Genomic DNA, 60,717 nt, shown 5'->3' on the forward strand with positions numbered 1-60,717 from the left:
CTCGCTGGTGCATAGCTTAGTATCATACTTTGCACTCTTTTGGTCACCCTACTTCAGATGGGCAGATAATGCAACATTGTAAGTAAGTAAGTACATCAGGATGCAATACTTGGCCAGTGTGTCCGTACTGCCGTTCCCTGGCTGCGCCATCCACATGAATGCAGGCACATCCGGATATGCATGATGGTCTTCGCCCTAGGCCACTAACCTGGGTTTCAGATGGCTGCACGCTGCTGCAAAAGGGTTGCCATTCTGGAACTTGGCGGCGGCGAGCCTCGGGTTGATGGCCTTGCTGATGCATCTCCCCTCGGCGTCGTGAAACACCATCTCTAGGCTTGGCAGCATGAGTGTTGCCATTCTGGAACTCAGTGGCCGCAAGCCTCGGGTTGATCGCCTCAAGGATGCATCCCTCGTCAGCGCCGTGGTAGACGATGCCCAACAGTAGCAGTAAGTCCGTGTGGGCCTCCTGAAGCTCGTAGGCGGCGAGACTTAGGTCAGGTACATCGAGGATGGACCGGCGCCGTGGAGGTTTCGCCCAGATTTCATTTGATTCGATCTTATTATTAGGGTGCGACGTGAGGGAGGAAATCGGGGTGGTTAACTTATTTATAGCATTTCGATCAGTTTCCGAGTTGTAATACAAGCTTTGTTCTTCGATGGAGTCAGACATGAACTCATGCTATGGACGAACAGATAGGCGGTGGGCTGGAAGCAACGGGCTGGGTGGGCCAAATCAGGCTGGACATGCGGACATATGCGGTCGAACGATTTTTCTGTCGAATGTTCGGGCGGAAGCAATAGCCGCTTTATTATTAGGGAAATATTAGTACCACCTTGGAAGAAAAAAAACTGAAAGCGTAAATTCACAGGAAGAAGCGTATTGTGATGGTGAACCCAAGGAGTCAATCCGTGCTTTATTATTAGGGATAGATATTATCTACGGTGTCAACCATACGTTTTATTACATCACGTTCAGTTCGAGCTAGGCGGTGAAAAGTTTTATAAACAATAGCACGAACTCTCATTCTTTTACCATAGATATTGCAAAAGTTTACCAATTTCTTGATCAATTATTTTTGCTCACCATCAAAGTCCCCCATATAGCTGAGAATTTCCGAGCAATTGGATGCCTCTCTCGATGACGAGGCCGATAAATTGATATTACGCGATTGTTACTGTCCATCTTTTTCAGCTCTGCTCCCGAAAAGAGAAAGGAAAGGAGACTGATCTTGACATCGGCGTTGGTTTTTCCAACGAAAAACAAGAACATTCTTTCACGAACTTCCATGAAAAAATGCTAGTTGCCTTGTAACGCATACACTGAAGCGTTTGTCCCATCGACTAAGGCCACTATATGAGTTTTCTGAAGAGCAACATTCTCTTATAACCAAACATCGCAAAGACAGAAATGAGTATCCTGAATGTAAGGCCAATGGCTAGCATACTTCGCTGAACACTCTTGATATTCAGCTAAAGCTGGATGCATATTATATTATATTATATTATATTATATCTTTCCTTGGTAGAGCGAAACTTTGAACCCAACACAAGCAACTCTCCCGGTTTAGTGATATTGATGGGTTCCAGCCTCATTCCACTAGCCCTAAAAGGATTCTAAATATATAAAAGAGGGGGAATGGATTCTACAAGAAAAGGCGGGCAAAGGTAGTTCAGGGGTCAATTCTTGGAGCATAGCTCATTTCTAAGTCCCCAACCCATCTCGTGCTCGTGCTGTACGCGATCGAATCTTGCGGCCGGATAGAGCATTGGAATCACCGAGTCGTATGAAAAGAGGGCTCTTCTTTTTAATATTAACACAAAGGCTAGCTCCCCTAGGGGTTGTCATATTACAATCATTTGTATTACTTTCCTACCAATCCTGAACTAGCTATGACCCTTATAGCGAGCCTCGCTTTGCCGTTTCAGATAGAAACATATGGCGCTCCTAAAGTCGATTGGATACTTTCTTTTTTATTGAATTAAGCTAAGCCGTGGACTTTCTCACGTGAAGAACTCCTTTCTATGAGCTAATGGACTTGATCAATGCTAGTTCAAGTTCACATCATATTAGGAAATTAGTTCATTAATTCGTTTATTTGCCAACGAAGAAGCCTTGCGCTACTCGGAAAGTACTGACTAGAGGGGGGCGTGTGGATCCACAATCCTAGCCATTCTCACAACGGGATAATAAAGCGAACAAAGACCATGAGAAGAGATTACAACATCCAGAACGAAGCCTGTCAAGCCAACCTTCCCTCACTGCGAAAATGCAACATCCGGCGTACTCATTGGCTTTGACCTCAGATTCATTACTTGCTAGAGAAGTAGTTTACATAACTGCCACAGCTCCAATGCGATAATCTTGTTAATCAGCAAAGTAGCTAGCCTAAATAAGGAGTTTACAATTGCTTGACTATAGAGTAAAGAGCTGCTAATGGGAGATTGCTTGAGTAGGCTCAGTAAGGGATTACCCGCGGGCAGGGTGAAAGAGCTTTCATTAATAGTATGAACTGGTGGATCAGCAAGATAGCTAGAGCTCCTTAAAGGAAAGCAAAATCCAATTCTATATTATATAAAACTATAAAGCAAAGATGAGGAAGTTGCGCCTTTACTCGCTCGAATTAGAGGAAAAAGGGGATATGCAACAGTAACAGCTTTTCGTTCAATAGTAAGCAGGAAATGTAAATAAGAGAAGGGTAGAAGAAGCAATCCACGCATTTCCTTATTTCACAATGGATTTGACTCGTTAGAGAAATCATTTCTTAGGTATGCTACATTCTTTGAAGAAAGAGTAGGTTCTGCTATTTAAGACTTAGAGGAAGTGATTTCTAGGAACTAGCAGACCAAGCCAATCAATAAGGAAAGCCTGTCAAGCAAGGATGCCACCAAGCAAACCTTTAATAAGCATCTCTAGCACAGTCACTTCTCTATAGAAAGAAAAAACACAGTCAAGACTAGTCACATTAGTTAAACAAGTGATTCGCTGATATTCAGTTCAAATAGAAAGAGTAGTCACAGCTGCGACAAGTTGCTCTAAGAGGAAGGAGTTGACTTACTTTCAATTCCTAATACAACAAGAGTGGATTTTTTTCATGTAGCATTTCTACCCCTATAGGATTTCCCATCTTAACCGAGAATGGGTGCCCACCTTGTACGTACCGAGAATGGGTGCAGCTCACCCCAAAGTAGCCTAAAATTCATTCCTCTACAATCCAGAGCAGTCCGATCATGTATCGCGATCTGGACGGACAAAGAATGTCGTACACTTGAGTGACCCCCTTTTCTGTGACCACCACCAAATTCAAAAGAAGAGGTGAGATCACCCTGAAAAAATCCTTTGTATCTCTTAAAATATGGGCCAACCCCTCCATTAATATTGATACTCATTGCACCTCCTTCTACCACTTGTTTAATCCAACCTCTCCACTTCTCACTAAAGAAAACCCTTTTTAAGCAAAACCTCTTGTAGAAAATCCCAATTCACTCTGTCATATGCTTTTTCAAAGACTAGCTTTAGTATGACCCCCTCTTGTTTAGTCCTCCTAAGCTCATGAAACACCTCATGGATAGTGAACCCCATCTAAAATATTTCTGTTTTTCATAAATGCCATCTGACTCTTACTCACCACCTTATCTGCAACTCTCTCAAGCCTATTTGTCAGTACTTTAGTCACAATTTTCTAACAAACATAATATAAACATATTGGCCGATATTGCTTGATAGTTGCAGCATCTTTCATTTTAGGAATCAGAGTAACCACCCCATAATTAAGTCTTCTAAGTTGCAACTCCTCAGCATGCGGGCTATCAAGCATTCTTTTGACCATCTCTTTAACCATCTCCCAAAAATGTTTCTAAAAGATTACTGGTAAGCCATCTGGGCCAGGAGTTGTATTGGTTTTCATATCTTTAACTACTAACTGTATTTCCTCCATAGTGAAAGGCTTAGTCAACTCTTCTGTGACAGCCTGATTTTTGGCCCTTTCTTTTTCTTTTGTTTTTTAGGTTTTTTCTTGAGTTTGCTTTTTCCGTGGCTATGTGGTCTGGAAACTGAAGAAGATGCCCTCTTCTTTGCTTTCAGAGTGGCTTGTCATTCCAAAATCCTTCCCTAGACCCTGTCATTTTTCATCCTAGCCCAAATCCCAATATTGTTTTCATTGGGAATATTCCTTATCTATTAAAGGAATAACTCAAATTGCCCTAGGTTGTGAAGCAACCTTTATTTCCATCACTCCTAAAATTCCAAAATATTTATCACAAATTGTTTGGGTCATATCTTTCTCAAATATGTCAAAATATTTCATTTGTCATGTTTATCATCATGCTCAAATAATTCATTTCCTATTCTGCCCTAAATGGCACATGGTGAAGCAAGTGCTATTTTCATTTTCCCAATTAACCTCAAACTCCTTGGACACCTTTTCCTGTCCATATCATTGCCACATGCCAAAATGCAACCTCATTTGCCTAGTAATTATTTATTTATGATTTTCCAAAGTTTCTATCTAGAAAGAAGCTTTGTGAAGGAGGTGCAAGCTAGGCATATCCAAATGAGTTGCCATTTTGCATGGTCCCTCATATCATCATATCATAGCCTTCCACCAAAGTAGAGCTCATGTCATGCATCCATGTGAGCTCATCTTATATTCTTTGATTCTGTCCAAAATTTCAGTTTGTGAAGCAAGTATATTTTATCTTGCTCCATTATGGCTGCCAATTTTTCTTAGCCTTTTGTTATCCATATAACATACCTCCACCCATTTTGGGAATGGTTCATGAAGCCATTTTCCCTCTAGAATTTGTTTAAGTTTCTGTCCAGAGGAGATGTTTGTGAAGCAAGTACCAGTTAGGCTTGGCCAATTGGTATGAGACTTTTTGAGAATCTTCATAGGACCAAATGACACTGCCTTGCCCAATTTGAGCTCAAGTTGATGCTTCATCAGAGTGCATCATCCTAATCTAGTTTCTGGACCAGTTTATGTGGTTGTTAAGAAACTACATGAAATCTTGATCCTAATTCTCTCGAAGTTACCAGGGTGAAAGTCCTTCTTACCCTAGACCTACCAGACAACTCCATTGCTTCCAAACTCCTTCCCGTTGATCAGCAGTTCTCATCCAAGTTTACTGTAGTAAACTACAGAGGTGGTTTACCACTTAACCAGAGCACTTTTAACCAATTTACCACCGCAGTTGCAACCTACCCAGGAAGGCCAAACCCCCAGACATCGTTTGGTTTCGCTTGTGGCACTGTGTGCACCAGTGTGCGCGGTGACCACTGACTTGGCATGCAGTGGGCGCGTCCAGAATGGCTTCTTGCTTGGGACCCTCCTCTGCTCGGCGTCTCAGCGAGCATGAGCATGTCCCTTAGCTTCCTCTCGTCGTCGCCGTTCTCCTGGACCCCTCTCCCCCTCCGTAAGCCCCTCCGTCAGCACTCGTCGCCGCATGCCCATAGGCGCACCGTGGCCAACCGCGTCTTAATGGCGTTCGGCCGCGTCTCTCCTGCGCTCCCTTGGCCGCCTCTTCCCGAGCTCTCCCTCCTCTTCCCTCTCGTCGCCTCCCCCCGAGTCTATTGCGAACTTTTAATCTAAACAAAGAATGATGTGCCTTTTATTTGGGGGACCGCATAGGAAGAAGCCTTCACGGTATTGAAAGATAAGTTGACACATGCTCCTTTACTCCAACTTCCTAATTTTAATAAGACTTTTGAGCTTGAATGTGATGCTAGTGGAATTGGATTAGGAGGTGTGTTATTACAAGATGGCAAACCTGTTGCATACTTTTCTGAAAAATTGAGTGGGCCTAGTCTGAATTATTCTACTTATGATAAAGAATTATATGCTCTTGTTCGGACCTTAGAAACATGGCAACATTATTTATGGCGCAAGGAATTTGTTATACATTCTGATCATGAATCTTTGGAACACATTAAAAGTCAAGCAAAACTGAACTGTAGACATGCTAAATGGGTTGAATTCATTGAGACTTTCCCTTATGTCATTAAACACAAGAAGGGTAAAGAAAATGTTATTGCTGATGCATCATTATACTATGCTTTGACAACTTGACTTTAAAATATTTGGTTTGGAGACCATCAAAGATCAATATGTGCATGATTCTGAATTTAAAGATGTATTGCATAATTATAAGGAAGGGAGAACTTGGAACAAGTTCGTTCTTAATGATGGATTTGTGCTTCGTGCTAACAAGCTTTGCATTCCAGCTAGCTCCGTTCGTCTTTTGTTGTTGCAGGAGGCGCATGGAGGAGGACTAATGGGACACTTGGGCGTGATGAAGACGGAGGACATACTTGTTACACATTTCTTTTGGCCAAAGATGAGACGGGATGTTGAGCATTTTGTTGCTCGCTGCACTACATGTCAAAAAGCTAAGTCACGACTTAATCCTTATAGTTTATATATGCCTTTGTCTGTACCTAGTGTTCCTTGGGAGGATATATCTATGGAACTTGTTTTAGGTTTACCTCGAACAAAGAAGGGGAGGGATAGCATATTTGTTGTCGTGGATATGTTCCCGAAAATGGCACACTTTATACCATGTCATAAAAGCGATGACGCTGTTAATGTTGCTGATTTGTTCTTTCGTGAAATTATTCGCTTGCATGGTGTGCCAAATACTATTGTTTCAGATCATGATACTAAATTTCTTAGCCACTTTTGGAGATGTTTATGGGCTAAGTTGGGGACTAAACTGCTTTTTAGTACTACTTGTCACCCCCAAACTGATGGACAAACTGAAGTAGTCAATAGGACATTGTCTACTATGCTTAGGGCTGTTTTGAAGAATAATAAGAAAATGTGGGAAGAATGCTTGCCTCATATTGAATTTGCTTATAATCGTTCATTGCATTCTACTACTAAGATGCGCCCTTTTGAAATTATGTATGGTTTCCTACCTCGTGCACCTATTGATTTGTTGCCTCTTCCATCTTCGGAGAAGGTTAACTTTGATGCTAAAGAATGTGCTGAATTGATTTTAAAAATGCATGAGTTAACTAAGGAAAACATTGAGCGTATGAATGCTAAATATAAACTTGCTAGAGATAAGGGTAGAAAACATGTTGTGTTTGCACCTGGAGATCTGGTTTGGTTAAATTTGTGTAAGGATAGATTTCCTAATTTGCGCAAATCAAAGATAATGCCACGTGCTGATGGTCCTTTTAAGGTGTTAGAGAAAATAAATGATAATGCATATAAACTTGAGCTGCCTGCAGATTTTGGGGTTAGTCCCACTTTTAACATCGCAGATTTGAAGCCTTATTTGGGTGAGGAAGATGAGCTTTTGTCGAGGACGACTTCATTTCAAGAAGGGGAGGATGATGAGGACAATAATACCATTGTTACACCCATAGCCCCTGCTGCTATACATACTGGACCAATTACTAGAGCTCGTGCACGCCAATTAAATTATCAGGTACTTTCGTTTCTTGGTAATGATTCTGATGTTCATGAGAATATGATGCTGCCTAAATTGGATACATTTGTTTTGCTTACAAATGAAGGGCCTGGCATGGACAAGAGGGATGAACACTGGAGCAAGACCAAGCATGGAGATGATGGCATGCGCAAGGGGATCCAGAACGGAGTTACAAGTGATGATTTCAGGACTTTAAAGCCATCATAAGGAGTGCATGAAGCCTTGGATGAAATATACAAGATGCCACTTCATAAATTTTGTCCAGAGGCTATTCTAGGTGCTGCGTCACCTTATTATTGGGCCATGCCCATGTATTTTCGAAATACTTAAGTATAGGCTGTTTTTAGAGTCCGTATGTGTGGGGAAACAAGAGTTATGGTTGGTTTTGGACCCCTCCTCCAAGGGCCACGAAATTCCCCCTCTCTCCCCATATATACAGCCCTTAGGGCATCGTTTAAACTTTGGGTTTTGTTTAGATTAAAAGTTTGCCATAGCTGCAACTTCGCGTACTTCATTTGTGTCCAATGACCAGACCAAGACGTCACAGAACCCCACCTTCATCAATAAAGCTTTCCTCTTATATTCGCAATATCCAGATTGCAATTTCAATTTCTTGCTTGTTCTTCATTGCTTGCAGGAAATAGACCCCCATGGTCAGGTTGATCGTGCTCCGGCATGGTCAATAACCTCTCGGAGTTGGTTTAGCGATTGCTAAGGCGCGACGTCCTCGCACGTTTGTAGTTGGATCGTCAAAGTCGACTTCCACCAAAACGATAGCCACCATCTCATCGAAATATCAGGCCCCTCCCCTCTATCCAGTCGTATCACCGAGCAACCTGAAAATCTGATACCACTTGATAGAGGGGAGGGGCCTGATCTTTCGATGAGATGGTGGCTATCATTTTGGTGGAAGTCGACTTTGATAATCCGACTACGAACGTGCGAGGACATCGCGCCTTAGCAATTGCTAAACCAACTCCGAGAGGTTATTGACCACGTCGGAGCACGATCAACCTGACCTCGAGGGTCTATTTCCTGCAAGCAATGAAGAACAAGCAAGAAATTGAAATTGCAATCTGGATATTGCGAATATAAGAGGAAGGCTTTATTGATGAAGGTGGGATTCTGTGATGTCTTGGTCTGGTCATTGCACACAAACGAAGTACGCGAAGTTGTAGCTATGGCGAACTTTTAATCTAAACAAAACCCAAAGTCTAAATGATGCCCTAAGGGCTATATATATGGAGGAGAGAGGGGGCGTGGCCCTTGGAGGAGGGGTCCGAAACCAACCCTAACTCTTGTTTCCCCACACATACGGACTCTAAAAACAACCTATACGTAAGTATTTCGAAAATACATGGGCCTGGCCCAATAATAAGGTGACGCAGCACCTAGAATAGCCTCTGGACGAAATTTATGAAGTGGCATCTTGTATATTTCGTCCAAGGCTTCATGCACTCCTTATGGTGGCTTCAAAGTCCTGAAATCATCACTTGTAACTCCGTTCTGGATCCCCTTGCGCATGCCATCATCTCCATGCTTGGTCTTGCTCCAGTGTTCATCCCTCTTATCAATGCCAGGCTATTCATTTGTAAGCAAAACAAATGTATCCAATTTAGGCAGCATCATATTCTCATGAACATCAGAATCATTACCAAGAAACGAAAGTACCCGATAATTTAATTGGCATGCGCGAGCTCTAGTAATTGGTCCAGTATGTATAGCAGCAGGGGCTGTGGGTGTAACAATGGTATTGATGTCCTTCTTCCCCGTGAGCTCTCCCTCATGTTCCCTCTCGTCGCCTCCCCCTGAGTCCATGCGTGAGCACACGCGTCAGCGGTGCCGGCCGCGTGTCAGCGACGATGATAGCGCGACACCTCGCCCGGAGTGTCAAGTCCATCATCGCCCGTAGCCATCGTCCACGCTCCTCAAAACTGCCCTCTCCTCGGTGCTCATCAGTGTCCATGCCCTATGCCATCCGATGCGTCGCTTCTTCCCGAGCACGCCAGTGTGCCGAGCTCCGCGGGAGATGGCCGGAGTCGCCGGGACTCGCCGTCGAGGCGGCCGACCTCGCCTCTGCCTCTCTCAAGCGCGGGAGGAGGAAGAAGGAGCCAGGAGGAGAGAGAGATGGACAAGGCGGACCCCACCTGTAAGCCTCTAAGCCGCCCGGCCCCACCTTGCCACGCTGGATAAGTGGAGGCGTATTCCTCGGAATACGTCTTCCCAGCTGGAAAGTGTAGTTTCGTTCTATTTCAGCTCAAAATGCATTTTCCTGTTCCGAAAGTGTATTGTCTGAAATACGTTTTCTGTTTTTAGCTCAGGGGCTTGTTTGTAGAGATATTTTTACAGATTGGTCCCTGAACTTCGCGGGGCTATAACTTTTTGCTCGAGACTCCGATTAAGGTGAAACCAAAGCTCACTTCTTCGTTTCATCGAGCCCGTTCTGTTGGTTTCATTTTCACTATGGTTTGACACAGTGAAAATGACCTTTTTTCCCTTGCACGTAAACAACCCCTCCGAGAGAGAACTGTTTCCGGCAAATCTTTCCGCGGCTTCACCGCACTTCTCCCCGGTGCCTTCTTCATCCCCAGGCAAGCCACAATACCCACTTGCATGATAGTCATGCAGTAGCCATGGTTTTCAACTTGAATATTTATTAAATGTTTTCTTATTTAAAATATGGTTATCATTGTTTCGGTAATGCTTCTGGATTAGTGCTTACTTTCTTGCTATGTTATTACGCACCTGGTTATCATGCCCTGCTAGTTGCTAGTGTTTCTTTCATATGCTTATGCTTGCTAGTAGTACATGTTGATATTGGTGATGGTCTTTGGTGCATGACTGCCGTCTGTCCCGAGTACCGTTGTTATGCATGTTCCATTGCATCCAGTTGGTTAAATGATTGCATGGTAGCATATTTTATATGTCTTGCATGATATTTATTGTTCCTGCTAGTGGTCATGCTAGGTTTCAATGAGTAGTGTTGTACTTGTGATCTTCATGCTCGTCATTATACTATGTTCAGTTGGATATGATTCATTGTGGATATGGTGGATAATTATGTTGCACCCCGTGCTTATGTTGATATCATGTTTATGCATTATCGCATCATGTTATTTTATCATGGCTCAGCATATTGCATTCAAGTTTAACCGGATTAAATTTAACTTGAACAACTGTTGGCTGAGTCATGGTGCCACCATATTGATCTGACCAGTGCAACCACGCTTACCTCTATGGGAAGGTCCTAACTCGATCTATTGTCATGCCTCTCGCTGGTACCTCCAACTAGGGAAGGTTATGGGTGTGCTTACCCTAATCAAGTAGGCGGACATGACCTTGTGTGCCCGTATATTTGATGATAAGCGCTTTTGTCCCTGTTTGGGACGGGCCACGACGGTGGCCGTTGTGTCTTTGGTAGACACGGGGCCACCCATGACTTAGCCCAAAGGGGAGTTGGTCGGAGTGGCCGGGAGAGTGTCATGGCAGTAGATCGATTTTGTCGGAACACCGTTGGTCCACCCGAATGGGAGTGCGAGGCCATGGGTTCTGTGGGGTGGGTACAGTGTACGAACCTCTGCAGAGTGTATATTAAATCTATCTATAGCCGCGCCCACGGATAAGGGCCCAGTTCGTAGTTGGTCACACTATGTGTCAACAGTATTAATAAGAACTCGATTAATGACAACCCCGGTTCGATGATGAGATAAGTTGGTTGTGATCGCCGGAGAGATCACCGTTTGAGACCAAGTGTTGGTCATGGTTGTGATCGCTGGAATGATCACCGTGGTATCGAGGATACCAAGTTGTTGGATATTCGTCATGTTGTGCGAGAATCATGGGTAAAGATCAAGCTCCTTGTGGTCATTTAATGATTACTACGGTATTGTTTATACCAAGCTTGATTTGATCCTGAGATGATCGTGTGATGTCCGAGGATGGTAAGTGATGCATGTGATGGTTACGAAGTAACCCGACCAGAATAAATAGTGCATATAGTGTCATCATGTTGCTTGCTAGTATCGTCAGATTTATATGCTCATGTTGTTCTAGCTGTATCATGTTCATATTGTTGCTGCCATGTTATCCTGATGGCCTCATGAATATTTCGTGCTTAACCTGTAATTGCCATGTTGTTGTTTGTCTTGAATGCTTCTGGTTATTGTGAGCTTGCAAGTACATTCAATGTACTGACCTGGTGTGTCATGCCAGTTTGCAGGTCATGCTGGATTTGAATGCTTGTTTACCGTGGATTCTTTGTTTACGAGCTAGGATAAGCGTTCCAGCTAGAGTCCCTGCGGAGTGGAGTTCACCACTGTTGTCGTTGTTCCGCTGCTAGAAGTTTTTCCGCTGCTTCGAGTTGTTCTGCTGCTTGTATAGAGCAACCGTGGTTGGCGTAGTGTCGCCGTACAGATGTTATTCATTGTAATATCGGAACCCTTGTATTCATATTCATGTTGTAATAGGGAGCTGGTTCATTCTATGCTAAGCAGTGTCGTATTCCAGAAGACTTCACCTCGATCTCTAGGCTGGAATACGGGGCGTTCACGTTTTCTCTAAGCCGGGGCACCACATCTTCATTGTCTAGTTCTGATAGTATGTGCTCTGTTGACCAAGGGGCTTCCACCAAGAGATATGCCCCCCTGTCCTCTGAACCAAATAGTCTCTTATAGTAACTAGAAATGTGTTCTTGCAACTCTTTCTCATCTTGTATAACATTTCCTTCATGTTCCAAAGAAGCAATATTACATTTTATGTGTCTTCCATTGGTAGCACTATGGAAGAATGAAGTATTTGCATCTCCCTCAAGTAACCACTGACAAACTGACTGACAATGTGGACTGCATGAGCAATGTCAGGCCGGGTCACAATGAGGTACATGTGACGCCCCGAGACCGATGCGCCAGGTGTCTTCCAGTTATTCACTGTCTATGCCATGTCATTTGCTTGCGTGTTGCATCTTGCCATGTCATCATGTGCATTGCATCATTATGTTTTCAAAACTTGCATCCGTCCGGGTTCCCCCAGTTCCGTCCCTTGTTCGTTCTGAGCCCAACCACACTCGCACGCGCCCGCGGCACCTCCGAAATTTTATTTTATAAGTGGCCGGAAAATGTTCTCGAAATGGGTTGAAAGTTGGCGTGCGCTGTTATTTTGTTGTTGGTAGGTCGCCCACCAAGTTTCATCGCATTCGGAGTCCGTTTGACGCCCCAACGGATAATTATAGCGGCAATAGTAGCCGGTCTATCGTCGGACGTTTCCGGGATCCGGAAACATGTGCCATGTCGTTTTCTCTTCTGTCCTCGCAGTCCAAGCCCTTCTTCACAGCCCACTGGCAGCCCACCTATCCCTTCTCGCGCCCGGAGCCGTCCAATGGCGATCGCACGGTCCAAAAAAGCCCCCAAATCCCCTAAACCTAAACCTGCCCTATATAACACCCCATCCCTTCCATTTTTGGCCTTCTCCCCCCTCGAAATCCGTGCCCCCAATCATTTTCTAGCCACCTCCCACCTCCTCTCCTCGAATTCCTGCACCGGCCAACCCATCAACTACCACTTGGCGCCGCCCAACTGGCCAGCCGCCGCGGGCTAGGAGCTCTCCACCTCTCCCGTAGCGCCACGTCGCCTCCCTAGTGCCCACTTCACCGTGGCCCTCAGAGCCCATGGGAGGCCCGCCTCGGGTTGGATATGGGCCCGACCCCGCTGACCACGCCCGCTCCTACTCGAGCCTTGTGCCGCTCGACCCCCGCCGCTTCGCGCCTTGCCTCCTTCACCGCCGGTGAGCGACGTCGCCTCCGCGTCCGATGAAACGTTGAACCACCAGGCCCACAGCGTCGCCGCGTGCCTTCCCTTCCCCATCTCTCTCGCTCTCACCCATACCCTCTCTCCCCTCCACAGATCTCCGCCGCGTCATGGGGTCACCATCGCAGTTGCCGGAGCTCGCCGGAGTCAACGTCTCCATCGGATTCGGCCTCCTTTTGCTGTGCCGCCGACGGATCTGAGTTGCTCTGTCCCAGATCTATTCGTTTTCCCTGCCTCCTATCTATTTCGGTCGTCGGAAAGCCTTGCACTGCCTCATCCCAACGTCGCCGGCGGCCAGGTAAAGCGCCGCCATCCTCTGCTTCGGGCTGAAGCTCACTGGTGCCCGTTGACCTAGCTCCAGCGCGTGGGCCGGCCTAGCAACCGCGGCCTGCCCGCTTCCTAAGACGGCCTCCTCTGCTTCCGAACTGGGCCAGGCCCATGGTGATCCACCCCCTCTCCTGTGCACTGTTGGGCCGTGTTCATTTCAGACCGATAGTGTTTTTTTCCTCTGTTGCATTTTTAGCTATTTATCCAGAGTTACCAGATTTGCAGAAAAAACCCCTAAGCTCCATGCATATCATAACTCACCAACCATGCATCTTTTGTAAAAACATTATATACGCAAAATGCTTAAAATTTCATCTAGTTTCACAATATCCAACTTTCATGCATGTTTGAAATGTTTAAACTGCTGTTTGCATTAATTTGCTCCTATGCCATGCTAAGATGATTTAATTCATAACTAAATTACTGTAGCTCCAAATTTAATAAACTTTATATGGAAATGTGGTAGCAAGATGCCTAGTTTATCTTGGTGACATCACATTGCATGTTTAACAAATCTAAAATATGGTTTAGGGCAGAACAATACCAGCTCTAAAATATGCACATGAGGATTTTTTGGAATTGTTGTTTGTTGTTCCCAGCCTCATTTAAACTTGACTAGATAGTTAGTTTATGTATGCTTCACCTCTTGCCATGCTAATCAACATTTAATATGGTTGAGTACATAAACGAGAGAGAAATAAATAAGTCATTTGGTGTTCCGTCAATATGCAACTCATTGCATATTGAGCTCCACTTAACTTGTAGTTTTGCTTGTGCACTTTGCCATGCCATGCCTCATTAAACCGGACATGCATCATACTTGGTTGTGCATCATGCCATTCTTATGTGATGGTTGTTTACTATGTTGTTTGCTTCTTTCCGGGTTTCTTCTCTCGTTAGCTTCGGTTTCGTTCCGGAGTTGTGAGGTTTCGTTCGACTTTGTCCATTTGTCTTCTTCATGGACTCGTTCTTCTTCCTTGCGGGATCTCAGGCAAGATGACCATACCCTTGAAATCACTTCTATCTTTGCTTGCTAGTTGCTCGCTCTATTGCTATGCCGCGATACCTACCACTTGCTATATCATGCCTCCCATATTTCCATGTCAAGCCTCTAACCCTCCTTTCCTAGCAAACCGTTGTTTGGCTATGTTACCGCTTTGCTCAACCCCTCTTATAGCGTTGCTAGTTGCAGGTGAAGTTGAAGTTTGTTCCATGTTGGGACATGGATATTTTGGGATATCATTATTATATCTCTTATTTAATTAATGCATCTATATACTTGATAAAGGGTGGAAGGCTCGGCCTTATGCCTGGTGTTTTGTTATACTCTTGCCACCCCAGTTTACCGGTGTTATGTTCCTTGATTTTGCGTCCCTTACGTGGTTGGGTGTTATGGGAACCCCTTGACAGTTCGCTCTGAATAAAACTCCTCCAGCAAGGCCCAACCTTGGTTTTACCATTTGCCTCACCACCACCTACTTTTCCCTTGGGAGTCGCGCTCCCGAGGGTCATCTTTATTTTAACCCCCCGGGCCAGTGCTTTTCTAACTGTTGGTCCAAACCAGAGCACCGTGCGGGACCGTCCCTTGGCAACTTGGGTTATGTAGGTACCTGTACGCTTAGCTTATCCGGTGTTGCCCTGAGAACAAGATATGTGCAGCTCCTATCAGGATGTCGGCACATCGGGCGGTGTTGCTGGTCTTGTTTTACCAATGTCAAAATGTCTTGTAACTGAGATTCCGAGACTGATCGGGTCTTCTCGGGAGAAGGAATATCCTTCGTTGACCATGAGAGCTTGTGATGGGCTAAGTTGGGACACCCCTGCAGGGTTTGAACTTTCGAAAGCCATGCCCGCGGTTATGTGGCAGATGGGAATTTGTTAATGTCCGGTTGTAGAGAACTTGACACTTGACTTAATTAAAATGCATCAACCACGTGTGTAGCCGTGATGGTCTCTTCTCGGCGGAGTCCGGGAAGTGAACACGGTTCTTGTGTTATGCTTGAACGTAAGTAGTTTCAGGATCACTTCTTGATCACTTATAGCTTCTCGACCGTGCTTTGCTTCTCTTCTCGCTCTCTTTTGCATATGTTAGCCACCATATATGCTAGTGCTTGCTGCAGCTCCACCTCACTACCCTTTCCTACCCATAAGCTTAAATAGTCTTGATCTCGCGGGTGTGAGATTGCCGAGTCCTCGTGGTTCACAGATACTTCCAAACAGTTGCAGGTGCCGATGATACCAGTGCAGATGACACAACTGAGCTCAAGTGGGAGCTCCATGAAGATCGTGTTCGTTGTGTTGTTTCGTTTCCTGTTGATCAGTAGTGGAGCCCAGTTGGGACGATCGGGGATCTAGCATTTGGGGTTGTCTTCTTTTATTTTGGTTTCGTAGTCGGTCCTTGATTGTATTCTGGATGATGTATGTTTAACTTGTATTTGTGTGAAGTGGCGATTCTAAGCCAACTCTTTATCCCTTTCTTATTCAGTACATGGGATTGTGTGAAGATTACCCCTCTTGCGACAAACCTACCATGCGGCTATGCCTCTAAGTCGTGCCCCGACACATGGGATATATAGCCGCATTATGGGTGTTACAAGTTGGTATCAGAGCCTTCCCCGACTTAGGAGCCCCCTGCTTGATCGAATCGCTGACGTTGTTGAGTCTAGAACAAAATATTTTGAGTCTTAGGATTATATATATGGGAGACTAGGATTCTTTTTACTCCTCAGTCCCTTCGTCGCTCTGGTGAGGCCTCCTGACGTACAAGTTTTGACTCTTCTCTCCTCAAATTTCACAAAAAAAATTAGGATCACGCGGGTATCTTAGAATCGTTTCGATGGTTTTGTAACGAGAACATTGTTCTTGGTGCCTCCTGACATTTAGGGGTTGTGGCAGTGTACCGGGGAGTTGAGCTCCGAGGTGTTGTCGTCACAATTTTTTCGTTGCAGTTCTGGAATACCTGAGTTCACCGACATCGAAAATCTCTTTTATGCAGTTGTTGGTGAGATAACCTCGACGCCACCGAGTACTGGGGCGGGAGTTCGGGAGTATTGCCATAATTCATATAACGGATGCTTTTCGAAGGTTGAGGTAAATGATTTCCGACGGTTTCTTGGTTATGTGTTGAAGGATGGATACAACTGGATGTAGGATTTGCTAGTTTTGGGTGAGATATTATGCTTCCCCTGTATCCCCAACACCTGATTGCACAACCAGAAAGTTTTGGTAGTTTATAAGTGGGAATTCAAGTAACTCCTAGAATGTCTTTCCAACAGACACATGATATAACATGGGGTCTATCTTATGTTTGTTTCTGGCTTATTTTGCAAGCCAACTCTTTGTTTTGTTTTCAGTTGTGGTATTCGAGTTGCTTCAATGTCAAGTGTTGATTCCATACCTTTCCTAAGCGGTGTTCTCATATTCCTATGTGAATACTAATCCTTCTTAATCATCGAGTTTGTCATGTCAATCCTTTCAACCGGAGTGCTCCTCTTCAAGTGGATCCGATCTTTTTCAACATCCGCAAGATCAACTCTAAGTTTTTTCTCAACGGTATACTTTCCATCTGCCCAAGTTGCCTTTGTTTTCCCGCCCTCCCACCCTTTTCTTCAAGGACTCGGATTTCTTAATCAAGTATCCATTTTATTGATGTGAAGTCTCTTCTTTCTTTCCTTTCAATGTTCTTATCCGGTGATTCTCATGAAGATACTAACGGAGCTTCAAGTTCATCATTCTTCGTTCTCTTTCTTCTTCGGTGGATTCAATTCAAGCCTTGTCGATCATATCCTTTCCTTGTTTCAAATGATCTTTCCATACCGGTGCACCTCGTAATATTTCACTTCTTGTTATTCTTTTGTTCTGGAGTGCTGAAGATATCTCAGAAGATTCAAGTTTCCATTCTCAATTCGCTCAACTTCTTTTGAGGATGTTATCTCATTCAAGCCATTTAATTCAACTGGCGCAATCTCTCTTTTAAATCGTTCAACGGTGTATCTTTTGAGTGGGCCCTAACCCACAGGTCTTTCCCAGGATCTTACCAGACTCTTCTATTTTCCCGGAGTTACTCTCAAATTCTTCTCCAAGTTGACTTAAAAATGAATTATCATCGGTCATATGTCTTTCTCTAAGATCGTTCAAATTCTTTCATCGTTGGTCAACCTTTCTATTATTCATTCCGGAGTGTCTCAACAATTCATGGTGATGTTTCTTATTGTCATTCTCTGCATTTGAAGACTAAAGAAGTGTTTCCTCTAAATATTGCTCCATTCTCTTCAAGATTCATGGTTCTAGCTTTATGCCATCCTCTCATAATTGTTTTCGTTTGTGAGAATTCTTTTCACCCATCCAGAGCAATTCAGGAGTCTTTTCAGTTTGATTCTCCGGAGCCCATCATCTCAGAATTATGCATTCCAGCTTTCAGCTCTCGTTCTCCAAATCTTACCGGTGCATCGCTCAAATATGCTCTAATCAGTTCATGATATCTTTGTTCTCTTGTATCTAAATTCTCTCAAGTACCTTCTTTCATTTTTCCAATTCTTCCCGGTGAATTGTGCCTTTGGTACTTTCATTTTCAATTCTTACGGTGGTTCGTTCAAGAGTTCTCTTCCTTGGTTGTCATATCAATTCATTCGTTGTTTCAATCCTACCGGTGGATCGTTGAAGACCTTCCCAAATTTGCTCCATATCTCTCTTAATCCTTTCTACGAGAATAAGTAGTATGCCAAATCTGTTACTTTTCATCAATTTAAATTGGTGAAGGATAAGCATAATGCAATTCGTATTCTTGTTTCATCTTTCTTTTCCCGGAGTTCCAAGATCTCAACTATATCACCACGAAGATCCATCTTAAATCATTACAAGGCTTCACCTTGTGTTTTCAACTTCTCTTTCTTTTATCATCATTTTGTTACTGGAGTTCTTCATGGAGGCTCTACTTCGTGGTTCGGCAAGGATTCATTTCATTCTTCGATTGTTCTTCAAGATTTCTCTTGAAGTTATGATCCGCCAAGCTATACTCTCAAATAAACATGGTGCTCAACACATGTCTTGTTTTGAGGAGTTCAAGAATTCTTCATATTGCATTCCGAAGTGCAATTCTTTCTACCTTATATTTTGAGGTGGTGTTATGTCATTCTTGACAATTTCCATTCGTGTTTCATGATTCACAAGTTGTCATGGATGAGATATGTAAACCCTTCTTTTTCTTTTCGTTCAGGAGATCCTTTGTAATCCATTAACCCCTTCGTTGGAGTTATCTTGTGTCATTTTTCACCTAAAGCCTTCCCTAAGGATTGTTGCAATTTATGGTGCTTATAAATGACCCAAGTTCTTCATTTATCCTCTTGATGACATAAGTTCTTGTCTCCTTGTTCATATCAGTCCAATCTATTGTTTTTTCTTTAGTGGCAGAATTTCACCTCAGTTTTGAGATGTTTTCCATAAGCCCACTACAAGCTTATTCGTTTCGTTGTTGGTTTTCTAACAACTCTGTGATAACCTTCTTGGAAGGGTGTTTTCCAAGCTCAATTGTGGTAGAAGATATCATTTTCTTCCCAACTCTTTCCTTTCCAACGATCCAACTTCTATTCTTTCGTTCCAGAGGCATTGTGATGTTGCTCTTTTCACTCATCATCTCGGATTGTGAGGACCATCTTCTTTTCGTGCTTACCCATTCAACCAGAGTGTCGTTTCCTCTTTTCAAGTATCCTCTCATCTTGTCAGGATCATGTTATATTCCTTCCATTTACAATAGGAGTGCTGTCCAATTTATATCATTCTTATTACTTCTCTATCTTGTTTTAATCGGAGTCATGTGTCTATCATTCCTCTTCTAACTGGAGTTTCATCCAAGTGCTATAATTTTGCCAAGTTCATAATTTTTGCTTTACATTCCCAATCGGAGAGTTGTCATAATTGATCCATATTGTTCCTTGTACATCTCGTTTCAATCAGAGTGCTTGCATCTACTTCTTGACCATTACAACCCTTTACTTATGTCTTTCTACCTACAAGGTTCTCGTAATGTTCCTTGTTCCTCTTTTCTAACGGAGTGTTTTCAACTTTGTTCATCTTCATTGTTTTCTTTCTTTCAATTTGTCCAACCTCGCAAGGTTCTTTGGTTTCACTCATTTTTCAAAGAAGCAACTTAGTTTTACCTTTTCTCTTCCTCTTCCGTTTTTCTCCGGTGCCATCTTAGATCTCGGGACGAGATCCTCTTGTAGTGGTGGAGTTTTGTGAAGCCCCGAGACCGACGCGCCAGTGTCTTCCAGTTATTCGCTGTCTTTGCCATGTCATTTGCTTGCGTGTTGCATCTTGCCATGTCATCATGTGCATTGCATCATCATGTTTTCAAAACATGCATCCGTCCGGGTTCCCCCAGTTCCGTCCCTTGTTCGTTCTGAGCCCAACCACACTCGTACGCGTCCGCGGCACCTCCGAAAAGTTATTTTATAAGTGGCCGGAGAATGTTCTCGGAATGGGTTGAAAGTTGGCATGCAGTGTTGTTTTGTTGTTGGTAGGTCGCCTGCCAGGTTTCATCGCATTCGGAGTCCGTTTGACGCCCCAACGGATAATTATAGCGGCAATAGTAGCCGGTCTATCGTCAGAGGTTTTCGGGATCCGGAAACATGTGCCGGGTCATTTTATCTTCTGTCCTCTCAGTCCAAGCCCTTCTTGACAGCCCACCGGCAGCCCACCTATCCCTTCTCGCGTCCGGAGCCGTCCGATGGCGATCGCACGGTCGGAAAAAGCCCCCAAATCCCCCTAACCCTAAACCTGCCCTATATAACACCCCTCCCTTCCATTTTTGGCCTTCTCCCTCCTCCCCCTCGAAATCCATGCCCCAATAATTTTCCAGCCGCCTCCCACCTCCTCTCCTCGAATTCCGGCGCCACCAACCCATCAACTGCCACTTGGCGCCGCCCAACTGGCCAGCTGCTACGGGCCAGGAGCTCTCCACCTCTCCCGTAGTGCCACGTCGCCTCTGCAGTGCCCACTTCGCCATGGCCCTCAGAGCCCATGGGAGGCCCGCCTCGGGTTGGATATGGGCCCGACCCCGCTGACCACGCCCGCTCCTACTCGAGCCTTGTGCCGCTCAACCCCCGCCGCTTCGCGCCTTGCCTCCTTCACCGCCGGCGAGTGACGCCGCCTCTGCGTCCGACGAAACGCTGAACCACCAGGCCCACAGCGTCGCCGTGTGCCTTCCCTTCCCCATCTCTCTCGCTCTCACCCATACCCTCTCTCCCCTCCGCAGATCTCCGCCGCGTCATGGGGTCGCCATCGCAATTGCCGGAGCTCGCCGGAGTCAGCGTCGCCGTCAGATCTGGCCTCCTTTTGCTAGGTGGCCGACGGATCTGAGTTGCCCTGTCCCAGATCTGCCCGTTTTCCATGCCTCCTCACTGTTTCGGTCGTTGGAAAGCCTTGCATTGCCTCGTCCCAATGTCATCGGCGGCCAGGTACGGCGCCGCCATCCTCTGCTTCGGGCTGAAGCTCACTGGTGCCCGTTGACCTAGCTCCAGCGCGTGGGCTGGCCCAGCATCCGCGGCCTGCCCATTGCCTAAGCCGGCCTCATTTGCTTCCGACTTGGGCCAGGCCCGTGGTGAGCCGCCCCCTCTCGTGTGCACTGTTGGGCCGTGTTCATTTCAACCCGATAGTGTTTTTTCCTCTGTTGCGTTTTTAGCTATTTATCCAGAGTTACCAGAGTTGCAGAAAAACCCCTAAGCTCCATGCATATCATAACTCACCAACCGTGCATATTTTGTAAAAACATTATATATGTGCTTAGAATTTCATCTAGTTTACAATATCCAACTTTCATGCATGTTTGAAATATTTAAACTGCTGTTTGCATTAATTTGCTCCTATGCCATGCTAAGATGATTTAATTCATAACTAAATAACAGTAGCTCCAAATTTAATAAACTTTATATGTAAATGGGGTAGAAAGATGCCTAGTTTATCTTGGTGGCATAACTTTTCATGTTTAACAACTCTAAAATATGGTTTAGGGCAGAACAGTACCAACTCTAAAATATGCACATGAAGATTTTCCGGAATTGTTCTTTGTTGTTCCCGGCCTCATTTAAACTTGACTAGATAGTTAGTTTATGTATGCTTCACCACTTGCCATGTTAATCAACATTTAATATTGTTGAGTACATAAATGGGAGTGAACTAAATAGCTCATATGGTGTTCCGTCAATATGCAACTTGTTGCATATTGAGCTCCACTTAACTTGTAGTTTTGCTTGTGCACTTTGCCATGCCATGCCTCATTAAACCGGACATGCATCATACTTGGTTGTGCATCATGCCATGCTTATGTGATGGTTGTTTACTATGTTGTTTGCTTTTTTCTGGGTTTCTTATCTCGTTAGCTTCGGTTTCGTTCCGGAGTTGTGAGGTTTCGTTCGACTTCGTCCGTTTGTCTTCTTCATGGACTCGTTCTTATTCCTTGCAGGATCTCAAGCAAGATGACCCTACCCTCGAAATCACTTCTATCTTTTCTTGCTAGTTGCTCGCTCTATTGCTATGCCGCGATACCTACCACTTGCTATATCATGCCTCCCATATTGCCATGTCAAGCCTGCCATGTCAAGCCTCTAACCCTCCTTTCCTAGCAAACCGTTGTTTGGCTAAGTTACCACTTTGCTCAGCCCCTCTTATAGCATTGCTAGTTGCAGGTGAAGCTGAAGTTTGTTCCATGTTGGGACATGGATATTGTTGGGATATCATTATTATATCTCTTATTTAATTAATGCATCTATGTACTTGGTAAAGGGTGGAAGGCTCGGCCTAATGCATGGTGTTTTGTTCCACTCTTGCCGCCCTAGTTTCCGTCATACCGGTGCTATGTTCCTTGATTTTGCGTCCCTTACACGGTTGGTTGTTATGGGAACCCCTTGATAGTTTGCTTTGAATAAAACTCCTCCAGCAAGGCCCAACCTTGGTTTTACCATTTGCCTCACCACCACCTACTTTTCCCTTGGGAGTCACGCTCCCGAGGGTCGTCTTTATTTTAACCCCCCGGGCCAGTGCTTCTCTAAGTGTTGGTCCAAACCAGAGCACTGTGCGGGACCGTCCCTTGGCAACTTGGGTTATGTTGGTACATGTACGCTTAGCTTATCCGCTGTTACCCTGAGAACAAGATATGTGCAGCTCCTATCGGGATGTCGGCACATCGGGCGGTCTTGCTGGTCTTGTTTTACCATTGTCGAAATATCTTGTAACCGAGATTCCGAGAATGATCGGGTCTTCTCGGGAGAAGGAATATCATTTGTTGACCGTGAGAGCTTGTGATGGGCTAAGTTGGGACACCCCTGTAGGGTTTGAACTTTCGAAAGCCGTGCCCGCAGTTACGTGTTAATGTCTGATTGTAGAGAACTTGACACTTGACTTAATTAAAATGCATCAACTGCCTGTGTAGCCGTGATGGTCTCTTCTCGGCGGAGTCCGGGAAGTGAACACGGTTCTTGTGTTATGCTTGAGCGTAAGTAGTTTCAGGATCACTTCTTGATCACTTATAGCTTCTCGACTGTGCTTTGCTTCTCTTCTCACCCTCTTTTGCGTATGTTAGCCACCATATATGCTAGAGCTTGCTACAGCTCCACCTCACTACCCTTTCCTACCCATAAGCTTAAATAGTCTTGATCTCGCGGGTGTGAGATTGCTGAGTCCTCATGGCTCACAGATACTTCCAAACAGTTGCAGGTGCCGATGATACCAGTGCAGATGACGCAAGTGAGGTCAAGTGGGAGCTTGATGAAGATCGTGTTCGTTGTGTTGTTTCGTTTCTTGTTGATCAGTAGTGGAGCCCAGTTGGGACGATCGAGGATCTAGCATTTGGGGTTGTCTTCTTTTATTTTGGTTCCGTAGTCGGTCCTTGATTGTATTCTTGATGATGTATGTTTAACTTGTATTTGTGTGAAGTGGCAATTGTAAGCCAACTCTTTATCCCTTTCTTTTAGTACATGGGATTGTGTGAAGATTACCCCTCTTGCGACAAACCTACCATGCGGCTATGCCTCTAAGTCGTGCCCCGACATGTGGGAGATATAGCCACATTGTGGGTGTTACAGCACACAAGGCTGCCTACAAGATGATGATAGCGAGTGGTATCCCTCAACAGGAGTACCATCACTAGGGCGCAATTGGAGATGGAGCTCCATGGGTGTAGCGGCATTGTGTGTATCAGTAAGACCTGAGCGTGAGATCAAATCCTGAGTATAGCGATGCTGAGAGAGATAGTAACCATCATTAGTTTGATCAACCTCAATTCCCAGAAAATAACTAAGAGAAAATCATTCTGACATCTTAAATTGCTCACTCAACTTTTTCTTCACAAAAGCAATGTACTTCTGATCATCTCTAGTGATCAACATATCATCAACATAGAGAAGAAGCAAGGTACGACCGCGGTCAGATGTATGAGTGAAAAGTGCAGGGTCATGCTCACTAGAAGAGAAACCAGCAGCTTGAACCAGAGAGCTGAACCGCTCAAACCAAGCACGAGGTGGTTGCTTTTTTCCCCATAGAGGGCCTTTCCAAGGCGACAAACATGACCATCAGGAACTTCAATACCCAGAGGTGGCTGCATATAGAAAAAACTCATGTAGATCACCATGAAGGAAAGCATTTTTGACATCCATTTGAGAGATTTGCCAAGATCGAGCTGCAGCCACAGCAATCAGAGTACGAACAGAAATTGAAACAACACAACTATACTATCTATTTACGATAATTTGATTGCTGACAACACGACAACATCACACTTCTCTTTCTTATTCTTATTTATATAACTGTCACTTTACCGGGCCGGAAAAGTGACACCGTCACATCTCAGGGTCATATGCCTGGAACAAGAAGGGTCGTCGTACAATTTCGGCGATTACAAAAAAGAAGGAGGCGAGCTCCCTATCCCTCCTTGTCTTTCCACTTCCCTCGTTCAGGAACAAACACTTGACCAAATTCTTTTGAGTCGCCGATTTTCCCCACTAACCAATTATGTTACGACCACTGAACTAACTTGGTTGATGAACATGGTTTATGCGCCGCTAATCTAGTGGCTTGTCGAGCATTTGAAAAACTCACACCATCCATTTCAAATGGGATTTGTCCTGTGGACACATGAGCAATCCAACCCGTCGGATTTCCTTTTCCTCTTCCCATTCGAACTTCTGCGGGTTTCCCCGTAATAGGAAGATCTGCGAGAACTCTTACCCATATCTTACAATTTCTTCGGAATTGTCCGCTCATAGCACGATGGAATTGTTCGATTGTAGCCCAATGCGCTGCTTCAATGGCTCGATATGAAAGACGACCATCTCTACAACTTTTGGTGCCATATCTTCCAAAACCAAGTTGTGTACCATCTGGTTCGTGACCCCTACTACGTCTGCGTTTAAAATATTTACTATATTTCGTACATTTCGGATATAGCACGTCCCTTCTTATTTTGACTATATGAGATCCGCACTTGGACACATGAAATTCCGTTACGAGTAGATACTTACGCAGGAGCATAATCGATTTCATAGTTAAATACATTACAAGATGTTTTTCCATACTTTCCACATTCAGTTCTTGCTATTTCCGCACCCCCTAATCGACCAGAACAACAAATACGTATCCCCTCCACCCCTTTTGGCATTATTAATGGAATATCCTTCACTATTTTACTAAAAATGGAACGAAATGAGATTGGATTGTTCCTTAGTTGAAAAGAGATGTCTTGAGCAATCAGAGAAGCACTTTGATAAATATATTTGATCTTTACCGACTCAATTAAGATATTAGTGTTTGTTCTATTAGACAAAAAAGATCGCATTTTTTGCACTTCGTTCAAATAAGAGTTGTACCCGTACGGAATTATCCTCTTTCTCAGTATGATCTCTATCATCATCTCTATTCCCTTTATCAATTTTCCTATCCTACCTAGGTCTATGAATTTCTCTATCAATTCCATTACCTTATCCTTACCCATGAGGTTCCTACATTTGATCCTAAATTGAGCTAGGAGTTGTTTCCGGGCATACTCAAAAAGGGTTATTATACACCCCAACCCCATCCCTTGGAAAAAAGAAGGTAGCACGGAAGAAAAGGAAAGAGCGATATGGTGGTTTTTGTTGTTCCCACGAAGCGAAGATCATTCGCTTGGCGAATGAAGTGGGTCAACCTCTTTTTGGCTCGGGACAAACACTTTTTCTCGCTGGTAGAGCTTTCTAAAAAAAGCGAAGCGAGAGCATATTCTCTTATCTAAGCTTCCTCCGTTCGCTCCCCCATCGTAGATGGTTCAGCCACACCCGGCGCCACGAAATGATTGAGAACTAGGACAAGATCAAAATGCATTTTATTCTTAGTATTCAAAAAATATTGCATGAATGAATTATTCAAGGAGGGGCGCACAGCGGGGAGGGTCCTTTTTAGTAGATGACTCGTCGGGCCGTCAGAGCGGGACTTCTTTGGTAAAAATAACTTGATTCTATTCCTTTTTAGTAAGGAGGCGACATTTCCCATATGGAAAGGTATGTCAATTACAACCCCGGCGTATTGAGGCCGCTTGAAGGCCCCGCTCACCCGAAGTGATTTATCAAAATTCTTCTTTCTCGATGGTGATCGGTCATGGTATCCATAACGTTGCATCTTTTTCGGCCAAATCTGGATTTCATTTTGCTTCTCTCGGTCGATCGACTCGACACTTTTCCCTGCCCCCCGGCCTCTCACTTCGTTTCGTTCTTCCTCTGTACCCTCGCTTGAATGAAGACACCTGATCGGCCCGACTTTCCCAAATGTCAACCACCAGCCCTTTTCCTGTAGTACGAGTCTTGATTTCTTGTGTTTTTTTGTTTTAGTTGTGGTGATCGCCCGGGAAGAAAGAAATGGATGATTGTCCTTTTGGGAAAATGTAGAATAATACAGCTACAGAGATGAAAGCCAAGGGTGAGTTTCATAGGTGGACGTGTCGAACTAAAATAAGATCTAAGATTGACATCTTGATACAATGATTTACCATAATAATAAATAGAGTCAATGGTGACAGAGCCGTGGGAAGAGCCGCTTCTTTTTTGCGGCGGGGGCTTCCATTCACCAGCGCAGACTACATACACGTGCTCTCTGAACCGTGCTAGATAGTCACCCATCACACGACTCTCAAACCCAACCTGTGGTGGATCTTGGGGGACAAAGCAAAGTCAAAGTGCTTGATCCTTTTCCCCATACTTTGAGATCTTCCTCCCCGCCAATCAAGCGGCAACGCAGCTCGTGATAGGCTTAGCTTAAGCCGCTAACGTTCGGTTCAGATAAGTAAAGTCCCTTCGGTCGGTTCGCTCAGGTGGTCTTCCCTTATTTTCCCTAACATTCAGAGTTGTTCTGGTTTGAGAAAGGAGCACCACCAAGTCCACTAGGGGAGCCCTGAATGAATAAGAAATGGACAGCTGAGGTCAGGCTTGCGTGAAAAAAGAAGATAATAAGTTAGATGTACACACCTGAGGTTGGTAAGAACTGAGGGACAATGCCCCCCTCACTGGGCCCATCAACGAAAGCAACTGCTACTTAATCGTAGGTTTGCTCTCGTGCAAGGCCCCCGCTGTTGGAACAGGCGGTTGTCATTTTCAAGTCAACGCCCCGCCCCCTTTCTTTGCCCGCTGGCCGCCTAGCTCGTTATTCTTTGAGATCTGGATAAAGTCTCGCTTCGGGGCAGGGGAAGCATGGATTCGATAGATCTATCGAATCCATGCTGCAAGCAGCAAGCGTAGGATAAAAAGGCAATAGTCTAACGTTGGGGTAGGGCGCGCCAAAACAACCGGGGGCCCCTCCGGGGTCAGTACAAAAGTGCTACATTCTTTCCACTTACTTTCATTGGCTAGCCGCCTTTTGTAGCGCGCGTACTCTGATCCTCTTCTACGAATCTACAACACTCTTTACTGAGCGAGACTTCATCTATATCCCTCAAAGTGGATTTGGATTCTCATTTCTTCTTTGAATGATCGCTTCAACTGGGCTCCACCTTAGAGAGGGTTTTCGGTTTGAATCAAGATAGGGTCAGGGGCGCGTCAGAACGGTAGCTGCTTAGTCCCATCCGAGAGTCCAATCTCTTTGTACTGTGCTTGCTTTTGTGTCTTTGAATAAAAAATAAAGAAGGGGGTCGATTTAGGATCCTTCGCTTCCACTGCATAGCCACGCTATCAGGTACTACGAGCCCTTTGCCCCACGCATCTAACCAGCTCACGTGGTTCACCGGTTCCACCGAAAACTCTCATTTGTTGAAGTGGAGCATAGTGTGGTGTCTGGCGAGAAAGGTCTCTTTTTTGGTTTATTCACTGATCTGAAATGAAACTTAGCACTTGTTTTTTTATTTATTCTTGGGGCTAGGCGTTCGCAGAATCACTCTATCCGAACCGCAGACGCACTTTTCAGATCAGTGATGGCCTCTCCAGTAGAGCTGGGCGCCGGGGCCCTGGATGCGCTAGCGATCGGCACATTAGGGGACTACTTGCCCGGGTTTCTCGGCCTGGTATCCTTATCCTCGCGTTCATGATATCTACATTCAACTGTGCCTCGGAGACATGGTCGAAGCACGCCCGCCCCGTGTGCGTCTTTCACGACATGCTCTGGTCCCGGGTTTCTTCGTGTGGTCTTCTAGCGTTAGAAGAAGTCGTGTCCGTCTTGGACATCTGCAACGTCCTCTCACGCCTTTTTGGGGGGCCAAACAAAGATCAGGAAAAGACGGACCGAACCCATTCGGTGACTTTCGCGGTCGCCCTCACTGAACCGACTTGGATCTGAACTATGATTCAGATCAAGTCTTACCGAAATTGGATTTCCTTTTCATGCCATATGTCGCTTATACTTTACTTTTTCCCCTTTCCGCCCTTTCCTCTATTTGTTCGATAGGGTCTTCGTTTTATTCTAATTCGAAACCCATTGTCGTCCACAGTTTCCTTGTCGATGCGAAGGGGCCAGCAGCCCCCAAACCAAAGTCTGAGATCAGAACTCATACCGCGGTTGTGGCTTGAAGGCCACATGCAAGTTCTTCAATATTTAGAGAGTATGTGTTAGTACGAGTTCGCGCTATCAACTTATTTCATCTTTCTCAATGATTAGGACAAAATTGTATCCTTAGGAACCATACATGTACCTTTGTTTGGATGCAGATCTAATTTGATTTTATGTCCAATCAATCAGGAATATGATGAAAAATCAACCAATTGGATTTCATTGTCCTTCCACTTCCCCCTAGTAATGAAGTGAACTAGTGACGACTCGAGCGACTCTCACGAGTCGACTCTCCTCTAATTAAACCAAGGAATTCCCTATTACTCCTAAAGGAAACTCAGAGGAAATACTGCATACTCATGACATGCACTTATTGCGTATCATGATCACATGCATAGGGCTATGGTGGGTTCATCGAAAAAGATGATCCACAGCTAGGACAATCGTACTGGTTGTCGTCCTTGAAGGGACCGATAGCTATACCAGAATCGAACAGGTTATATGTGAGCAACAGAATGGGAAATGAGACTAACTGTGTTGACTAGTCCAATGCCGATCAAATCAACTGATCAATTAGGAACTCTCCCATTCCATTTGCATATTCACACTGGACATACGGTCAAGAACTTGCTTGTACTTGAAGGCCACACGCAATTGACTCACCTGCATTTTATGCTCCCACCCTTTTGTAGAAAAAGCCTCTGCCTCTGGGGAAGTACTCACATCAACTCCAATTTAGATGGAGCTTCTCGATGGGTTAGAGCGTTTGCGAACCAAAAAGGGGAAAAACCCATCCTCCAAAGTAGTGAAGTGAGCCAGTAAAATAAGACAATAGGTCTCATGGGCCAAGCCTGCTATCAGGTAGTGAGTGGGAATCAATCCTGAAAGAGAGAAGGTCTAGTGCTCTCAGAAAATATTTGATTTGCCGAAAAAATTGGCTTTACCAGACCAATCCATGTTCAGAAGCCTTCCATCAAAAGTCAGTGGTCTAGGCCGCTTTCCTTGACTTTGAGTTGGATCTCATTCTTCTTCCCAGCACAAAAAGAGAGTATACTTCTTCTGAGACACATGGGTTCTTTTGATTCCTTCAAAGAACTCGTCTTTGAGCCTCTAAAAAGAAGGGCATAGTATCCCAGCCACCTAGACCACCTAGACCGACTTGGGAAATTCACAGCAGGAAAGACTGGCGCCGTTTCAGCGAAAGCGAACCCTTCAGTACATCGCATTCAGCCCTCCCTCAAAATCCCATTTGTTTTATTGAGGAATAACTCTTGATCCTCTAAAGGCTCTTCTCCGTCTATAACTCAAAGTCCATATGTCTCTCGTGGAAGCGCTTTAGAGTGCCAAGAAGATCCATCAAACGGGGGTGCCAATGCTGTCCCAAGACCAGATCACGGTAGGTAGCTGCTTTAAAGAGGTCGGGAGACAGACTGGTGAACAATCTTCTTATTGTTTTCTCCGACCTAGAGCACTCTTTTTTTCAATCGTATGAAGACACTCTGTGAAAAACCCAGCTATCACTCCTATGAGATGGCTAACTCCCAACTCCCAATACATTCTTTAGAGTCGACCAAAGGACTCGTTGGTTTGGACATAGTTTCTTTCTTCCTGTGTTTCTGTTTCGCTCTCCCCCTTTTTTCACTTAGTTTAGTTGGAATGGAAAGATAACTGCCTTCAGTTTTTCTTTTTTTGTTGCCTGGTTCAGTCTCTCCGAGTGGAATAAGTGGGTCCTTCTTCTTTTTCCTGACTGATGAAGGTCGAAACTGAAGATCGAATCAAGCGGAGTCTGGATTCCTATGTTCGTACCAACTCAAATGATTGATGAATTCGATCTTTAGTATGCTCACTTCGCTACTCAGCAAGGGTGAAAGAATGACAAAGAGACTGACATCACAGAGGATGGGAAGGACCCAATCGCCTTCCTCTTTCTTGGTCCACCCACCCCTCGTGGGTACTTTATAGCTCACAACACGAGATAGGCAGATATGTGACATAGAAAAATTGCTTTCATTGACAACAAGACTCTCTACCTGATTGGGATTGGTCTGTGCAGGATATCCTTCCCTATGAGACTCTTGCTTCCCTTTGAAAGAGGCAGACCCCTACTTCAATTGTCATCTGACGACTCTTCCCCAGCTGTGGACTCAGACCTCTCACAACCAAAAAAAGAAAATCAAAATCAAACGAATCTGAATATAACCAATCTATCGCCTTTGATGACTCGTTGACAGCTTCCTCAACCCAAGCTTCCATCTCCTGCTCCAGACATCGGAGCTTGCCCGCGCCAGTCCATGAAAGGTGGATGAAGGTGAGTTTGACTACGAACTCGAGGATGCTGGGAACGATCTCTTTTCGGGGAATCACTCCCGTCAAGAGGCCATGTTCCTCCCTTTTTCTGAATCTGGGAGAGAGACAAAAGAGAAGTCCAGAGAGACCTCAACTCTTTTGGGGAAAGGAGGGAGATCGAATGCGAGATGGAGTCCCCGCCGAATGGAATGGACATCCTTGGGGACAGTTGTGTAAGACTTAATTTACCATAAAATTGGACGGAAAAACTACTAAAAAGATCACAAGAAACTCAGCTCAAAGTGAGTGGAGAGAGAACCCCTGCACCTTGGAAGGATCTGAAACTGTTCGGACACTCATAGACAAGTGAACTCCAATCCAGGATCCCTCGAAAAGTGAAGTGAACTAACCAGGTAGAACAGTCAGGTTAGGAAAGGAGTCTTTCATGTCAAGGTGGAACATAGACAGACAAGGTTAGTTTGTTTTCCTTAATTCTCAGAGAAAAGACTCGTTGCTAGAACCGAGAGCACTGGCGATTGCTTTCTTTCTGACCTTCAGCCGAGAAATTCCATACCTTCCACAGACTTCTTTTGTGTGTGGCCAGAACGTGATGCTTTCCAATGCCGAGTACTTTTCTTAACAATGTATGAAGCCCGTAAAACCGAAATCGATCCAAATCCACGACCTTGACGATCGAGGAAAAAGGGTATGTATTATTATGGTGTGAGCCTTCTTTCTTTTTGGCCTTAGATTATCATAAGCGAGGAATGGTGCGTGCTAGCCTTCAGACTATACTTTATTGTAGGGAAAGGGAAAAATGGAGAATATCTTTAAGAACCCTAGAAAAAATTTTACTTGGAGCAATAGGGGTCAGGTCACACTATATCAATATCATAATTCTCTTTTTTTAATTGATACTGATTAGCCTTAAATCAATTCGATTTTGTTATGCCATTAAGGAAACACTATTTGGGATACAATACCCATTTTAGAACCGTTCACTACTAACAAATAGAAAATAGAAAATATCAAAATAACAAATAATAACAAATAATATAGTTAATGGTTCCAATTTTTCCTAAATTTGGCAGTCTGTGACTGGAAATCCTTTCTCTTTTCAATAGAAAGAGAAGGTATTTAAGCAATGTGTGTTTTGAGATACAATCAATCGAAGAGAATAAAACTTGGTCCAATAAAAAACAGGAATGAATTTATTAAAAGGGATTGGAAAGGGATGAGTACAAAGGGATTCAACGATTTAAAAAATGAAAAAGGGTTTAATAATCCCCTCCTACGAATAAAAATTAGTAAAATAATGTGGATGAATAAGATTTTTCTTGATTTTGGATCAGATTTGGCGGCATGGCCAAGCGGTAAGGCAGGGGACTGCAAATCCTTTATCCCCAGTTTAAATCTGGGTGTCGCCTGACCGAAAAAATACTTAGGATTTCTTATTGTACTGATTGAACTTGACAAATTCTTGCCCTGCATAAGCAAAGGAAAAGAACTAGGCCTGTCGATACTGGATTTTACCATAGTTCTAGTTCTAAAAAAGACTGTCAATTTCTTCTTAAAAATAGGGCTCTGGCAGGGTTCTGGGTAGTGGCCCAAACCGATACCAGTAGGGATGAGGGATATATACTTATGAATTTCATAATTGATTCTATTCCGCAATTCAAAACTACGAAAGTAAGAGGTCGGAAATCTTGGTATAGAAAGGTCCCTAAAGGACATTCCTTTTTTGCTCTTGGGATTGAAGAAGAGATTATACGAAAGACTATCAAGACTTCCTAATTATCTGACACTACCTACACTAAAGTAAGGACTACTGACTCTGTCTGGAATTAGATTGGATAGGCTAATGGGAAATTTAGGAGTTGTGGAAAGAAGAGACTTTCTTTCCATACTCACGAGAGACTCTGAGTGCTCAAACATTCAATCAGGATGGTCGGTTAGCTCTTATCTTTTAGAATAACTTAGTAAAAAAGTAAAGTAATAAATAAAATGAATGTCCTTACTCGGTAGCCCATGTGTTTCCAATGGTTAGCTTTGGATTTTTTCACGCATGAAAGCAAAGAAGAAGGGAGGATTCTCTATTACCAACTTCCCCCATTGTCCTGTCCTCATTGGCCATTCATCTTCCCCGATCTAGTTCCATCGTTCTTCAAGGTGCCAGAGGGTTTGAAGCATACCTACTACCCCTCCCCTGAGCTTAGTTCAAAGTTGGCTCAGCGCGCTCGAGTAATAACTGGGAAAATCAAGCCTCGACAGGTCTTCGAGCCAACTTCAGGAAGAAATGCAAGTGAAAGACAATGCTCTCGAGGGCGCAGGAGTCTTTTCCTGTCTTTCTTATTTGAAATCCACATCGAAATGCCTCAACTTGATAAATTGACTTATTTCTCACAATTCTTCTGGTTATGTCTTCTCCTCTTTGTTGGAAGATGAGTACACATCGGGTAATCCGCCCACGAGAGCCCAATCACAAGAGGCTCATACAGAAAGCAATCAGCCCATAGCCCATTATCGAGACCACATCCTATTATTCAAACCACAAAGGATCCGTCTTTCATCATCCAATCTTCTTGCTCGAACATATTGACATCAATACTCCTTTCCATGGCCATTCACGGCCCGCGAAGATCAACCACTCGTGCCCGAGATCATTGTCCAATAAAAAACCGGACTTCCAAGATCCATCTCACTCAGACCCTTTTGAACGTAGCGGATAACAAAGGAGTGGGGCCATCGAATTGATATGTATTCAAATCTTAGGAGCTGGTAATCACTGATATGCTCATATTGGTGACGTTATTGTTGCTGTAATCAAAGAAGCAGTGCCCAAAATGCCTCTAGAAAGATCAGACAGAAGTAAGACGAGCTGTAATTGTACGTACATGTAAAGAACTCAAATGTGAAAATGGTATGATAATACGATATGATGACGGTTGTCATTGATCAAATAGGAAATCCAAAAGGAACTCGAGTTTTTGGTGCGATCGCTTGGGAATTGAGACTTATGAATTTCACTAAAAGAGTCTCATGAGCTCCTGAGGTATTAAAAATACTAGTAGTAGAGACTATGATATAGTAGGGTATCAGAATATAGATCAATTAGTAGATTGTGTCTAACGCATATACATCAAAAAAAGAATAATAAGATAATAATAAGAATAAGAATTCGAACTTAATAAAAGGAAGGGTTCGAATAGCATGTATTAATATTACCAAAAACTTTGTGAAAATACTTCTACAAGAAGGTTTTATTGAAAACATTTGAAAACCATAGGGAAAGTAACAAATCTTTCTTGGCACGTGCCCCTGCTCCATGTCTTCGAACTAGTCATTAATGGTCGGCAACATAGGTACCCTTTTTAGGTATGCGTTGCGAACACTTTCATTTTTAGCATCTCATCTTCTCTGGAGAAGCTCAAATCGAACGGATAGAGCAGATGGTCCAACTACATAACTTCTTCTTTTTCATTACTTCCATGGTCGTGCCCCGTGGCACGACAACACCCATACTATTGAAATGGTTCGTCAGTAGAGATGTTCCCACTGGTGCCTCTTCTTCCAATGGTACTATAATTCCTATTCCTATGCCTTGATTCCCTTTTTTGGACTATCTACATTTAAGGAAATTCATATGCTCCATGGACAGAGCAAAAAGTGGAGTGTTAGTCAAAGCAAGCCGCCCTATTCCATTACTAGACAAAATGGAGAGAAGCTCATCTGCTAGAAATGCTTTATTTCATTTCGTTCTCGTTCTTCATTTCCTTATTATTGAATCCATGGGGGAGTTGTCATATTTAGAATCTTTCTGCGGTCTGCTCTGTTTACAATTCTTTCGTACTCTCTTCTCTTTACCACACGATAGGTCAGCGAAGCGTGAGCGGGTGCTCCGAAGTAAAGGCCAAACACTTCGGCCTAAGGGGAATGAGCAACAAAATGACAAGATGAGGTGCCCCGGGCACCCCCATATAGAAAGAAGGGTCGAAGGTTTTGGGCCTGTAGCTTTCCCCGCCCCCCTCATCGAGTGTGCTTGTTTGGGGGGTGTCCCACCAAAAAGCGGGCTTGAAGCTCTCGCCTTACCAATGAGCCGACTGCTGATGGCTGTTGGTCGCGACTACTACAAAAAAGTGAAGATGAATCTTTCTATTTCACATGGAGGAGTGTGCATCTTTATGTTGGGTGTTCTTCTGTCGTGCGACCCGATGGCTTATGTGCGACCTGTGGCCCACGCCTCCTATTCTATTTGTTCAGGGTGGGCGGCGTGAACTCTGATTCGATCCGGGTATTCAATCCTGCCGCTGAGATGCTCAGTTGACTCCTTAACCTTGATAGGAAGATGGCTTATTCCAAAATTCGTGCATAAGGGTAAGGAACTTTGGATGAATTAATGCAAATGGGTGTAAGCCTCGCTGCTCGGAAACACCCAGTGCTGACCACACTGAGAGACACGAAAGTGCAGGTAATGCTAGTTGGCGAAGTGGCGTTAAGCATCCCTAGTGGTACGCAAAGATAGGTCATGATGATATCATCTACGTCCGCACCGCTCCTCGTAGAGTAGATCCCGCATCCAACCAACCCTTTTTTGACCAGGGAATGGGAGAATTCCCACTACCGCTGGCAGGCCAGCCGGGCCGTGAGCGCGGTGGGAACGGGCTTCCCAAAAAGCGAACCCCGTCCCGGGTCAGCATAGAATGGAGGGGGGACGGCCCTAATGTTGTGTTGGCCGGGTTGCGGGCGGATAAAAGCGGACGTGGGGACTCGGGTCGGGGCACATCGTAACTAAGAGAGACATTCCATTTAGGGCGAGACAGAATGCGTGAGTACAAGTGGTCTGGTGTCCGAGCCGATTGGTCAGACGACGACTACTGCACATATTATATTAGCCGCCTATACCGGAATGGACTGGGATGGAATAGAAAGAACGCGAAGCAACAAACAAGGGATGAGCGCTTTGTTGCCTTGCGCATACGTTTTCTTGCTGGGTCGGTTTGTTTTTGGGGGGTGGGGAAATAAGCTTGCTTCTTCACAAGCTTATCCCCGCCCCCTTTCTTGTCCGTCCCGACCGGCAGCAGTTGGGTCTCCCCATCTCTCCTCAACTTCCCCGGTCTTCGCCCCGAGCTGTATGAGGCAGAAACTTGTCCCACGTACGGTTCGGAGGCCGAGCCCCACCCCTGCAATAATGGTGCGGCTTAGGTCAACTAATATGAATAAGATACAGTTCACTCAACGATTGCCCTTGGGTCCCGAACTCCATATGGGGAAGGAACGTTGTTGTTTGCGAGGTCTCGATCATTTACATGGACCCACTTCTCATTCCATTTGTGGGAATTTGATGATTTATAATTCGTCCCCAACGAGTGGAAGGTTCATGTTTGAACAGGATGAATCACTTCATGCCAACCTGTTGCCGATAAACTTTCCTGCCTCATATGAGAATGGAAAACTGGAAGATTTTCTGCATCGATGGATGAAGAATCACGAACATAAGAATTTATGGTTTAGCATGTTCCCAGAAAGAAGATACTTTTTTCCATTCGAGAAACGAGGAGCACGACTGAAGTGGCTATACATACAAATCCATTTACGGATCTATATGCTCCGATTGGAACTGGAAGTTCCAGAACTGGCGGCTGGTATACCACCATAATGAAATTGCCTGTTATTTTTATTATTCGGATAGGATTTCTGTTGGCTTCATCGGCAGGCTCGCATACTTTGTTACGTCAACTCCAAAAGGATAAGTTGCATTGGAATCGAGAAAGTTTCATTCATAATTGCATAAAAGGAGTCAAAATAGTGGCTGCGGCGCATCGAGGGTCAACCTTTGATATCGAATAACCTTTCGAGCCTTCCCCAATGGATCTCTATCCTCCTTTGAAACCAATAGAAGTTCACTAACCATCCCTGTCAAACATAACCCAAGGTAGGATCAAGAGGAGAAGAATAGGACTCTTGCTAGTATCATAACCTCTCGATGGGAGAATGAAACCATTAGATTAGTGGAAAGAAGAAAGAATGGGAAGGAACCAGCCAACTTACCAAGAGGAAGAAATGATGACCACCTTTTGTATTATCTCGAAAGTTTTCATTGGATCTATAAGTAATCACAACGTCAGTTTTCGCCGGAGATTTCATCGTAGTTTTTGGAAACTTAAATTGATTAATGAGGTCAAGAGACTCTATAATTCGAATGATATGTGGAGGGAGCGGGGCATCTTACCCGCATCAATCGATACCATGGTGTCACATATACACGAAGGTTATTCTTCATTGCATCCCAAATTGGTATACAAAGCCTATAAATATGGTGGGAAAGGTATGACTATGCAGGAACATTTCACTCTTGAAAGGCAAGATGAGCTTGGGTATTGTTGTGCCAGGCGCCCACTCATCAATGTTGGTGATTGGCCTTGTATGGCTGCCCCATCCCTTTCAGAAAATGTACTACTTTTGAAAGCATTAGCGAATATCTTAATGCAGGAGTTTATATGGAGAAGAAACAATCTTCCACCTAGATTAACTCATTATAATGAAATGGCGAGTTTCTACGAGGAGTTCTGGGATGGTAAAAGGGGTGTAGATAAAATAGTCTGTGTGGATTTGAGTCATAGTAACCACTATTTTTCTACTCCATGTCTATGGAATACATTAAAATTTCTATACAATCTGGGGGTGATTTCGCATATCTTAAAGGAATTTATATCTCTCCCGATATATAATGCCGACACTAAACTCCAAATTCCGCATTCAAATTGCATACCATTGATAGGTGAATTGAGTGACGTGCTCCTACATCTCTTTTTTCAACATCAATTTGATAGGGAGGTCCTGAGCCGGTATGAAGGTGTTCTTTATACAAGATGGGGCACCAATGTCCTTCTAGCTTCAAAATGCCATGATTCATATTGCCTTGATTGTCGTCAAATTCTGGACATCTTAAGGTACGTGAATCTAACTGGATTTATTTCAGTGATAGAGCGTGGTGGCGGGGGCATGCATGTGAACCCTGAGAAATCTCAGATATTTCTCAGTGCAGATGGTGATGTTAGTGTCCCTCAACTAGACGAAGGTGAGACTGACTATGATAGTGAATGATTCAGGGAATTGGATAGAATGTTTTTGATAGAGTAACCTATTCATAATAATGAAGAGTATCCCTCATCTAGGGAAACATACATGTCCTATTTGAGAAGGAATAACAAAGGTTCAAAGAAAGGGAGAGAAGAGGTAGATGGATCTGAACCTGGAATCAAAGGGATCTGTGAAAGGGATTTTGAAGAATCTTACGTCTTTGAGAAAAGTAAAAAGATAGGAAAGGGAAGTAATGTCAAACCTGAAAAAGAATATGGCACGGGAGATTTAATAAAGGGAGGAATGAATCGGGCATCAAGTAAACTAAGGCATCAAGGAAAGTAAGACTTGAGGATGGAAGGGAGGAAGGAACCAATAAGCCACCATCAGTGTACCAGTCATTGGGAATGGTGCCGTGTGTTCGGTCTACCTGCCTTTAGTACGACTCGGATGAAAAGATGTTGACTTTTCTTAAAGGTTAGGCCAAATGATTCTAATCTTGAGGAGCCATTCTATCCTGGCCTAAATGCTGGAGTTTTAGAGTTCACTCTACTTCTTACTGACTTTCGCCGAATATATCCTATGTGCTTAACACATTGATGTCGGCGGCTAAGCTTTCTTCCTAATGGTAAGCCGGGGATCTAATAATCCACTTCACCCATCAAACTTGACCTCGATATAGGTTGCTTTTTGATGACTAATTAATAGAATAGACGGTATCTATTATTTTCTACCTCCTCTACCTAGATCTCCTTTTCCTAAGGAGGGAGAGAAGACGGTTCTCCGGCACGGAAGACATCTCTCACTCGTACATATATGGATGGGTTTTCTACCTCAGAAAGGGATGAAACTGAGCAGCAGAGATTGCTAAAATAGCAAAGGGGGTCCAGATTATTTCAGAACTCCAACTGAATGATGCTATACTCGAATTTGATTCTGCTGCAGCTTGACAAGGACCTGTGAAATGCTGATATCTCGAATCTCTATCTTATTAAAATGGGGTAGCTTTACGGAAGTACTACAAAAAAAGTATGGAAAAAAGCATAGTCAGTACTTCTTAATGCGATACATAAGCTGGTTATCCTGACTAACAATCATGCCTTGCTTGGATTTAGGGATTAGGAATTCTTATTGGGAAAGAGATTGGATTGGCATTCAAGTAGAGTAGATCCAATGGGTCCAAAGTACGCATTCTTGTATCAACTAAAGTAGCTATCTTCGTGAAATAAGCGCTAAGATTCTAGTTCAAAGATAGGAGCATTAAGCTCTAAATCCAGTCAGTCCAGCTGGAAGTTTCACTAACTACTTAGGGAATTAGGCACCAAACCAGAGTTATGATTGGTGTATTCCATTCCTACCGTAATTGAGACTTGCCCTTGCTCGTGGGTGATTCCTTATAGCTTGATCCATGTGATGGCTGTTCTCTGCAATGAACCACAACATGTCCATGGACTTCACAGAGAATTGAGTGAATGCACTAAAAACCAAGAAATGACATAGCGAGAACTGAGCAGCTCGAAAAGCTCGAACTTCGTATACAGAAAGTAGAACTAAAAGCAGATGAGTAGAGATTGAATCGAGCATAGAAATAAGAGAGTTTTTCTTTGCTTAGCACTGTTCGGTTCATCTTTCTTTACAAGTCAATCTATGTATAATTCTATTTCTTGCAGCGCTGAATCCGCTTTTGAAATACAGACCAGGGGGCGGTATTCTTATTCCTTGGCTCGCCACTTATGAAACAAAACTAGATATTTCTTATTATTTTCTTAGGAGCTGAACTCCGCATGCGGTTCGATTAAGGTGCGACAAAACCTTGTCCATTAGCCTTGGTGATGCCAGGAATGGAGGGAGTCATTAGTCGCACAAGCTTATTGCTAAAGCCAAGATAGGACATAATAGCTTCTAAGTAATGCCATTGTACCCGCTTTCATCATGCCCAACTCAAAAACCATCTATCCCACACTTCTTCTTTTCTTGTTCCTTCGTATGAATAACAGGAATCCTGGTTCGGATGGTTGACCAACATTATGATTGTGTATGAACTAGGGATTTGGCTCAACACCTGCTGTCTTCCTTGCCCATCCTTTTTGTGGTATCGAAGTTGTTCATTGAGATCCATAGGTTCACGTTACAACCCACGAATATTCGATACCAGAGTGGAAGGTGAAAAAGATAGGACGGGGACCCTTCGGAAGAAGGTATATGCTCGTAGTATCTATAAAATATTCATGGTTGCAAGAGCGAGGTTAGTCACCCTCACCATCACCATCCAATACCGGTACTCGCTTTTTCTACAAGCTTGATTTATGGACTCGACCTTTCATAGGCAGGAAGTTCTGTATACCATCAATGGAGTCAAACCGCTAGAGGGTCACATATATCTAAATACTAGTTCCGATCATACCAGTACTTACTTCTATGGAGATACGAGAAAGGGGGAGAAGATGCGATTATGTATCATAAATACTAAGGCCAGACAGACTAAAAGGGGCTTTTGGATACGAAGAAGGTTTTCACGTCTTGCTTTGGGTGGTATGCATCCTCACTGTTGCTATTATGCCCTTTCCCCATAGTCAACCACCAACGAACGCAAGGAGATCTGGACCTGCATGTAATGTTTTTTGCCAATACTCTAAAGCAGCTTCCTTACATCAACATGGGATTGCAAAAGGGAGGGAATTGAAAAAGGCGACTCCTCCTTAGTAGGAATAGTAGCTGAGGCTACTTCAACTCATAACGAAGCTATTCCAGCACATATGTCCGGGATGATCTGAGGTCGCTGGTCTCACATGGAAGAGACACGAGCCTCCGCTGGATAAACACCAGAACTAGTACCGGCTTCTTTTGTTTGTAATGAACAAGCAACGGATTGGGATTGCCAATAGAAAAAGATACAACCAACCAACAGCTTTTGGAAACCAGGATCACCCCCATTGTAAAGAGAACACATCACCCATTTCCATAGGGGCTCACAAAGGTATTATACTTGATGTGCGTAGAGAGGTAATGAAACTCCATTCCTTTTTCTCTATACTCAAGGATCTGCTATAGCTTGCTTTTCCAAGAGTATTGTATTGACCTTATTCCCCAGGAAAGACTTGATGGCATCGCAATGCAAGAAGGTAGAGAAGAATCCCTAGCGAAGATGTGCCGAGAGCGAGAAAGCCTGTCTTCCCCGAGATTATTTATTCCTCTTATTTCTTATGTGAATAAATAAAATCAATCCTCACTTGTATTAACTGCATGAGTGAAGAGATAGAGAAACCCTCAATACCGGCACTGCTCCTATCAAAATCAAATAATTGGATTTGTTTCCCCACTTCCTCCACGGGATTCGTACATCGTATGAGGATTCCTACAATGGTACAACGGATCAATCCATTCAAATCAATGAAACCATTAGGTACGCCCCGGGATCTACTCTATTATTAGATTTTCTAATGCCGAGATCTGATGCGAAAGCAAAGCGAAGGTTGTTATTCAATAGTTGTTGCCGGTAAAGGAACATCGGAATGGGTATCTTTAGCAAAGCAATTTTGATTGGTTGAATCGTATTGAGTTCCGGTCTCTTATAGGGTCTTTCTTTGTCCTGCTTATAGTATCTTTCCTCCAGCCTATCGAAACTCGTGTTTTTATTAACCAACAACACATGCACTTTGTTAGAACTAAAGAAAAGGTTATTCAATCCACTAGTGCAACTGAAGTGAAGGAATTACCTATTCTGAACCTCCACAAGAAAGAGCTCATAACCACTGCTTGTGAACAGTTCTCCTCAACTGAAGGCGCACTACTTTACTATCAGTCTAGTCTCTCGAGGGCACTCTTTTGATCTCGAACAAACTTACTTCTCTGGAAGAGAGATATACAGAAAACCCGATTTCCAGTCCTGTCTTAAGAACCCGACTCCAATGAAAGAAAAAAGAAAAGCATAATAAAAGAGAACAACAAAAGAGAGATCACTTTTGATGATTGAACAACACTTTTATATCCATATTGGAACTGGACTTGAACCTTCATATCCAGAGTTCACTCCACTTTCACTTTCATATCAGGAACATCGACTTGCACTTTCAATAGTGAATTATTCACTTTCCGGAATTGGCTCATATTCACATAGGCCAAGAAAGACGAATAAGACCTTGAACTCCCTATTTCACGTATAATCGAGAGACTCATAATATCAGTGCCTTGGGTAAATCCCTACCAAAGGGAGAAGATTACCGAACTTTTTTTGTCTTCTTCGCTTCCTAAAATATTTAGGGAACAGGCTGGCTTTCATGTTGATAAGTTCTCTTTGTCACATACATCCATCGCTTTCGTCTTTCTTGGCTTACTTAGGTGATCTAATTAATGGGCAAGGCCCACTCAAAGCAATTCAGTCCGGAGCTCTTTCTTCTAAATGCGGATTCAATAGCACCGGTGACGAAAGCAAAGGATATTCAATCCACTTATCGTCTTGTGGGCCTGCTTCTTTCCGTTCTTTCTCTTCTTTTGCAGAGGTGTGTGTTGCGCCACACATACAAATCATTTTTTTAGCCAAAGGGTGACTTTACCACTCGCTTCTGGTTCCAATGGATATGGGTTAGATGGATGGAGTCTTCCTTATTGAAGTGGGCAAGGCAAGCAGCTCCTCTTGAATAGGCTGATCGGTGATACGTGATATTGGAATGACAGCTTGACGACTCAACCCTCTTCTCATCTCAAAGCTCGACCTCTGCCACAACTACTGCTTCCCTAGCCAAGCCATACTTCTCATTCTTTGCTTGAATCCATAAAAAAACAAATTCCTTCGAGTTTCCTTGCATGGGTTGATTGACTTTGAAGTCCATATATAGATTCTCGCAGTTCATCTCAACTTGACCAACCATTGAGAATGGAACAAATAGGGGAGATTGAATTCTTCTATATTGTCTTTCAACCCTTTCTCTTTCCTTGGCTTTGCCTTCCACCTTCAGCTAAGCACCTAACCCATGGGACGGGACCTTCGGTCTAGCCTTTGTTCGGGTATGGGACCGACCTGGGATTCTTCCATCCGAGTGAGTATCTCCCTTATGATTTGGTTTGAGTACGGCACCGACCTTCTCTTTTGTTTGAATAAGCATTTCCTTTGTTTACTTCTAGAAGGACTCGAAGTGAGACCAGAGACAGAAGAGTTTTCCCACAAACCATAGCGACTAGCTAGTCTAAAAAAAAGAGTTATTTTTAAGTAGCGGGGTTGGGAAAGTAAGGAAAGTCAAGCCCGATGATTCTGTGGGAAGGGACAAATTTTGAATTCCTTTTTCCTTCCTTTTTACGCCACCTCCTCCCAATCCTTGAAGATATGAAACAATATTTTATTAAGACTAAGTGAAGGTTGGTATGGCCCAATCCCATCATTTAAATGAGAGTGGATCGAGGGAATGGAATCTAGACTATAGATTGAACTAGAAAAAATGCAATATATTCATTTAAATGACATATATCCAGCAAGAATTGCCCCTTGCGGGAATGCGTATCGTTGCTGCATCGCCATCGTATTCCTGACTTGCTTTTCCGAATCAAGGTTTCTTAGTGGTTTGCTTCTCAGTCTACCCAATCAAGGTTAAACCTCACTCTATCAACCATTGCTTTAAATAGTATCATGTCATTTCATCTTTCATTGATACCATCATTACAACCGAGGGCCTACAATCCATGGAAATCCCTATTCCGATCACTGGGAAAGAAGAGCAAGTAAGTAATGAATGAATGAATTTAGATGGTATATAAACATCTCCCCATGAAGGGAAGGTGCTATAGTATCTAACTAAGAAAAAAGTAGGTTGTGAAATGATAGGAAATATGCCATGCAGAAAATCAAGGAAATATTTCCTGGATTTTCAGATGACCCGGCTTATCTTTGCAGTTATCCTTATTTAGCAGAATCTAGTGAGTGTTCCATTAAAAGGAAAGAGAGCTATTCCTTTTAGGATTGATCCAGGCAACCCAACCTATGTCACCTATCGCGCCTAACCTAAGTATAGTGCCAGTGGTCGGCGAGGAGAAGTTCATTCCTGTAAAGAAGAGAGGGGATCCTATTTCCTTTCTCCCTTTCCCAGTATGGCAACCTTATCTTCGAGCATGAAAGTTGGTATCAGAATGAAACAATCCAATCCATACTTGTGGAGTGCTCAGTTCAGTTCCAGATTTATCTCAAGCCTAAACTGGAAAAGGAAACCTATTACCCGGGGTCCCCCCTTTCGGCTATCTCATCTGCTGTTCCTCGACTCTCAAGAAGGTAAGATCATCAATCAATAGTAGGTTGCTGCTCTGTGCAGTTAAAGATGGGATCCAACCTATTATGTTTGCTTGTTTCCTATAATCTGTGCTCGATTCCATATTTCTATATCCTTCGATTCCCGGGACAGATCTGATCTCCTTTATACTTATCTCAACAACGAGCAAAGTCGAGATGTTGATGAGAAAGGGGCTTTTCTCAAGGCCAAAGACTGCTCTTTGAAGGCTACTATGCATCCTTACAAATACAAGATTGGTTTTTTTTGGGTATAGCAGGACTTGAACCTGCGACCATTAGGTTAAAAGCCCAATGCTCTACCAACTGAGCTATACACCCGATTTTACAAGAAGGCTTGCGGAAAAGAAAAGAGGGCGACCTGGCCCGTTTTATTCTTACCATATCACAAGGGTGCGACTCTATATGGTATAGTACTATGGAGTAAGTCTAGGAGTCCTTTCCACTCATTGAGGATTCTATCTAAAAAGAAGGTCAACGGGGGAGACTACAGTAGCTCGAACTCAGACTATCTACGAAAAAGGTAAAGTCGTCTTTCCTAGGGTTCAACCTAAAGGAGCTGTGTTCTATGGTTTGACGTTGTGGACGTCCAGCACTCTTCTAAACAAAGAAAGAGGGGCTTCGCGCTACCTCCTACTCCTACAAAAGATAGATTGGCGCGAACTTCCGATCGATTCCTTATTCATTGTTGCCGACCCTTACATCACCATAAAGAGAATCAAGATATCCCAAGAACCCAGCTAGGGATGAATGACTAGTGCTCAAGAACAAGCAAGGGATGAGCGCACGGGAGCGGCGTTTCTTGTTGCTTTATTATCACATTAGATAAGCGGAACCTCCAAGCTCAGACATCTCGAACTCAGAAACTACCCTTCTATCCCACCCTGCTCCTCCGACATCGGAAGCAGAACTACGTGACCGAAGGAGATAGACAGGAAGGGAAGATGGTCATACAAAGGCTGAATAAATCTCTCTTGAAGATGCATCTGAATAGACCTAGAGTCACTCAGTACATACGAACCCTTGAAAAAATAAGAATTGAGAAGTATGAAATGTGGGCATCATAACAAAAAAAGAAAAAGACTGAACCAATAAGACTAATGTCTACTTATTTATACCTTTGAGAGGTCCACGTAGACTATTATGATTTTCTCTTTATCTATGTAGGTTATATAAGATTCAATTCAATCTAACAAGCGGATTGGACTACCTTCGGCTACTACAAGATATTTAGAAACCTAAGAAGCTGAGCCTACTTTACGCACTTAAGGCAGCAACAGATGATGAAGAAATGGGCGGTAGATGATAATGAGAAAGGGCGCCCCTTGGCATTTCCTATGGGGGGAGTCTGATTGATCCAATCTTGATGAATGATGTCAACCCCCTCTTTTGCGCCTAACTTGACTCTGATTCTCCAACTATGAGAGTTGATCCAGGGGCTTGTTTGGCTACAAAATGGAATTTATGAAAGCCCCCGTCTTTCCGACTCAATGTATTGCCCTTTGGGACCAGGATCTGACGAGGAAGTGAGAGAGGGGACACCAAACATAGGTGCGTACCATTGCCTCAATCCAATGGACTATGTCATACAGGGAGGAACCCTTAGAGGTTGGGACAGAAAGAAAGCAAGTTTTGCTTCTGCTTCCTTCGAGCTACCAAACTCTTTCATCAGGTGTGGGTCAAGTTCCCTCATTATTGCTTTACTTTCCCTTTGGGGCACGAAAAGATGGACTAGGAATTAAGTAAGGGGGTGGACAACCCCTGTTTCTGGCTTACCTTCAATGAGTGAGTGCTATTCCCATTCCTTACTTTGATCTGGCCCTATTCCCCGACCAGTTTGCTTGCTCACTAGAAGAGTCAAGCGAGAGCAGCTAGTTTAGAATAAAAAGGACATCTGGGGCTATTTGGCCTCACTTGTCGGAGACTGAACTACCGCTCGCTTACTTGCTGATCAAGGAGGTCATTTCCACTTACTCTAAGCATAGAAGGTGTAATATACTCTTTCCCAAAACTTCTCATACCAGAACAACCCACTGAAATGCAAATAGGGATCAGAAATGTGGTCAATATCACGAAGAATAATGAAAGACCGTCTATACCCATATACAAATGGATGTTTTCATAAGGAAGCCATCGAAGGCTTTCCACAAATTGAGATTTGGCTGCAGAAGGATCGAATTGTATTCGAGGAACAGGGGATACAAAAAAGTAATAAGAGAAACACACAGACCAATCAATCGTATCGGTCTTATTGAAGAATTTGGAATAGGCAGAAATCTACTCCTATTGCCAGTCAATACGGATGCGTTAAATACTGGAAATATAGAGTTTATCTCAACCTAACCTATGCAAGCACTTATCCCCTTGCCTTGGATTAGGCACTACAACTATATGTGACTTAGAATCTGACCAGTAACTATATCTTATGAAAACTAAGCACTAGCTATAGACAGAACTATATAGTCCCGAGTAAGTGGCGCGGAGCGGATTGCAATAAAACAATAGAGAGTTAGCTACATATGTTGAAGTTGAATCTATGCTCTTTGGAAGGCAAAAATCTATCCAAGATAGTAAGTACTCGGTCGTATACTCCTGTAGCTCCTTGATTCCTTACGCAAGTTAGAGCCTTATGAAAGAGGGAAGACTGCTTATTAATAGGCAACTTTTCTTTAGACATAAAAAAGACTGCTATTTGAGGGAATGCAGCATGGGCCCTATAACTTGCTTTTCTATTTCCAACCAAATCTAGAAGAGCAACGCGTCTATCCTGAGTTTTCGTGTCTAGCTTGCTTGCTCACTTCCTATAACGGCAATCAAAGAAAATCTCGTTCTGATCCTATACCCTAACTAAGTAGTAAAGAGAAGATTAGGATGAGTAAGCCCTGACTTCAAGTCTATGTATAGCAACTAGCTATATTACTACTTATTAGTCATACTTTATCTCAATGGACCTATTGCCGCCTATTTAGAATAATAATAAATTCTTCTATAATTACTGGCATATTACTCCCATCAGTGAGAATTGTATACGTAGGAGAGAACCTTGCACAAAAAGGGCTTTGCTTTATGGTATAGATTAGGAATTGGAATAAGTAAGGCTAACTAAAAGAGAGAAGAGAGTCTACAGTCATTCTATCTCAACACTGAAGAATAAGACATCTATCCTTACTCTTGCATTAAATAGAATAATATTAAAGGAAGGGGAGTATATAGAATATAAGGCAGCCCTCAAGCAAACCCATAATAAGGCTAATGAAAGTGAAGGTGAATTTAAAACAAATAAGGTACACTCTTGATCCTTACAACACATCTTTACTATGACTAAAAAGTGCCGGAAGGAGAAAGTCAAAGAAGGACTCGAAACTTGCCGATAATGAATATAAAGATGAAAGATTGAATGCTTTATTAGAGATAGATTTTGACTTGGGCTTTAACAAAGCCATTCTTCGCCTTTCTTCGCTAGTTCGTTTAAGTACATAGGTTATGGGAATACACCATTTTATCTTTTGCTTAGGCTTGAAACACTTATTTTCTTATTATCTTTTTTATTTTCTTTCACCCTAGGCAATCTCTTTGCTTGCTGACATAAACTTTCAACATAGGTCATGTTGTTTTTAGGAGTTTTACCTCTTCTTACTTCTTGACATCAGAAAGACAAGCGCTTACCTCCTTCCTAGCAACCTACATATCTGTCTGCTCAAAGCACATTCGGAGTATAGTTGACTATTCCTCCTTTATGTATCTCAGCCAAAGCCTACTTTATTCTCTACAAGGTAGGTAGTTAAGGAATTAAGTAACTAATTTAGACTGATTGGTGGTAGGTTCTAATGAAAGCTTATGGATTCAGCACTTTGCTATAAGAAAGAAATAAGGTTGTCCGACAAAACTAGAGTTTTAAGTAAACAAGAGATTGATTGCGTGGTAGGAAAGAAAGGAAACTACCAAGTGAGGGGTTGTTTGCTTATTATATACTTATTCACTTCTTGTCACTAAAGTACTAGTTTTTTAGTTAGTAGTGTGCAATACTATTTAAGAAATGCATGCAATCTGAGACGTCAGAAAACGTATACTTGAGTCAAACTACACTAGAATAGTCAGTGAAAAACTACACTGAATTATAAAGGTCTTTTCCTTGAATGAATAGGTTTTTTGCATCAAGAGGATGTGAGGAAATAAGTAACATAGTTAATGAGGAGGGGGTATGCATCTTATCATCTTCTATTTGAGAATAATAAATGATCGAGAAAGGCTGCACATGAATCTTACTCTAGAAATGCCTATGGAATGTCCATCATCGAGAAGAAGTCGATTCGCTGAAGCATAAAAGAGAAGGAAGAAGAGATCTTATTAGTTTAGTTAACCCTTTGGCCAACTCATAGCATCTCAAGAATGCACTCTTCTCAAGCGAATCCAAATAGGTGTTGGTTTGTCGACTCAGCAGTCGCCTTAGGAGCACGGATCTTGTAGAGCCGGTGCTTTAGGAGGCATCAAGTCCTTTTACCTTTCAGAAGCTCTCTTTCTAAGTTATGTTTTTTTATTGTTGTCAATTTCCATTCATTTAGTACGAGATCGATTCATACTTCATGGTGCTTACACCTCTCGCCTATCGAAGTTCTTTTCAAAAACCTCGTACAAGAACTTGTATAGAGAAGGATTTCCTGTGGCACAACAGTTCTTCCGTACCAACTTAGCTGCCCGGTGCTACTATTGGCATAATAGCCGGTACACCATAGGTTGACCTAGCCCAGTCCTGTCGTACTAGGGCTGGCTCCTCGCAGTTCTTCCTTTAACACCAACGGTAGATAGGAACCAAACTGTCTCACGACGTTATAAACCCAACTCACGTACCACTTTCATCGGTGAACAACCGAACCCTTGGGACCTTCTTCAACCCTAGGATGTGATGAGTCGACATCGAGGTGCCAAACAACTCCGTCAATAAGAGCTCTTGGGAGTCATTAGCCTGTTATCCCCGGCGTACCTTTGATCCTTTGAGCGAGAGCCCTTCCACACGGGACTCCCGGATCACTTTGGCCGACTTTCTTCTCTGTTCAACCAGTCGGTCTCACAGTCAGTCAGGCTTATACCATTATGCTCACGAGAAGAATCAATGCTTGAGACTACCTTTGCACACATCTGTTACTCTTTAGGAGGCATCCGCCCCAGATAAACTACCCACCTCGCAGTGTCCCCCCCGAATGATCGGTGCGGCGGTTAGGCATCCTTAGATGAAAGAGTGGTCTTTCAGGATTGGTCATTGTGTGTCACCACCTCCCACCTATCCTACACATTCGATCAAGGTTGTCATTGCGAAGCTATAGTCAAGGTGCACAGGGTCTTACCGTCTAGCCGTTGGTACTCCGCATCTTCACGGAGAATTCAATTTCACCGGGTCCATGTCAGAGATAGCAGGGCAGTCGTTACACCATTCGTGCAGGGTGCTACTTATGCGACAAGGAGTTTCGCTACCTTAGGACAGTTAGAGTTACTGCCGCCGTTTACCGAGGCTTCCATTCAAAGCTTATCACACTTCTCCTTCTGACCTTCTAGCACCGGGCAGGTGTCAGACTCTATACATCATGTTACCACTTAGCAGAGTCCTCTGTTTTTAATAAAAAGTCGCTACCCCCTAGTATGTGCCGCTTTCCTAATCAAAAGATAGGAGAGCACCCCTTCTCCCGAAGTTACGGGGTCATTTTGCTGAGTTCCTTCAACATGGTTCTGTCGACGTGGCCTAGTATACTCTACTTGTTCACCTGTATCGGTTTGGGGTACGGTCAGTTCACTGGGAGGATCACCCTCCCAATTTGAAGTTTTTCTTGAAAGTTCCAACTGTCGTTGACTATAAAAACAATGGCGACCGACTATTAAGATCCTCGCAACTATGGCAGGGTTGTACGCTCTACTCTCTCGCGACCTCCACTCTAATCAAAATACTAAAGGCCCCTACGGAAGATGAAAAATGCGAGGACTGAAATGAGAAAGGAAGGAGTTCGGCAAGACGACTTCGGTTCACACGTGAAAGAGCTTCGAAAGGTGTCAGCAGGTGCGCGGAGCCCAAGCCGGCATGTTCGCCCGCTGGGCCGAGTGTTCGCCCACTTCTTTTTCTTTGCCTTTAGAGAGAAATCCGTGTCTGCCCCAGCAAGAAAACATATGCGCGTGTACGGAAGCGCAACGGATTTCCCTCTCATCCCTTGCTTCAAAACTACAGGTTTTAGCCATCCATTTGTTGGTCGCCAAAGACGAGAGCTTCGCCTTTGGAAGCACCAGTAGCGTAGGGTGACCGGGCCATCCGAGCCCCTCTGAATTAGTTGACGGCTTTGATGACTCGATGGTGAATATTAAGGAAAGGAGAGAGAGGGGAAGAGGGGGCAGCCCTCGGTCCGATCGTCCAACTCGCTCCGATGATCCAGGCATGGTTCAGTAGTCAAAGCAACTTCGTCACTTTCGTGTACCCATCGGACGGCAGTCCTTTCGGCGGTTCCTTAGGGACCGACTCACTCTGCGTAGATTGACTGAACGCAGAAAGCCTTCCACTGGCAGGCGATCGTGTTTTTCACAGGATTTCTCGTTACTCATGTTAGCAATCTCACTTCTGATATCTCCAGGTCTTGTCACAAAAACCTTCCCCGATTGACAGAACGTCCCGCTACTGACACTTGAAAAAGCTGCTTTCAAGGTCTCGTCGCTTCGGTGAATGTGACGCCCCGAGACCGATGTGCCAGGTGTCTTCTAGTTTTTTGCTGTTGTTGCCATGTCATTTGTTTGCGTGTTGCATCTTATCATGTCATCATGTGCATTGCATCATCATGTTTAAAAACTTGCATCTGTCCCGGCCTCCTCGTTCCGTCCGTTGTCCGTTCTGAGCCCAACAACACTTGCACGCGCCCGCGGCACCTCCGAAATATTATTTTATATGTGGCCGGAAAATGTTCTCGGATTGGGTTGAAAGTTGGCGTGCGGTCTTATTATAGTGTAGATAGACCGCCTGTCAAGTTTCATCGCATTCGGAGTTCGTTTGATAGCCCAACCGTTAAACTATAGCGGCAGTATAGCCGGTCTAACGTCGGACGTTTTCAGTCTCCGGAAACAGTCACCGGGCCTCCCTCTCTTCTCTTCTCTCAGCTCGAGACCGTCTACACACCTCACTACCTACCGCCAGGTTCAACCTGACCTCTCTCGTCAGCCCGCGGCCCTCCTCGGGCGCTTGTCCGAAAATTGCCCCGAACCCGACCCGGGGAGTCATCACCGTTGGGTCCGGATCATCCCCAAACGTCTACAAAACATCACCGTTTCTTTATTTGGACTTCCTAGTCTATTTTTCTCGACCACTCGATTTTAATTGGAGGGACGGATTAGCCCCTAAACTCTCCCTCTTTCCTTATATATATACTCCCTAGTCTAAATCTAGACCAAACCCTATTTTCTAGGGATCCTCCCCTATCCACTGGTCGCCGCCGCCACTCCAACGGATCCACTTCGGGATCCATCCCGCATCCACCTTGTGTTCATCCACCCACCAACCAGAGCAGCGTTCGTCCTTGCCTGCCCGCATCCCACCGAGATCCATCTCGACCAACCGGACTCCACCCAAGCCTTCCCCTCGATCCACCTCGTCCCCGTGCCCGAGATCCACTCCTCCAACGCGCTCGGCCTCCACCATCTTCATCGCGAGGACTCGCTCCAGCTTCCTCTGCCGCATCAAGAATGATGACCGCAACTTGAACCCAGTCATCATTGTCACCCAGGCAGTCCCCATCCGACGCCCCCCTTCTTATCCTTCTCATGCTCATCCCGTTTCCCCTCTCCGAACCCTTTGTTTTCTGCCCATCTGCTGTAGGAGCAGCTACGCCCTGGCCAAGAGCACGCCGTGGGCGCCTCCGTTGTCCGACCTCGCCTCTGTCTCGACTTCGCCGTGATCCTCCCCTGCCTAGAGCCCGACCGCGACCAGCACCCGACGCCGGCAAGCAGCAACAGAAGCTCCCGCATCCCCTCGTTCCCGAGCCTGTCGTCCTCCACAGACCATGAACCCAGCCGTCTCCATCTTCTTCACGGAGGTTGCCTCGCTCGCCCCGTCGTCGAACGCCGCCGTCGTCGGACGTTGCCGTCGTCGGACGCCGCCGTCGTCCTCCTCGACCCCACCGTCCAGATCCGCTCGGTGCCGCCCCGTTCTGCCGTTCCTCGACGTCCCTGCACCTTCCAGCGCCACCGCTGCCTCAATTCCATCGCCCCGTCCTTGGCTTCCACTTCAACAAGCAGCAGGAGCGCCACTCATCGTCGTTGACTGCAGCCGCGCGTGGACTCCCGCGCCTTGGGCCGCCTTCGGTTGCCAAGGTCCATCCCGCTCCAGATCCGGCCGGCCTCCGCCAAGTCGCCGCTGCCTTCAGCCCTCGTCGTTGCTGGAGTTTGTGTCACCGCTGCTCTGCTTCTGCTTCTGCTTCCTGTCGCGAAGAGGCGCGCCTCCTCTGCATCGAACGGGGCCGCTCCAACTCCCACTGACTCCTCCAGCAAGGCCGGCCCAGCATCAGCGCTTGATGATCGCACCCAAGCCCAGCATCGCCCCCCTGCAGGCCTTCCCTCTCCACCAGTTGGGCCAAGGCCCGGTGGTGAGCAGCCGCCAAACCCCCGCTGTGTAGCTGGGCCAGACAATTTCGTCCCAGTGGTTGTTTTTTATGGTTCTGCGAATTTGTTAATTAACCAGGGTTTTACATATTTGCAGGAAAACCCTTGCACTTCATGCATATAAAAACTCATCAACCGTGCATCGGATTTAAACAAACTTAACATGAAAGTTGCTTAGAATTTTGTCTAGTTTATAATATGTCATTTTCATCCATGTTTAAAATGCTTAAAATGCTGTTTGTTTAAATTTGCTTAAATAACTTGCTAAAATGATTTATTTCATAACTATTTAACCGTAACTCGGAATTTAATAAACTTTATATGTAAATGGGGTAGAAAAATGCCTAGTTTAACATGGTGGTCTTACTTTGCATGTTTAACAACTCTAAAATATGGTTTAGGGCAGAACAGTACCATAACCATGCATATGGGGTTTTACCGGAATTGTTGTTCGTTGTTTCCGGCCTCATTTAAACTTGCCTAGGTAGGTAGTTTTGTTGTGCTTCACCCCTTCCCATGCTAACCAACATTTAATTTTGTTGAGTACATAAACGAGAGAGAACTAAATAAGGCATGTGGTGTTCCGTCGATATGCAACTCATTGCATATTGAGCTCCACTTAACTTGTAGTGTTGTTTGTGCATTTTGCCATGCCTCTTTAAACCGGACATGCATCATACTTGTTTGCGCATCGTGCCATGCTTATGTGATGATTCCTTACTATGTTGTTTGCTTTCTTTCCGGTGTACTTCTTCTCGGTAATCCGGTAACGTCGCGTTTGTGAGGACTCGTCCGTCTACATTCGTTTGTCTTGTTCATGGACTCGTTCTTCTACCTTGCGGGATTTCAGGCAAGATGACCATACCCTCGAAATCACTTCTATCTTTGCTTGCTAGTTGCTCGCTCTTTTGCTATGCCTATGCTACAATACCTACCACTTGCTTATCATGCCTCCCATATTGTTGAACCCAACCTCTAACCCACCTTGTCGTAGCAAACCGTTGTTTGGCTATGTTACAACTTTGCTCAGCCCCTCTTATAGCGTTGTTAGTTGCAGGTGAAGATTGGAGTTGGTTCCTTGTTGGAACATGGCTATTTTGTTGGGATATCACAATATCTCTTATTTAATTAATGCATCTATATACTTGGTAAAGGGTGGAAGGCTCAGCCTTATGCCTGGTGTTTTGTTCCACTCTTGCCGCCCTAGTTTCCGTCATATCGGTGTTATGTTCCCGGATTTTGCGTTCCTTACGCGGTTGGGTATAATGGGAACCCCTTGACAGTTCGCCTTGAATAAAACTCCTCCAGCAAGGCCCAACATTGGTTTTACCATTTTCTACCTAGCCTTTTATTTCCCTTGAGTCGGCCGGCTCAAGGGTCATCTTTATTTTAACCCCCCCCCACGGGCCAGTGCTCCTCTGAGTGTTGGTCCAAACTGAGCGATGTCCGGAGCTACCAGGGGCAACTCTGGGCTGGCCCACCCGACGTCTGGCTCATCCGGTGTGCCCTGAGAACGAGATATGTGCAGCTCCTATCGGGATTTGTCGGCACATCTGGGTGGCTTTGCTGGTCTTGTTTTACCATTGTCGAAATGTCTTGTAACTGGGATTCCGAGTCTGATCGGGTCTTCCTGCTAGAAGGAATATCCTTCGTTGACCATGAGAGCTTGTGATGGGCTAAGTTGGGACACCCCTGCAGGGATTTGAACTTTAGAAAACCGTGCCCGCGGTTATGGCCAGATGGGAATTTGTTAATGTTCGGTTGTAGAAAACCTAAACTTGACCTTAATTAAAATGCACCAACCGCGTGTGTAACCGTGATGGTCTCTTCTCGGCGGAGTCCGTGAAGTGAACACGGTGTTGGAGTAATGCTTGACGTAGGTAGTTCTAGGATCACTTCTTGATCATAGATTCTCGACCGTGCTTTTGCCTTCTCTTCTCGCTCTCTTTTGCGTATTGTAGCCACCATATATGCTAGTCGCTTGCTGCAGCTCCACCTCATACCTTTTACCCTTCCTATAAGCTTAAATAGTTTTGATCGCGAGGGTGTGAGATTGCTGAGTCCCCGTGACTCACAAATACTTCCAAAAGCAGTTTGCAGGTGACGATGTTACCGAGCAGGTGACGCAACCAAGCTCAGGAGGAGCTCGATGAAGATCTTGTCCTATGTGTTGTTTCATTCTAGTTGATCAGTAGTGGAGCCCAGTCGGGACGATCGGGGATCTGTGTAGCATTTGGGGTAGTCTTCTTTTATTTTGGCTCCATAGTCGGGCCTTGATTGTATCTGGATGATGTAATGCTTTATTCTTGTATTGTGTGAAGTGGCGATTGTAAGCCAACTATGTATCCTTTTCCCTTATGTATTACATGGGTTGTGTGAAGATTACCTCACTTGCGACATTGCTTTCAATGCGGTTATGCCTCTAAGTCGTGCTTCGACACGTGGGAGATATAGCCGCATCGAGGGCGTTACAAGTTGGTAATCAGAGCCTTCCCCGACCTTAGGAGCCCCCACTGCTTGATCGAATTAGCTGACGTTGTTGAGTCTAGAAAAATGTTTTGAGTCAATTAGGAATTATATATCAGAGAGTTAGGAATTCTTTTTACTCCTCAGTCCCTTCATCGCTCTGGTAAGGCATCCTGACGTAGAGTTTTGACTCTTCTCTTCTCAAATTTCACTAAAAAAAATTTTAGGATCACGCGGGTATCTTGGAATCGTTCCGATGGTTTTGTGACGAGAACATTGTTCTTGGTGCCTCCTGACATTTAGGGGTTGTGGCAGTGTCCCGGGGAGTTGAGCTCCGAGGTGTTGTCGTCACAATTTTATCGTTGCAGTTCTGGAATACCTGAGTTTAGTTTTGCCGACATCGAAAATCTCTTTTATGCAGTTGTTGGTGAGATAACCTCGACGCCACCCAGTACTGGGGCGGGAGTTCGGGAGTATTGCCATTACTCGTATAATGGATGCTTTTCAAAGGTTGAGGTAAACGATTTCCGAAGGTTTCTTGGTTATGTGTTGAAGGATGGATACAGCTAGATGTAGGATTTGTTAGTTTTGGTTGAGATATTATGCTTCCCCTGTATCCCCAACACCTGATTGCATAACCAGAAAGTTTCGGGAGTTTATAAGTGGGAATTCAAGTAGCTCTTAGGATATCTTTCCGACAGAGGTATGATATGAAATTGGGGTTCGACGTCTAGTGGTCTGCCTATCCACGGTTGGTTTTACAGTGGTCTCGTTGTGTCTTAAAGAGTCCTTGGCTATGCCGACTCGGGGACGCTTTGTATGTCATGTGCACTGCCTTGTACATGATGGTGCTGTACGATCGAGCCCTTGTAGGCCCCACCACGAAAACTTCGGACGAAATCTCTATCGTATGTTTGTTCCAGCTTATTCTGCAAGCCAATTCTGTGTTTTGTTTTGAGTTGTGGTATTTGAGTTGCTTCGAAGTCAAATGTTGATTCCATACCTGTTCCTAAGCGGTGTTCTCATACTCCGATGTGAATACTAATCCTTCTTGATAATCAAGATTGTCATGTAAATCCAGTTCCACTGGTGTGTTTCTCTTCAAGTGGATCCGATCATTTCAACATCCGCAAGATCAAGTATCAGTTGTTCTCAATGGTGTTTGTTTCATCCGTCTCCAAGTTGCCTTTGTTTTTCCCTCCCACCCACCCTTTTTCTTCAAGGACTCAGATTTCTTAATCAAGTATCCTTTGATTCATGTGAAGTCTCTCCATTCTTTCCTTCATGTTCTTACTCGGTGATTCTCATGAAGATTCTAACGGAGCTTCAAGCTCGTCGCTCTTCACTCGTTTTCTTCTCTGGTGGATTCAAATCTAGCTTTCGGTGTTGATCTCATACCCCCTTTTCCTCGTTTCAAATACCCTCTCATATCGGTGCACCTCATAATAATTTACTTCTCGCAAATTCAGTTGTTCGGGAGTGCTGAAGATATCTCAGAAGGCTCGTCTTGTCTTTCAAGATCAGTTCAACCTTTCTCGAGGTTGTTATCTCATTCAAGTCTTTTAATTCAACCGGTGCATTCTCTCTTTTAAATTGTTCAACGGTGTTTTTTTTGAGTGGGCCCTAACCCACAGGTCTTTTCCCAGGATCTTACCTGACTCTTCTAATTTTTCCCGGAGCTAGCCTAAATTCTTTTGAAGTTTAACGTAAGAATGAATTTTCATTAGTCAGAGGGTTTCTCCAAGATCTTTCAAATTCTTTTCATCATTGGCTCAACCTCTTTGTTTCGATTCTTCCAGAGTGTCTAAACAATTCATGGTGGTATTTCTCGTCGTAATTCAAAATTTGAAGACCGAAGAAGATTTTCTCTCAATCCTGCTCCATCCTCTTCAAGATTCGTGATTCTAGCTTGTTGCCATCCCCTCATAATTGTTTTGATTATGAGAATTCTTTTCACCCATTCGGAGTAATTCAGGAGTCTTTTCAGTTTGTTTATATGAAGGCCATCAATTCAGGATTATTCATTCCAGCTTTCAGCTCTCATTCTCCAAATCTAACCGGTGCATCATTCAAGTATATTCTCTAATCAGTTCATGATCTCTTTGTTCTCTTGTATCTAAACTCTCTCATGTATTTTCGTTCATTCTCAATTCTTACGGTGGTTCTTCCAAGATTTTGTCTTCCTTCGTTCATCATATCAATTTATTCGTTGTTTCAACCCGACCGATGGTTCATGGAAGACCTTTCCAAGTTGATGCTATATCTATCTTAATCCTTTCTATGAGAATAAGTAGTATGCCAAATCCGTTGTTTGTCATCAATTTAATTGGTGAAGGTTAAGCATAATATAATTCTTATTCTTGTTCATCCAAGTGATTAATTCCTTATTCCGGAGGTTCATCAAATTCCTAATTTCAATTGTTCATCTTCTCTTTTTCCCGGAGTTCCAATCTTTTTCAACTATTTCACCATGGAGATTCATCTAAATCGGTACAAGGATTCACCTTGTGTTTTCAACCTCTTTTTCCTTTCATTTGATCATTCTTTGTTACCGGAGTTCTTCATGGAGGCACTACATGATGGTTTATCAAGGATTTATTTCCTTTTCGAAGTTTTCATCGAGATTCTTTTAAGGAGCTCAATCACTCTTCTTCTTGCATTCCGGAGTGCAATTCTTTTTAACTTTTCTTTTGAGATGGTGTTATGTCTTTCTTGACAATTTCCCTTCATGTTTCATGATTCAAAAGTTGTCAGGAATGAGATATTTAAACCCATCAATTTCTTCTTTGGATTTATCTTCGGTTATATTTCACCTAAAGCTTTCCCTAAGGACTGTTGCTATTTATGGTGCTTATAAATGACCCAAGTTTTTCATTTATCCTCCCGGTGATATAGTTTCTCGTCTCCTTGTAATATCAATCCATTTTTTTCCCGTGAGTGGCAGAATCTCACCTCATAGTTTTGAGTTGTTCTCCATAAGTCCACTACAAGATTACTCTTTTCGTTGTTGTTTTTTTCCAACAACTACGTTCGAACCTTCTCCTAAAGATGCTTCAATCTCAATCGAGAAGAAGATATTGTTTTCCTCCTCCGTTCATTCCATTCCATTATCTCATTTCTTCCGGAGGCATTGTGATGCTGCTCTCTTCAAACCTTCTTCTGTTCTTGTCAGGTTCTTGTTCTTTTCATGCTTATCCATTTAACCGGAGTGTTGTACCCTTTTGCTCAAGTTCTTTTAATATTATCAAGGCTTGCTTAACTTCTTAACCGGAGTGGTTTCAATATATATCGTGCCCTTCAACCTCGAGGTTTTTCGCAATGTTCTTTGTCCCTCTTTTCTAACGGAGTGTTTTCAACCTTGTTCACCTTCGTTGTACTCTTTTCTCGAATTTGTTCAACCTCTCAAGGTTCTTTGGTTTCACTCGTTTTTCAAAGGAGAAACTTAGTTTACCTCTCCTTTTTCTCTTCCGTTGTCCCTCTGGTGCCATTCTAGATCTCGGGACGAGATCCTCTCGTAGTGGTGGAGTGTTGTGACGCCCCGAGACCGATGTGCCAGGTGTCTTCTAGTTTTTCGCTGTTGTTGCCAAGTCATTTGCGTGCGTGTTGCATCTTATCATGTCATCATGTGCATTGCATCATCATGTTTAAAAACTTGCATCTGTCCCGGCCTCCTCGTTCCGTCCGTTGTCCGTTCTGAGCCCAGCCACACTTGCACGCGCCCGTGGCACCTCCGAAATATTATTTTATATGTGGACGGAAAATGTTCTCGGATTGGGTTGAAAGTTGGCGTGCGGTCTTATTATAGTGTAGATAGACCGCTTGTCAAGTTTCATCGCATTCGGAGTTCGTTTGATAGCCCAACCGTTAAACTATAGCGGCAGTATAGCCGGTCTAACGTCGGACGTTTTCGGTCTCCGGAAATAGTCGCCGGGCCTCCCTCTCTTCTCTTCTCATAGCTCGAGACCGTCTACACAGCTCACTACCTACCGCCAGGTCCAACCTGACCTCTCTTGTCAACCCGAAGGCCCTCCTCGCGCGCGCGTCCGAAAATTGTCCCGAACCCGACCCGGGGAGTCATCACCGTTGGGTCCGGATCATCCCCAAACGTCTACAAAACATCACCATTTCTTTATTTGGACTTCCTAGTCTATTTTTCTCGACTGCTCGATTTTAATTGGAGGGACGGATTAGCCCCTAAACTCTCCCTCTTTCCTTATATATATACTCCCTAGTCTAAATCTAGACCAAACCCTATTTTCTAGGGATCCTCCCCTATCCACTCGTCGCCGTCGCCACTCCAACGGATCCACTTCGGGATCCATCCCGCACCCACCTCGTGTTCATCCACCCACCAACCAGAGCAGCGTTCGTCCTTCCTGCCCGCATCCCACCGAGATCTATCTCCACCAACCGGACTCCACCCAAGCCTTCCCCTCGATCCACCTCGTCCCCGTGCCCGAGATCCACTCCTCCAACGCGCTCGGCCTCCACTATCTTCCTCGCGAGGACTCGCTCCAGCTTCCTCTGCCGCATCAAGAACGACGACCACAACTTGAACCCAGTCATCATTGTCACCCAAGCAGTCCCCATCCGACGCCCCCTTCTTATCCTTCTCATGCTCATCCCGTATCCCCTCTCTGAACCCTTTGTTTTCTGCCCATCTGCTGCAGGAGCAGCTACGCCCTGGCTAGGAGCACGCCGTGGGCGCCTCCGCTGTCCGACCTCGCCTCTGTCTCGACTTCGCCATGCTCCTCCCCTGCCCAGAGCCCGACCGCGACCAGCACCCGACGCCGGCAAGCAACAATAGAAGCTCCCGCATCCCCTCGTTCATGAGCCCGTCGTCCTCCACAGACCATGAACCCAGCCGTCTCCATCTTCTTCACGAAGGTTGCCTCGCTCGCCCCGTCGTCGGACGCCGCCGTCGTCGGACGCCGCTGTCGTCGGACGCCGCCATCGTCCTCCTCGACCCCACCGTCCAGATCTGCTCGGTGCCGCCCTGTTCCGCCGTTCCTCGAGGTCCCTGCACCTTCCAGCGCCCCTGCTGCCTCAATTCCATTGCACCGTCCTCGGCTTCCACTTCAACGAGGAGCAGGAGCACCACTCATCGTCGTTGACTGCAGCCGCATGTGGACTCCCGCGCCTTGGGCCGCCTTCGGTTTCCAAGGTCTAGCCCGCTCCAGATCCGGCCGGCCTCCGCCAAGTCGCCGCTGCCTTCAGCCCTCGTTGTTGCTGGAGTTTGTGCTGCCGCTGCTCTGCTTCTGCTTCTGCTTCCTGTCGAGAAGAGGGCGCGCCTCCTATGCATCGAACGGGGCCGCTCCAACACCCGCTGACTCCTCCAACAAGGCCGGCCCAACATCAGCGCTTGATGATCGCACCCAAGCCCAGCATCGCCCCCCTGCAGGCCTTCCCTCTCCACCAGTTGGGCTAAGGCCCGGTGGT

At 44.4% G+C, this 60,717-nt stretch overlaps 2 non-coding genes and 2 pseudogenes across 2 annotated transcripts; 2 read left to right on the top strand and 2 right to left on the bottom strand.

Moving 5' to 3' along the window:
• LOC119288890 overlaps window positions 1–1,100 on the bottom strand; it is a 2,529-nt pseudogene extending 1,429 nt beyond the window's left edge.
• Window positions 1,101–32,195: 31,095 nt separating this feature from the next.
• TRNAC-GCA lies at window positions 32,196–32,266 on the top strand. Its single transcript has one exon. It is a non-coding gene; the product is annotated as a tRNA-Cys (tRNA).
• A 2,022-nt stretch (window positions 32,267–34,288) lies between these two features.
• LOC119283505 lies at window positions 34,289–52,474 on the top strand (annotated as a pseudogene).
• TRNAK-UUU lies at window positions 44,439–44,511 on the bottom strand. Its single transcript has one exon. It is a non-coding gene; the product is annotated as a tRNA-Lys (tRNA).
• Window positions 52,475–60,717: the final 8,243 nt, after the last annotated feature.

Source organism: Triticum dicoccoides, chromosome 4A (assembly GCF_002162155.2).
Source record: "Triticum dicoccoides isolate Atlit2015 ecotype Zavitan chromosome 4A, WEW_v2.0, whole genome shotgun sequence".
Classification (NCBI taxonomy): domain Eukaryota; kingdom Viridiplantae; phylum Streptophyta; class Magnoliopsida; order Poales; family Poaceae; genus Triticum; species Triticum dicoccoides.